We start from the raw sequence: 72,089 nt of genomic DNA, 5'->3' as shown, positions 1-72,089 counted from the left end.
TCCATGTCCATCACCAACTCCCGGAGTTTACACAAACTCATGTCCATCGAGTTGGTGATGCAATCCAACCATCTCATTCTCTGTTGGCCCCTTCTCTTCCTGTCAGATGACATCACCCTTACGGTAGAAAGTGAAGAAGAACTAAAGAGCCTCTTGGTTTATTCTTAGGTATAAAGTTTTCAAAGCAATTATGTTTTTACATTGCCATGGTATCCAGTTCCAGGTATCCATGGAACATAATAAAGTACCTAATCCATATGGGGCATCCCAGGTATCTGAGCGCTAAAGAATCCACCTGCCAATGCACTAGAAGCAGTTTTGATCCCTGGTTCGGGAAGATCCCCTGGAGGAGGGAATGGCAACTCACTACAGTATTCATGACTGGAAAATTCCATGCATAGAGGAGCCTGGTCAGCTACAGTTAATGAGATCACAGACAGTCAGGTAAGACTGAGCATGCACACAACCCATATGTATTAGTTTCTCCAGGCTGCTATACCTAAGTACCATAAATTGGATGGCTTAAATAACAAAAATTATTGTCTCACGGTTTGGGAGGCTAGAGATCTGAGATTAGGGACTTCATAGATTTGGTTCCTTTTGAGGACTTTGGGGGAAGGATTTCTTAAAATTCTCTCTAATCAGCTTGTAAATGCCCATCTTCATTTTCATATGTTGTTCTTCCTGTATCTTCCTATCATTGTCTTTTTTACATATCTCTGTGACTAGATATCTCCTTTTCATAAAGACACCATTCATGTTGGATTAAGGAACATGTTGGAACACTTTTGACCTTACTTACTCTTATATGATTATCTCCATAAAGACCCTCTGTCCAAATAAGTTCACATTTTGAAATACTGAGGATTTAGGATTTTACCATATGAAATTTGGTGAGATACAATTAAATGCATGACACCATAATAGACATTTGTCACATCTGTGATTGCATGAATTGATAGCACTTATATAACATAAAATTTATTTTAATAATCCAACTTGTGTGTTTCCCCAAGACTGTGAGCTCCTTTAGAGCAAAGCCATATCATATTTAAGCTTGAATCTACAGTGCTGAAAACAAAGATCAACACAGAGTTGATGCTCAAAATGCTTTGTTAAGTGAATGATAATTAGCAAGTCATGTAAATGTGTTTTCTGTAAAAATACCTCTGGAAGAATCTTTCATATGGGTCTTGCTTGGTTAAAGCTCTGTTTAATGATTTTTTTGCTGATCACTACAGATTGTACAGTCCCCCAGCGTTTCAATGCCTCAGGCAGTTTGAAAAAGTTTCTGTGTGTCATTCAGAGCCTGGAAGTCTAAATATTTCCATAACCTTAATGTCTTGCTGCCTTATTAGAAATCAACTCGCATTTATGCTTTTGTGTCATTTTCATACTGTGTTTTTTTTTTTCTGATTGATCAAAACAAATGCTAAAAATAAAATATAAACTGACTTTTAGTGAAACCTGTCAGAGATTTGAAAGTGTCTTCAGAAAATAAATAGAAAGATAACAAAAACTGGAGAGGCTGAGTGTGGGAACAGAGCCCAGAGGAAGAACTTTAGATGCCAATGTCATTGTCTAGTTCAGTATGACCACCTCAATTATCATCAAGAAAGTGAGTAGAATGTTGATTAGTTTCACAGTTTTTCTTTTTTTTTGATTTGGATTTTATTTTATTTTGATGTTGATGGATCATTATTTTTTTTTAAATGTAAGGACTATTTTCTTTTGTATTGGGGTATAGCCGATTAACAATGCTGTTCGTGATAGTTTCAGGAGAAGAGGGAAGGGACTCAGCCATACATATACGTGTATCCTTTCTCCCACAACTCCGCTCCCATGCAAGCTGCCATGTAACACTAAGCAGAGCTTCATGTGCTATACAGTAGGTCCTATACAGTTGACTCAGAGACACTACTTTGCCAACAAAGGTCCGTCCAGTCAAGGCCATGGCCTCTCCAGTGGCCATGCACAGATGCGAGAGCCAGACCGCGAAGAAAGCCGAGCGCCCAAGAATCGATGCCCCTGAACTATGGTGCTGGAGAAGACCCAGTTTTTCTAATTTAGGATATATGATCAACACCAGTAGTAACAAAACAAGTAGAGACAAGGCTACTCTCTGGAGAAATTCATGAACCTGAAGTTATCTAATAAGACAAACATGGACTAATAGTACTTATTGGAAAGAAGACAGTAAGGCTGGGTAACATAAGGAATGGATAAAGCAGAGTGACCTAAGGGATGAAGACAGCCATGCCCCGTTTGTTTTCAAGCTAACAAACTGTATTACGTTGTATCCCAAAAGCATTTTCCAGGCCTTCTTAGGAACATTAGTTAGAATAGTCTTACTATTGAGTTACTTTCTGAGTAACTCCTAGTTATAAAGAATAGAAAGAGATGTTAGGAAGCAGAATCCAAATGAACAGAGCAATTGTGAAGTTTTGTTTGAAGAAATTCAAATTAGAAAAGTATTTATATTTTACCCAGCAGAAGAAATCTAAATTAGAAAAGTATTTATATATACCCAGCAGTTACCATATCTGCCATCCTGATTCTTTTTTTCTTTTTTTTGCAGATCCAGATTCTTCCTACTTGGGCAAGGGGGGTGGGGGTGGGGGGCTGTCTTTAGTATTTATCAAACTGTTAGTCTCCTAGTGATCAATTTTTTTCAGCTTTTGTATATATGAAAAATTCTTAATTTTAAGGTATCTTTTAGGATCTTCTCTGGTTTTAAGTAATTTGCCTTTTCTGTAATTTCATATTTTACTTTCTTTGAATTGGTTGATCTTTTTGTGTCTATAATTATAATCAAATTTGACAAATATCTAACTATTATTTCTTTTCATATTTTTCTATCCAAGTCAATACCAACTCTCTCTCAGACTCTAATTATACATATAAGATGGTTGAAGTTGTCTGACAAATAAATGATGTTCTATTCATTTAGTTTATTCATTCATTTTAATTCTTTTTTTAAATTCTTGTGTTTCCTGTTAGATAATTTTTTTCATTGCCATATCTTTTCATTCACTCACACTTGTAACATCTAATCTGCTATTAATCCCATTTAATGCCTTTTTCATCTCAGATATTTTTGTTTGTATTTTCTTGAAGTTCTATTTGGATCTTTTCTTTTTAAGTATCTTCCATGTCTCAACCTTTCATCTAGCTTCTTAAGCAGATGGAATGCAGTTAGTGATTATCTTAATACTTTTTTCTACTAGTCATATCACCTGCCATTTGTTTGGGTTTTGATTGAATTTTTCTCCTATATAAGGGTTGTATTTTCATACCTCTTTGCATACCTGGTAATTTTTTGTTGCTAAATATTATAAATTTGAGGGTGCTTTATATTTTTGCATTCATCAGCTATTCTTGGCTTCTATTTCTGAAATTCAGTTTAGTTACTTAGAAACACTTTGATCTTCTTGAGTCTTGCTTTTTAGTCTTCTAGGGAGAACCAGGGTAACATTCAGTTCAGTTCAGTTCATTTGCTCAGTTGTGTCCAACTCTTTGCGACCCCATGAATTGCAGCATGCCAGGCCTCCCTGTCCATCAACAACTCCCGGAGTTCACTCAAACTCATGTTCATTGAGTCGGTGATGCCATCCAGCCATCTCATCCTCTGTCGTCCCCTTCTCCTCCTTCCCCCAATCCCTCCCAGCATCAGAGTCTTTTCCAATGAGTCAACTCTTCGCATTAGGTGGCCAAAGTATTGGAGTTTCAACTTTAGCATCATTCCTTCCAAAGAACACCCAGGACTGATCTCCTTTAGAATGGACTGGTTGGATCTCCTTGCAGTCCAAAGGGACTCTCAAGAGTCTTCTCCAACACCACAGATTAAAAGCATCAATTCTTCAGCACTCAGCTTTCTTCACAATCCAACTCTCACATCCATACATGACCACAGGAAAAACCATAGCCTTGACTAGATGGACCTTTGTTGGCAACATTAGTTGGGGCTAATTTTGCTCTAGTACTGTGGCAAAACCTTTCTGAGTACTAAACCCAATGTTTCATGAATTATATGATTTTCCACTACTGGTGTGATCAGGCACTATTACTAGTCATATGCAAGTGCTGGAAATGGTTTCCCTAATTTTTCCAAGAGATTCCTTTTTGGGTAGAATCCTCACACAAATGCAGTGATTAGTCCTGAGGTAAAGATTCTGCAGATTTCCAAAGTTCTCACTCTGCACTCCAGTCTCCTCCCTGATACTCTGCCCTCTCAGCTCTTGCCTATTTTCTCCTAAACTCAGGGAAACTGACTGCTGGTTCCTGACTCAGGCCTCCAACTGGGTTCTACATCTCCATACCATTACTTGGAAACTGTCTCTAGGTAACAAGTCAAAGCAATCTAGGGCTTATCTTCACATGTCCTATTTTTCAGAGATCACTGTCCTTTACTTCGGTATACTCAATGTCTTAAAATCTGTTGTTTTGCACAGTCTGTCTTATTTGTTCAGCTATTTCAGGTAGAAATATCCTTGTGAAAAGATTTTAAAATGTCACAATTCTGTGTAATAACAATATTAATATACAGGTTATGTAGAAAAACTCCTACTTGTTATGAGGTTTCTTGCTGTCAAGCAATGTATGTTAACACTGAGGTCAGCATATCCTAAAGTGTAAGTTGTTTCAGTTGCCCCAACCTCAAAATAAACTTGAATTTTCCACCACAATTTCTCTTCTTTCAGTTTTCTTTCTAGCACAGGAAAAATTTTGTCTCTGCCAGACTGGTTCCTAGGACCTCTGTAATATAAAATTAGAATTCATTCATTCATTTCTTCAGCAATATTTATGAAGTACTTGTTCTATGCTAGGCACTGTTCTGGGTATGTGAAACATACCAAATGAACAAAAGAGAAAACATTCCTGCCTTCACAGAATTTTTATTCAGCAAAGAGAAAATAGCACTACTCTATTAACATGGAAAATAAGTAAATTATTTATCATAGAGGAAGAACATGTGTAGATCAGAGAGAAAAAGAAGAAAAGTCAGAAGTGACAGATCAACATCTTTAATAAACAGTTGGAAAAGAAGGGAGTAAAAGGAATAATTGTCTGGAAAAGGTTGAGAATTTATTGTGAGGGAGGTTCTTTAGCTATTCAGGGATATAAACAAGTTGTGCAAAAGAAAACAGAGACTGCTAAGAAGAGTTATTGGATATTATAAACTAGAATTACCTGAAATTCTCTCTGAAAGATTAAATATTGAATATTACATTAAATATTAGAAGGAGATGGATACCCATGCCAGTATTTTTGCCTGGAAAGCTCTATGTTCAGAGAAACCTGGCAGGCTACAGTCCATGGGGTCACAAAGAATCAGACAGAACTGAGTGACTAACACTTTTTATGTTCATGATCTTTGAAATATTGGAATAATCTTACTTGAGAGTTATATTATTTTCAGGAAAATGGAGGGTCGTATTTCATGTACAATATACAAATGTGTTGTCATTATTCTTAACTTTTAAGTAGTATATTTTATTTTTGTTTTATAGATGAGGGAACTAAAGGTCAAAAATTTAAAAAAAAAAAAAAAAAAAAAAGCTTGTTCAGCTAGCAAATGATAGCAAGAACTGGAATCCAAGTTGACCTCTTTCAAAAATCAATACATATGTTTGTACAAAAACTACTCTATAACCTTATTTATGATGTAGCAAAGGTACATTAAAATGGAAGATGTACAAACAAGTGCTTAAATAATGTTTTCATGACCTTTGGTCTGTCTCAGAGAATTATCTAGACCACTTCCCTGGCTAAGCATCTCCAAAAAGTTTGTTAATTTTATAGTTTAGAACTTTTAGGTGGAAAGTCATAATTTTTAAGAGATTAAGAAATAGAGCAGAGGTCTGATAACTGTAGCTAATGGTCCAGAAATTAGCCCATCATATGCTTTTGTAAATAAATTTTATAGGAACGCAAGCTCACTTATTTGTTTTCTTATTGTCCATGACTGCTTTCAGTAGACAATGATAAACATGAGAGCTGTGAAAAAGACTCTGTAGGCTGTAAGCCTAAAATATATACTTTTTTTTTTTTAAACAGAAAAATTTGCTGAGCCCTGAATAGAAGATCTTACTTCTGTAAAGTCTTAGTGGTTCTTAAATGTGGGACATCAGATCTGTGCTGATCTTCAAGTCTGGAAGATTAATTACATAATTTCCTTACTGCTACATGTTTTTTATATTAATATTAGTGAAATATAGTTGATTTACAATGTTGTGTTAGTTTCAGGTGTACAGCAAAGTGATTCTGTTACACATATACATCTATGCATTATTTTTTGGATTCTTTTCTCTTATAAATTGTCAGAGAACATTGAATAGCGTTCCTTATGATATATAGTATGATCTTATGGTTATCTATCTTATATATAGTACTATGTGCATTTTCATCCCTAGTTCCTGATTTACCTTCCTCCCCATGTTTACCCTTTGGTAATCATAAGTATTGGGCTTCCCAGGTCGCTCAGTGGTAAAGAATCTGTCTGCCAAGCAGGAGACACGAGTTTGATACCTGGGACATGGAGATCTCCTGGAGAAAGAAATGACAACCTCCTCCAGTATTCTTGGGAAATACCATAGACAGAGGAGCCTGGCAGGCCACAGTCCATAGGGTTGCAAAAAGAGTAGGCATGACTTAGTGACTAAACAACAACAACAGCAACCTTAAGTTTGTTTTTGAGATTTTTAAGTTTATTTCTGTTTTATAAATGAGTTCTTTTGTGTCGTTTTTTAAACTAGACTCCTCATATGAGTTATAGTATATATTTGTATTTCTCTGTCTGACTTCACTTAGTATGATAATCTGTAGGTCCATTCCTGTTGCTGCAAATGGCATTATTTCTTTTTTTTTTTTATAGCTGAGTAATATTCCGAATATATATGTACCACATCTTCTTTATCCTCTCCTCTGTCAATGGACATCTAGGTTGCCTCCATGCAATAAACATCATGGTGCATATTTCTTTTTGGATTATGGTTTTCTCTGGATATGCCCAGGAGTGGGATTGCTGGATCATATGATAGTTCTATTTTCAGCTTTTTAAGGAACTTTCATACCATTCTGTATAGTGGTTATACCAATTTGCATTCCACCAATAGTGTAAGAGGGTTTCATTTTCTCCACACCTCTCCAGCATTTATTGTTTGTGTACATTTTGAAGCTGGCCATTCTGGCTGGTGTGAGGTACTATCACGTTGTACTTTTGATTTTTATTTCTGTGATAATTAGTGATGGTAAGAGTCTTTTCATGTGCTTTTGGCCATCTGTATGTCTTTTTTGGCGGTCTTACTGCTACATCTTGAGGAATAAGAATTCTTGCAGCCCATCCTCAGAGAGACTATCAGCAGAAAATCCCCTGCAGCTTTCTTTCTTGAGGAAGTATTGCTCAGCCAACTGGCCAGTTGGCACATAATCTCCCCTGTCTTAATGAGAGAAGTTTGAGAAGGCAGTCAGAGGCCTGCAAGTCTTTGTTACTATTTGTTCCCTAGTTTCTAGTATATCCTTTATTGAATAAAGTAACTTTAAGAATGACAATTTCATGGTTTTCAAAATATTTGGAACTGGACTTTCAATAACATCTGAAATTAAAACAAAGAATAGAGTCACTAATCATTTTATGTTGCTAATCATTTTTATTACCTCCTTTAAGTAGCACATTCTGGTAAATAAAGAATTTGCATAAATAGCAACATAGAATTTTGTGTTGTGATTTTGACATTTTAGAAAATAATATAGACTGCTGCTGCTAAGTCACTTCAGTCGTGTCCGACTCTGTGCGACCCCATAGACGGCAGCCCATCAGTCTCCCCCATCCCTGAGATTCTCCAGGCAAGAACACTGGAGTGGGTTGCCATTTCCTTCTGCAATGCATGAAAGTGAAAAGTGAAAGTGAAGTCGCTCAGTCGTGTCTGACTCTTAGCGACCCCATGGACTGCAGCCCACCAGGCTCCTCCATCCATGGGACTCTCCAGGCTGGCTCTATGCAAATGTTGATATGTCATTACAGGATTGGGAAATGCTCATTTAAAGAAAATGCCCTTAAAAAAAAAAAAGTCCATCTATTTAAAAAAAAATACTTTTAAGCTTCCATTTTCAGTGAATTTTAGATTTATACAAAAGTGACAGAATAATGCAAAGTTCTTATATTCCCCCACTCAGCTTTTTCTAATGCGAAGATTTTACATAGCCATCATATGATTATAAAAACTAGTAATTATCATATGTATAATGCTGTTATTAACTTTATAATTCATTCTAATTTCACTATTTTTTTTTTTTTAAGCAAAAATCTCTAATAAGAATCTCTTTTTTAGTTCCAGGATCTAATTTTGCATTTAATCCCCTTAAATCTGTATATGGTTTTTCATATCTTTCACGATCTTTACAATCTTCAATTATGTTGACATATTTGTTTTCTTTTGTAATGATGGAAATCTGAAGTTCCTCCCCACAGGCAAAGAAATAGCCTGCAGATCTTTGGGGAGTTCAGATAGCAAGTAATTAAGCTCTTTAGCCCACTGGCTATGTCCGGAGGCTCTTCTCCCAAGTGGATCAAAATGGAAAGAGACAGGAAAGCTGAAGTTCTTCCTAATATTTACTCTGACACATTCTCCAGTATATTAAGATGGTAAGTCAGAAACTGAGCTATTTTCTACATCTGAGTTTAACATCTCAGTATCTATCTGAATAAAAAGTGAATAACATACACCTAAGCTGAAATGTAATAATTAATCTACTCAGAGAGTCTTCTTTCATTTGAAATGAAGTTTAAAATGCATATGAAGATAATATGTTTACTTGTTCAGAGAATGACCCATCTTATTATATTCATAAGTCCCAAATAAATGATAAAGTTATATAAACCACTATCCTTTCAAGATTGAGATTTAAAAGATAACAATAATGATGAAGTACAGAGAGGTTTCCTCAAAGTATTGTAATCATATTACTATTGAGATAACATTTATTAAAAATAAATAATAGTCATAGAGCTTAAAACATATCAATTAGAGAAAGACTATTTTGTAGAAAAGAGACTATTATGAAAATACTTTTAAGGAACTTTCTCCCTTGAGTTAGTAGAGTAAATCATTATCCCATTGTTAACTATCTTTTGAGATAAAGCCTAAACAATTGAAGGAGGAAACAGACAGAGCAGGCTCCATCTTGAAAGCTGGACTCCATCTTGGGCCGGACTGTGGACTTTGAGTTATATGCGCAGTATCTATGGAAACGACATACCAACTGGAAAACCAGACCTCCAGGATGGAAGAGCCCCAGGGCTTCGAAAAGCCCCTGCTGCTGCTGCTGCTGCTAAGTCGCTTCAGTCCTGTCTGACTCTGTGCGACCCCATAGACGGCAGCCCACCAGGCTCCCCCGTCCCTGGGATTCTCCAGGCAAGAACACTGGAGTGGGTTGCCCCTAGACACTCCTAAAAGAATACCTTAATTATCTGTGTAACTGAATAGAATCATAAATTCTATTATGCTTATTGGGGTATGACCACAGGCCTATTGATAATTGCCCACTGTTAACTACCTAGGCTTAAGGTATATGAATCACGGTTAACTTTGAATGTATCATTCTTTTCCTTTGTTCAGACTAGTTTCAGGGAATTTGGGGAGGTGAGTTTGGGCACTTACACTTAGGGTATATAAGGTTTTCACAAAAACTGGTCAGGATCCTTGGCTAAGAGGAAACTCTGCCTTAGGCCCACTGGTGCAATAAACTGTGCTTCACTATCTGCATTGTCCTTCTGAATGAGTTTGTTTCCCTGGAATGCTTAGCTACAACACAATAATGTTTTCCCTAGCTTAATATAAAATAAATTGTTGCCTGAGGAAGTCTTTTTGCCTGGTAACAAACACTTTGCATTTTATGTAATTAATCTTAATCTGTCAGGTGGGCCAAATTTCTTAGCCATTTTCCTACAGGGGAGCTGTAGGTGAAGAGAGAAACAACAGGATAATGTCACATCTATCTCATTAATTTGCATTCCAGGTTGTCTGAAGACAGATGCAGTAGAAAGCATAAAAGAAGTGTCTTGAAGATAAATTTTGTTATTTTATCCCATCCTCCCCAGTGTTGGTCACAGACAATAAACACATTTCTAAAAAGCTATTGCCCCAGGCAATTGACAAATGTGGAACTTTCCCTGCTCTCGTGGCAGCTATAGTCAACCAGGGGACACAGAGTTTAAACTGATATGTTAAAATCTAAAAAAGAGGTGAGCAGTGTGATAAAGGAATACATGTTGGTTATGAGGAAAACTAGAGATTTCATCTCCAGATGGAATGGAATAGGGAAGGAATGCAAATGTGGTCAGGGGACAAGGTGAAAGAACTCTGTCCTGAGCTCATGCATATGTATTTCTAGAAGAATAAAAATTTACTTATCAACAATGTTTAATTAAGAAGTCAAAATTTGTCAATGTCATGTTGACGTGGTTTGAATGAAATGTGATAAAATATTATCTAACGTTCTTTAGTGATCATAGCAGAACAGCCCAAACTTTAAGTTAAATAAAGTTTTTGAAAAATCCCCAAACATCATCTAAGTGAGAACTCAAAAGATTAAGAAATTTGTGAAAAAGTGAAATATATCTATAAACTATGTTAAAATCTAATTTGTCATGAGAGATTTAAGGTGTTAGGGGATTTTTTAAATACTCATTCAGAAAATTTTTTTAAAATAACCAGATTTAAAGCTGAAGGAAACACTGCTAAATATATTTGTGTAAAACCATTCTACCTATCACTAATTACTATAGGAGAAAAATCTAAAATAGAGAGAGAACATGTGCTCCTAGGTGAGACTGTCATGCTAGCATCTGGAGGCAAAGAACCAAAAGCAGAAATCTTTAAATATTTTAATGAATTGATGGGCACTTAAATAGGCTCATGAAAACTCATAGTTTCTTCAAGTTGTATGTTCCATATAGAGGATATGTTAATAGATTCCCATTGAAATAAGTAATCTCTGATAGATAAGCTAGCTGGTCTCTATAAACATTTTATCTATCACTAACATATGTAAGTTCTTTCACAGTGATGGCAAAGGTTTTTAGTCGCTTTACCAAAGAGATTCAGTCATCTCTATGACAGCAAATCATAAACTTTCTGCCTTTAACTAGTTTCTCAGTTTCTTGAGAATTTAAGCTTGTACCATACCTGTTTACAAGGTGTTACTAGTAGAAAGAAGATTACAAAACCAACTAACACAGTTACAGTTTAGCAGTGCCATTTATAACCCATCCTATCTAAATGAGCCAATTGATATCCAAAAAATGGCTTCAAGGATAAACAAAAGCTTGTTTTCTTTTCCAAAACAAAGTTGTGTTCAATCAACAAAGGCATTGTGGCTCATTTCCTGAATAAATATTGGAATTCTGAGTCATATAGAACATAGCAGGACCATCTATGCAGTGTGTAGATTCTTTGTCTATTTCCCAGGATTGAAAAGATTACTTCAAGGGATATTAAATCAGTTCTTCAGTGACAACAAAAAAAAATAGATCACCTAATTATGCTGTCTTAGCTTCCTAACAAGTGCCAGGCGCATACCAGACCTGGGGATAGGAAGAAATTAATATATTAACCTTGCCTAGCAAATACTCTGTTTACTTCATATCTGCAACATGAGAGACTAAGTGAAATATTTTGTTAACCCAATTATATAGTGAAGGAAAAGCTATTACATCAATTTCTTTACCTAAAGGTATAGTATCAGATTTTAATGGCATGTTATTATTATTTTGTGAAGCATGTTGCATGATCTTGATATGCAAAAGTCATGGATAAAAATATGAATCTATATAATGATTATACATTACATATATTATACACTGGGCTGGAAGAAGCACAAGCTGGAATCAAGATTGCCGGGAGAAATATCAATAACCTCAGATATACAGATGACACCACCCTTATGGCAGAAAGTGAAGAGGAACTCAAAAGCCTCTTGATGAAAGTGAAAGAAGAGAGTGAAAAAGTTGGCTTAAAGCTCAACACTCACAAAACTAAGATCATGGCATCTAGTCCCATCACTTCATGGGAAATAGATGGGGAAACAGTGGAAACAGTGTCAGACTTTATTTTTGGGGGCTCCAAAATCACTGCATGGTTATTGCAGCCATGAAATTAAAAGATGCTTACTCCTTGGAAGGAAAGTTATGCCCATTCTGCTGCTAAGTCACTTCAGTCGTGTCTGACTCTGTGCGACCCCATAGACGGCAGCCCACCAGGCTCCCCCATCCCTGGGATTCTCCAGGCAAGAACACTGGAGTGGGTTGACATTTCCTTCTCCAATGACCAACCTAGATAGCATATTAAAAAGCAGAGATATTACTTTGCCAACAAAGGTCCATCTAGTCAAGTCTATGATTTTTCCAATGGTCATGTATGGATGTGAGAGTTGGACTGTGAAGAAAGCTGAGCACCAAAGAATTCATGCTTTTGAACTGTGTTGGAGAAGACTCTTGAGAGTCCCTTGGACTGCAAGGAGGTCCAACCTGTCCATCCTAAAGGAGATCAGTCCTGAGTATTCATTGGAAGGACTGATGCTAAAGCTGAAACTCCAGTACTTTGGCCACCTCATGCGAAGAGTTGACTCATTGGAAATGACCCTGATGCTGGGAGGGATCGAGGGCAGGAGGAGAAGGGGACAACAGAGGAAGAGATGGCTGGATAGCATCACCGACTCAATGAACATGAGTTTGAGTGAACTCCGGGAGTTGGTGATGGACAGGGAGGCCTGGCATGCTGAGATTCATGGGGTCGCGAAGAGTCGGATACAACTGAGCCACGAAACTGAACTGAACTGAATGATTATAATTAGTGACATAGTGGGACTGTCAATGTTCGAGAAATGAAAATGGATCAATCCCTTTATACTTCTGTAATTTCAGGGGGTACTAAGGCCAAGTGCATAAAAAATCAGAGCAAAGTTATTAGTATTTCTAATATGGTACATTATTAAAGTTCAAAATTTCATCACAAGTTTTGAAATTGGTCCATATCTTGTTTCCATTAGTATCTTTCACACTTGAAAAAAAAAAAAAAACCTGTCAATGCTACCTAATCTTGCCTGAATTCTGCCTCATGTCCTCACTTTCTAAACTTTGGTTTGTCAGAATAGATCATGTCATTCACTAGCTTTTACTGAAATCCATTGCACATTTTTTCCTTTACTCATTATTTTGTATATAGATGGTGTCTGGCTTTAAGTTTTCATGCTACTTTTTGGGAATGTTTGCTATCACTTATAAAAGTTTTAAACATAGGATATTTAAGTCATTTTAGAAAGGCTACTTTAGGGCTAGTCTTAGAAATAACCTCTGAAGTAGTATTATAGGAATTGTTGAATGTTTCCAAGACCTCTATAGAGTGGAAATACTACAATCATGTAGTCAAGAAATTGATGCTTTTGAATTGTGGCACTGGAGAAGACTCTTGAGAGTCTCTTGGACAGCAGGGAGATCAAACCAATCAATCCTAAAAAAAATAAATAAATAAAACCTGAATATTCATTAGAAGGACTGATGCTGAACTGAAGCTCCAATACTTTGGCCACCTGATGTGAAGAACTGAATCATTTGGAAAAGACCCTGATATAGGGAAAGATTGAAGGCAGGAGAAGAAGGGGGGAACAGAGGATAAAATTCTTGGGTGGCATCACCAACTCCATGGACATGAGTTTGAGCAAACTCTGGGAGATGGTGATGGACAGGAAAACCTGGCGTGCTGCAGTCTATGGGGTTGCCAAGAGTCAGACATGACTTAGCCACTAAACAACAAAGTCAAGAAATGTATAAAACATCTAATAAAATAGTCCTTTGTATACCCAACACTGTAGAGTATGTGTGTGTGTGTGTGTGTGTGTGTGTGTGTACAAATTTCTGAAACTTAGGGAATGGAATAAGAAGACTGCACCAAGGAAATATCACTCCTCATCTATTTTATCAAGAGATTTTAGGTAACAGAAATATATTCAAGAAAAATACAGGGAAAGAGAGCACAATCACTAGGTTTTTATTTTTTTAAAAAAAGATGACTTTGAATGCTGCATCTAGTATGAATAGTATGCTGCTCCTGCTGCTAAGTCGTGTCTGACTCTGTGCAACCCCATAGATGCCAGCCCACCAGGCTCCCCCATCCCTGGGATTTTCCAGGCAAGAATACGGAGTGGGTTGCCATTTCCTTCTCCAATGCATGAAAGTGAAAATGAAAGTGAAGTCACTCAGTCATGTCCGACTCTTCACGACCCCATGGAGTACAACCTCCCAGGCTCCTCTGTCCTTGGGATTCTCCAGGCAAGAGTACTGGAGTGAGGTGCCATTGCCTTCTCCATGAATAGTATAGTTAAGCACTAGTTAAGGATACAGAACTGTAGGAGGAAACAAAATAATGGTAGTTAGGATTTTTTTTCCCCTTATCTTTCTCTTCTGCCTTATTATTACTAAATTTTCAAGTTACAATGAAAAAATCACTACATTAATGACTGAGAAGTCATTGTACTGTGGTGATGTGATAACCTTGGAGTCAGACAAATCTGAGTTCAACTTGAGCTTTTTGTGTAATGAGCATATTATTCACATCATTGTGTAGTTCCTAATTACATTATCTCTAGGCATGTTCTGATCATGTAAGTTGCCTTTGCCAATGGAATATTAGCAAGTGTGATAAAAGAAGAGTTTTCATAAGCCCTTGAATACTGAGGATTTTTCCCTCTGAAATATATATCCCTGCAAGGGACATGTGTGAAAACCATGTGGATGTCCAGCCCCAGATGGCATCTGACTATAAATGTGAGACCCCAAAGAAGAACAGCAGAACTGTCCTTTCCCAAGGCACAGAAACATGAGCACTAATAAATAACTGTTATTTTAAGCCACAACGTTTGGAGCTAGTTTGACAGGCAGCAACATATAATTTAAGTAGTAGCCTAGATCAAATGACTTAAGTTCAACAAGTAGGCCTAGATTATGGCTTTACATTTAACAGATGAGGGAGAAAACAAAGCTAAGCCTGAATTACCTTGTCTTAAATTATATCACTGTTTTTTCCTTTTTTTTAATTGAAGGATAATTGCTTTACAGAATTTTGTTGTTTTCAGTCAAACCCAAACATGAATCACCAATAGGTATACACATATCCCCCCCCCCCACTTTTGAACCTCCCTCCCATTTCCCATCCCATCCCACCCCTCTAGGTTGATACAGAGCCCCTGTATGAATTTCCTGAACCATACAGCAAATTCCCATTGACTAACTATTTTAAATATGCTAATGTAAGCTTCCATGTTACTCTTTCCATACATCTCACCTCTCCTCCCCTCTTCCCATGCCTATAAGTCTATTCTCTATGTCTGATTCTTCATTGCTGCCCTGCACATAAATTCTTCAGTACCATTTTTCTAGATTCCATATATATGCGTTAGAATAGAATATTTATCTTGCTCTTTATGACTCACTTCACTCTTGTATAATAGGTTCTAGGTTCATCCACCTCATCAGAACTGACTCAAATGCATTCCCTTTTATGGCTGAGTAATATTCCACAACCTCTTTATCCATTCATCTGTTGATGAACATCTAGGTTGCTTCCATGTTCTAGCCACTGTAAATACTGCTGCAATGAACAATGAGATAAATGTGTCTTGTTCAATTTTGGTTTCCTCAGGGTATATGTCTAGGAGTGGTATTGCTGGGTCATATGGTAGTTTTATTCCTAGTTTTTTAAGGAATCTCTATACTGTCTTCCATAGTGGCTGTATCAATTTGCATTCCCACCAAGAGTGCAAGAGTGTTCCCTTTTCTCCACACACTCTCCAGCATTTATTTTTTGTAGACTTTTTAATGATGGCCATTCTGACAGGTATAAGTGATATCTCATTGTAGTTTTGACTTGCATTTCTCTAATAATGAGTAATGTTGAGCATTATTTCATAAATTTGTTAGGCATCTGTATGTCTTCTTTGGAGAAATGTCTATTTAGGTTTTTTTTTTCCCACTTTTTGATTGGGTTGTTTGTTTTTCTGGCATTGAGTTGTATGAGCTGCTTGTATATTTTAGAAATTAATCCTTTGTCAGTTGTTTCATTTGTTATTATTTTCTACCATTCTGAGTGTTGTCTTTTCATCTTGCTTAGAGTTTCCTTTGCTGTGTGAAAAGTTTTTAAGTTTAATCAGATACCAATTGTTTATTTTTGATTTTATTTCCGTTACTCTAGGAGGTGGGTCATAGAGGATCTTGCTTTGATTTATGTTATCATGTGTTCTGCCTATGTTTTCCTCTAAGAGTTTTATAGTTTCTGGTCTCACATTTAGGTCTTTAATCCATTTTGAGTTTTTCTTTGTGTATGGTGTTAGGAAGTGTTCCAATTCATTCTTTTACATGCAGGTGCCCAGTTTTCCCAGCATCATTGGGAAAGGTGATTGAAGAGGCTGTCTTGGCCACATTGTATATTCTTGCATCCTTTGTCAAAGATAAGGTACCCATAGGTGTATGGGTTTATTTCTGGGCTTTCTATCTTGTTCCATTGGTCTATATTTCTGTTTTTGTGCCAGCACCATACTGTCTTGATGACTGTAGCTTTGTAGTATAATCTGAAGTCAGGAAGGTTGATTCCTCTAGCTCCATTCTTCTTTCTCAAGACTGCTTTGGTTTTTCGGTGTCTTTTGTGTTTCCATATGAATTGTGAAATGTTTTGGTCTAGTTCTGTGAAAGATACTGTTGGTAATTTGATAGGGATCGCACTGAATCTGTAGACTGCATTTGGTAGTATAGTCATTTTCATAGTATTGGTTCTTCCTACCCAGGAACATGGAATATCTTTCCATTTGTTTGTGTCATCTTTAATTTCTTTTGTTAGTGTCTTATAATTTCCTGTGTACAGTTCTTTTGTCTCCTTAGGTAAGTTTCTTCCTAGATACTTAATTCTTTTTGTTGCAGTGGTGAATGGGATTGATTTCTTAATTTCTCTGATTTTTCATTGTTGGTATATAGAAATGCAAGTGATTTCTGTGTATTGATTTTGTATCCTGCAACTTTGCTAAATTCAGTAATTCACTCTAGTAATTTTCTGATATTATCTTTAGGGTTTTCTATGTACAGTAACATGTCATCTGCAAACTGTGAGAAGTTTAGTTCTTCTTTTCTCATTTGGATTCCTTTTATTTCTTTTTCTTCTCTGATTGCTGTAGCTAGGACTTCCAGAACTATGTTGAATAATAGTGGTAAAAGTGGAGACCCTTGTCTTGTTCCTGATCTTAGGGGGGGATGCTTTCAATTTGTCACCATTAAGAATAATGTTTGCTGTAGACTTATTATATATGCCCTTTACTATGTTGAGGTAGGTTCCTTCTGTGTCCATTTTTTGAACAGTTTTAATCATAAATGGGTGCTGGATTTTGTCAAAGGTTTTTCTGCATCTATTGAGACTATCATATGGTTTTATCTTTCAATTTGTTAATTTGGTGTATCACATTGATTGATTTGCATATATTGAAGAATCCTTGCATCCCTGGAATAAACCCAACTTGATCATGGTGTATGAGCTTTTTGATGTGTTGCTGAATTCTGTTTGCTAAAAGTTTGTTGAGGATTTTTGCATTTATGTTCATCAGTGATACTGACCTGTAGTTTTCTTTGTTTGTGTTGTCTTTGTCTGATTTTGGTATCAGGGTGATGGTGGCCTTGTAAAATGAGTTTGGAAGTGTTCCTTACTCTGCAAGTTTTTTAAAGAGTTTTAGAAGGAAAGGCATTAGCTCTTCTCTAAATGTTTGATAGAAATTTCCTGTGAAACCATCTGGTCCCAGGCTTTAATTTTTGGGGAGATTTTGGGTCACAGCTTCAATTTCAGTGCTTGTAATTGGGTTGTTCATTATTTATATTTCTTACCAGTTCAGTCTTGGAAGATCGAACTTTTCCAAGAATCTGTCCACTTATTCCAGGTTATACAATTTATTGCCATATAGTTGTTCACAATAAGTAAGTAAGTGTTAGTCACTCAGTCATGTCTGATTTGCTACCCCATGGACTGCAGCCCATCAGGCTCCTCTGTCCATGAGATTTTCCAGGCAAGGAGACTGGAGTGGGTTGCCATTTCCTTCTCCAGGGGATCCTCCCAACTCAGGGATCAAACCCAGGTCTCCTGCACTGCAGGCAGTTTCTTTACTGACTGAACTACAAAGGAATCCTTTGTATTTCTGCATTGTCTGTTATAATCTCTCCTTTTAAATTTCTAATTATATTGATCTGATTCTTCTCTCTTTTTCTTCTTGATGAGTCTGGCTAAAGGTTTGTAAATTTTGTTTATCTTCTCAAAGGACCAGTTTTTAATTTTATTAATATTTACTATTGTTTCTTTCATTTCTTTTGATTTATTTCTGCTCAGATCTTTATAATTTCTTTCCTTATACTAATTTTAAGTGTTTTTTTCCTTATTTTTCCAGTTGTTTTAGGTGTAAAATTATGTTGTCTAGTTGATGTTTTTCTTGTTTCTTGAGGTAGGACTGTTTTGCTATAAACTTCCCTCTTGGAACGGCTTTTGCTGCATCCCATAGGTTTTAGTAGTCATGTTTTCATTGTCATTTGTTTCTAGAAATTTTTTGATTTCCCCTTTGATTTCTTCAGTAACTTGTTGGTTATTTAGAATCATGTTGTTTAATATTCATGTGTTTGGGTTTCTTACAGTTTTTTTCTTGTAATTGATATCTAGTCTCATAGTATTGTGGTTAGAGAAGATGCATGATACGATTTCAATTTTCTTAAATTTACTGAGGGTTGATTTGTGACCAAAGATATGGTCTATCCTGGAGAATGTTTCATGTGCACTTGAGAAGAAGGTGTATTCTTTTGCATTTGGATGGAATGCTCTGAAGATATCAATGAGATTGATCTCATACAATGTATCAATTAAGATTTGTGTGTCCTTATTAACTTTCTGTGTTGATGATCTGTCCACTGGTCTGAGTGGGGTGTTAAAGGCTCCTACTATTATCGTGTTACTGTCATTTCTTGTTTTATGTCTGTTAGTGTTTGTCTTATGTATCGAGGTGTTCCTTTTTGGATGCATAAATATTTACAACTGTGCTGTCTTCCTCTTGGATTGATCCCTTGATCATTATGTAGTGTCCTTCCTTATCTCTTACATTCTTCTTTATTTTAAGGTCTATTTTGTCAAATATGAGGATTGCTACTCCAGCTTTCTTTTGCTTCCCATTTGTATGGAATATATTTTTCCTTCCTCTCACTCTCAGTCTGTATGTGTCTTGAGGTTTGAAGTGGGTTTCTTGTAGACAGCATATATATGGGTCTTGTTTTTTGATCCATTCAGCCAGTCTGTGTCTTTTTCTTGGAGAATTTAATTCATTTATGTTCAAAGTAATTATTGATATATATGTTCCTATTGCCATTTTCCTAATTGTTTGGGTTTGATTTTTTTTTAATTTTATTTTATTTTTAAACTTTACATAATTGTATTAGTTTTGCCAAATATCAAAATGATTTTGTAGATCTTTTTTCTCCTCTGGTATTGCTTGACTATATAAGTCCCATTAACATTTGTTGTAAAGCTAGTTTGGTGGTACTGAATTCTCTTAACTTTTGCTTGTCTGAAAATCTTTTTTTATTTCTCCATCAATTTTGAATGAAATCCTTGCCTGGTACAGTGGTCTTGGTTGTAGATTTCCCCCTTTCAGTCCTTTAAATATGTGCTGCCATTCCCTTCTGGCCTGCAGTTTCTGCTGAAAGATCAGCTGTTAAACATATGGGGTTTCCCTTGCATGCTACTTATTGCTTCTCCCTTGCTGCTTTTAAGATTCTTTATGTTTAATCTTTGTTATTTTGATTAGTATGTGTCTTGGTGTGTTGCTCCTTGGGTTTATCCTGTATGGGGCTCTTTGTATCTCTTAGGCTTGATTGACTGTTTCCTTATCCATTGGGGGAAATTTTCGAGTATAATCTCTTCAAAATTTTTCCCATACCCTTTCTTTTTCTCTTCTTCTTCTGGGACCCCCATAATCCAAATGTTGGTGCATTTGGTATTGAACCAGAGGTCTCTGAGCCTATCCTCAGTTCTTTTCATTCTTTTTACTTTATTCTGTTCTTCAGAAGTTATTTTCACCATTTTACCTTCCAGCTCACTGATTCGTCCTTATGCTTCAGATATTCTGCTATTGATTCCTTCTAGAGTATTTTTAAATTTCGGTAATTGTGTTGTTTGTCACTGTATGTTTAATTCTTCTAGGTCTTTGTTAATTGATTCTTGCATTTTCTCCATTCTGTTTTCAAGGTTTTTTGATAATCTTTACTATCATTATTCTGAATTCTTTTTCAGTTAGTTTGCCTATATCCTCTTCATTTTTTGGGACTTCTGTGTTTCTAGTTTGTTCTTTCATTTGTGTAGCATTTCTCTGCCTTTTAATTTTTTTAAAACTTATTGTGTTTGAGGCTTCCTTTCCCCAGGCTTCAAGGTTGAATTCTTTCTTCCTTTCGGTTTCTGCCCCTCTAAGGTTGGTCCAGTGGTTTGTGTAAGGTTTGTATATGGTGAGATTTGTGCTGAGTTTTTGTTTGTTTAAACCAAAATTAAAAGATGCTTACTCCTTGGAAGAAAAGTTATGACCAACCTAGAAAGCATATTGAAAAGCAGAGACATTACTTTGCCAACAAAGGTCCGTCTAGTCAAGGCTATGGTTTTTCTAGTGGTCATATATGGATGTGACAGTTGGACTGTGAAGAAAGCTGAGCGCTGAAGAATTGATGCTTTTGAACTGTGGTGTTGGAGAAGACTCTTGAGAGTCCCTTGGACTGCAAGGAGATCCAACCAGTCCATTCTGAAGGAGATCAGCCCTGGGATTTCTTTGGAAGGAATGATGCGAAAGCTGAAACTCCAGTACTTTGGCCACCTCATGTGAAGAGTTGACTCATTGGAGAAGACTCTGATGCTGGAAGGGATTGGGGGCAGGAGGAGAAGGGGACGACAGAGGATGAGATGGCTGGATGGCATCACTGACTCGATGGATGTGAGTCTGAGTGAACTCCGGGAGTTGGTGATGGACAGGGAGGCCTGGTGTGCTGTGATTCATGGGGTCGCAAAGAGTCGGACACGACTGAGCAACTGAACTGAACTTTGTTTGTTTGCTTGTTTTTCTTCTGATGGGCAAAGCTGAGTGAGGTGGTAATCCTGTCTGCTGATGATTGGGTTTGTATTTTTGTTTGTTTGTTGTCTAGTTGAGGATTCCTGCACAGGGTGCTACTGATGGTTAGGTGATGCTGGGTCTTGTATTCAAGTGGGTTCCTTTGTGTGCGTTCTCACTATTTGATATTCTGTAGGGTTAATTCTCTGGTATTCTAGGGTCATGGAGTCAGGTCTCCCCCTGCAAAGGCTCAGGGCTTGATCTCCTACCTGTGTTCTTCTGTTTTCCAGTAGGTGGCTCAGCAATAAAGAATCCACCTGGGAGGGTTGTTGCACAGGTCTTACACTTTCATCCAGGAAAGCACTTGGAACAGCGGCCTCAGCGCCTGTGGCTCCTCCTTCAGCTCCTGCCTCAGCTCCTGCACAGCACTAACCACCAGGCATCCCAGTGGTGCAGGATGTCTATATCACTGTTTTGTCATGCCCTCTCTTCTTTCACTGTTTGGAGAAATAGAAATGTGAATAAGAACTCACCTTGGGACCAGCTTTTTTTTTTCTTCTTCTTCTTCTTTTTTTCTGATGATTTTCTTGAGATATTTACTTGCATTCTGTAATCTGAGTTAAAAGCATTAAAAAAAAAATGTGTGTGTATATATATATATATATATATATATATATATATATATTTACCAAGTCAACATTTGTTGATGAAGGTGTCAGACATGGCTCCTGCCCTTATAGGAATTTGTAATCTATCAAGAGAGATGAATATTAAAGAAAAATACATACTATTGTGTATATTGTATATACACAATACTTTACTGAATGGGCAGATCTTGGTTGGACACATTAGAGTATAGCTTTATTTTTCTTTCACTAGTGACATTAAACATATTCTGATGAACCAAACTTCCTCAGTCATTGATAAGAATATCTCAAGAAGATCCATAAATTTCACATCTCTTTGAGCTAGAATAGTCTTATTTTATACATTAGAACATCTGATCCAGTCAAAATCTCAAATTCAGTTCAAATTCTCATATCTAATATTACATGCAATAAAATATCTCTCCTTTTTTATTCACTCGTGCTTAATTTTTTAAATTTCCTCTTCTGCTTCTGGATCCTCTCAGGCCTAAACTATGGAAGAGAGAATTTGAAGGGGAGGATTAACGTCTTCAGTGACTATAGCTATCGTAATTGAGCCTTTGGGATCCTTTCCCTTGTGGATCAGTGGTAAAGAACCCTCCTGCCAATGCAGGAGACTCAACTTCCACTGCTGGGTCAGAAAGATTCCCCGAGGAGGGAATGGCAACCCACTCCAGAATATTTGCCTGGGAAATCTCCTGGACAGAGGAGGCTGGCAGGCTGCAGTCCATGCAGTCACAAAAGAGTCCTGCATGACTTAGCATGCACATCATGGAGATTGTGTCTGGCTGTTTGTGACCCTATGGACCATTGTACACCAGGCTCCTCTCTCCATAGGATTCTTTAGGCAAGAATATTGGAATCGGTTGCCATGCCCTCCTCTTATATCTCTTGCATTGGCAGGTGAGTTCTTTATCCTTAGCTCCATCTGGTAAGCCCAGTTTATGGAGATACTTTTCCCCAAAGAAGATTTTGCTTGCTTCTTCCAGGAGAGTATAACCAATACAGGACTTCTTGAGCTCTTTTCAATGTTAGAAGTGTCAGGTTTAGCTCATTTGGCTTTCAGAGGCTTTTTAAACACCACCTATAATTCTGATTTCAGCTCACATTATTTTCTGTTTGTTTCATTTGTTTGCTATTAGATATAGGTCTTATACCCCAATGTTCATTGCAGCACTGTTTACAATAGCCAGGACATGGAAGTAACCTAGATGTCCATCAGCAGACGAATGGATAAGAAAACTGTGGTATATATACACAATGGAATATTACTCAGCCATTAAAAGGAATGAATTTGAATCAGTTCTAATGGGGTGGATGAAACTGGAGCCTATTATACAGAGTGAAGTAAGTCAGAAAGAAAAACACCAATACAATATACTAACACATATATGTGGAATTTAGAAAGATGGTAACAATGACCCTATATATGAGACAGCAGAAGAGACACAGATGTAAAGAACAGTCTTTTGGACTCTGTGGGAGAAGGTGAGGGTGGGATGATTTGAGAGAATACCATTGAAACATGTATATTATCATATATGAAATAGATTGCCAATTCAGGTTCAATGCATGAGACAGGGTGCTCAGGGCTTTTGCACTGGGATGACCCTGAGGGATGGGATGGGAAGGGAGGTGAGAGGGGGGTTCAGGATGGGGAACACATGTACACCCATGGCTGATTCATGTCAATGTATGGCAAGAACCACAACAATATTGTAAAGTAATTAGCCTCAAATTAAAAAAAATTAATTAATTAAGAAAAAGAATGTTACATAAATGGGAAAAAAAAAGAAAAGCATTTTTAAAGTGTATTTCATTAATGATTCATTTGTATTGCAGTACATGTTGCCTTCTAAGAATATAATCTCTTTAACCTTGGAAATCATCAAATGATCTTTTAACTCCACATTTTGACTTGGAATTATGGAACAAACACTACTCCTTTACAGAGAAGGAAGAAAATCTATGTTCATTGGGTCTTAAAATATTTTTTCCCCCTTTATTTCTTTTCTTCCTCTACTTTTTGCCCCTAGAGTTTGGTGAAAAATGTTGATGGCTGAAGAACTAATATTAATATTTTTAATATGTCCTGAAATTTCCTTTAGAATGTAAGGGTACAGTACCCTATGTTCATATCCAGGCTTCAACTGAAACTTCATGGTAAGTACCATTGAACATCATTTTATATTTTAATGTCACAAAGGTTCTGTGAAATATTGTAATGAGAAAGATTTAATTTACGTTGTGAGGCTAGAAAAAGACTTTCTCAAGAACTAACATTTGATTTGAGAGATGAAAGGTGATTTAGAGTTATCTGGGGAGTCTAGTCAAGGCTATGGTTTTTCCAGTGGTCATGTATGGATGTGAGAGTTGGACTGTGAAGAAGGCTGAGCACCGAAGAATTGATGCTTTTGAACTGTGGTGTTGGAGAAGACTCTTGAGAGTCCCTTGGACTGCAAGGAGATCCAACCAGTCCATTCTGAAGGAGATGAGCCCTGGGATTTCTTTGGAAGGAATGATGCTAAAGCTGAAACTCCAGTACTTTGGCCACCCCACGTGAAGTGTTGACTCATTGGAAAAGTCTCTGATGCTGGGAGGGATTGGGGGCAGGAGGAGAAGGAGACGACAGAGGATGAGATGGCTGGATGGCATCACTGACTCGATGGACGTGAGTCTGAGTGAACTCCGGGAGTTGGTGAAGGACAGGGAGGCCTGGCGTGCTGCCATTCATAGGGTCGCAAAGAGTCGGACACGACTGAGCGACTGAAATGACTGAACTGACTGAGCGAGTGAATGGGAAGAAGAGATTGACTTCACAGGGGAGTTGTAATGTGGGAGGAAAGAGTGATATGAAAGATAATTTTTAAAAACAACTCAGGATGCTAAGTGCAGAAGGAATGTAAGCAGTATATCCAAATAGGAAGCTTTTCTAATCATCTAGATTAGAAGTGTAAAAGGTGTAGGTACAATGGAGGTTAAGACAACTGGTTAGATTCAAAAATATTTTTCATGTAGAAATAAAGAGAGATGCAGTGGAATGGATGTGGGACATGAAAAAGGATGTATGCTAGGGATAACACCCAGATTTCACAATTTGACAATGGGTAGATGAATTTGTCACTTACTGAGATGATCAAAATAGGAAGAAAATAGAAATAGCAAGTGGTGGTAGGTCGATAATTTGGTTTGCAAGCACTGTAAATCATTCAAATGATGGAGAAGAGGCAGAGCTGCAAATTGTTACCTATTTGCAATGGGTCCATGACCCCTTAATGGGTCCTTTACCTGGAGAAACAAATGCAAGTCAAATAAATCAGGTTCAGCATACCAAAGCACAAATTTTATTCACTGATCAAGGAATAGAGAAGGAAGAGCTTGTATTCTAAAAATGCCTTCTCCCCAAAGGAAGGGGAGAAAGGGAGTTTTAAAGAGTAAGAAGTACATCTGTCACCAGGGCTCTAGAAAAGAGGCAAAAATTTTCAGGGGCAGCCTGGTGCAGCTGGGGCACATGCAGTCTTCCAGGCTTCTTTGTACATGGCAGAAATTGTGCCCAGCAGAGTATGAATCTGAGAACTTAACATGGTAATGCAGCCAAGGTAACTTACAGATACCATCAAGTCTCCTCTGTACAAGTACCTCCTTCTGGTCAAGTCAAAGTCAGTTTAGGGCAGTTGACCACTGCAAATCTCTTAAAGCATGACTGCAAAACATCTGTGTCACATAACAGTACTTTTGAAGCAGAGATAAATCAGGGAAAATATCCTTTGGCTCTAAAGGGCTAATATGGGTGACAAAATGAAAATTTGAGACCATGAATACACCTGAGTAATTCTAGTAATTATTATTTAAATGGAAAGGAGTTGATAAAGGCAACTGAGGATGAACCATTAGAAGAAACAGCAGAAAACCAAGATTATGGCATGATATTAAGAGTACAAGATAGGAAGAGAACAGTGTTAATTGGACTTGGCAATATTGAGGTTGAGAATGGTTTTATGGGGATTTCATTAGGAAAAGTAATCAGTTAATGTAAGAAAGAAGTGGAAAATTTCATTCATGCCAAGTTGAGTATTATAACCTAGGAACAGCATCTCAGAAAGCTCTGAGAACTCTTTTGCCCATTAGAAGTCAAGGCACAGTTATATGTTTTTTGAGAAAGAGGGCTGTACATTAAATGACATATTACTGACAGTTTATATAATCAGATCTGCAAGTACAAAGTGGTAGGTCATCGTGACCCCTTACAAGATCAAGAAGGAATGTTACCTTTTAAGGAGTTGTCTTGTTGACACTAGGAGAATGTTATTCTTTATGGCGGAACAGACATTTCTGCCAAGGGGGAGATTTGTTTACACAAAATGATGCACAAGGGATAAAAGAGGGGAAAGAGGAGGACCAAAGGCAGAGAACATTTTTTATTTAAAAATTTTCCTTCACATAAAGTATGACTTTTATTTCACAGGGAGCTGATTGGATGCATGGTGGAGAAGGAAATCTGTTAGTCCTGAAGGTTGGAGTTTTGGAAGCTGCAGTGCTGACACCATGGTAAGTTCTTTATGTTTCTTTCATTGAGGAAAATTATGAAGCAAAAGGGAAACTCAGACACTTCATAAATGTACAGGCTAGATTCCATGAAAGGGATAATAACTCCTGAAAGATCAACGGCAATCTGCATTTTATATTTTCTCTGAGTGTACTTTAAATACAGGTGTGTTTATAACACGTTAATTTTTGTTTCTCTTTGTATATAACATGTTAGCAATGGACTGAAAGGCTGATATGTTGTTAAATGTCTACTAAATCCCAGTAAAAGTAAACTGGAATTTTCTAAGACTTACATCCATGATGTTGCATTTATCCAGATACTTCTCAACCATAGGAAAAATAATATGCTTCATTTACTCCCTTAATTTGCTCAGGAAGAGAGGCGGCACTGAAGTGCCTACCCTTCTCCAAGTTAGTAAAGCACATTATACAACTTTAAGAAAAAAGAATCCACTGTCTTGCTCTCTAAACTAAGTCTTTGGATTACGGTCACCAATTACAATCAGCTGGGTGTCCAAGAATTCAACTAAATAAGTCCTGACAGTATCAATCCACAGATAGCGTCAGACTCCACAGATAAAGGGCCCAACACAAGACAGCCCTTCACTTCAGACCCAGTCGCAATCTCAGTCTGTTAACCTCTAGTTATACATTAGAGGTCCCCAGGCTCCCCTCCTTGGATTTGATTGATTTCCTAGAGTGTTTCATAAAACTTGGGAAACCTGTTTACACACTAGATTACTGGTTTATTACAAAGCACATTGAAGGACAGAAATCAACATCCAGATGAAGAGTAAATAGGGTGAGGTTACAACTAAAGGAGCTTCGTCCTTCTGGAAGCTGAGACCAACACGGTGACATATGGAAGTGTTCAGGTTTCCCAGCCTGGAAACTCTTTGAAGCCTTCGGGGTTTTATGGAAGCTACATTACACAGGCAAGGTTAATTAAATTATCAGCTGCTAGCGATTGACTCCATGTCTAGATTTCCTCCAGTCCCTGGAATCCAAGGGGTTGAACTGAAAGCCCCAACCCTCTATTCCTGGTTGGTTTCTTAGCAACCAGTACCTCTCCTAGATGCTTTGCAAAAGTTTCCTCATTAACATATACACAATTGTAGTGAAAAAAAAGGAGGTTTCTTATGAATAACAAGAGATATACTCTGTCTTTATGGTTCTAAAGCATTTCAGCAGCTGAAGACAAGAGAGAAAATATTATTTTAAAAAGATGATTTCTTTGCTCTTATCACTGAAGAAATTCCAAGGATTTGAGGAGCTGTGAATCAAGAACAATGAATGAAGATCAAATATATTAAAAATATAGTTTAGTTATCTGAATGACCAAATATGTATTCTTTACAGTTCCTGAGTGCTTGTAGTTGAATGGATTGTCACTGCTTTCAAGGTATGACAAGGTCACACACACACACACACACACACACAAAATGCTAGCTACGCAAAACCAAAACAAACAAACAAAAAATCAAAATAACCCTATAAAGACTAGTTAATGCACAAAGCTGTCAGTGATAACACCATGTTATCCCAATAGTTCTGTCCTAAAACTTACTAATGAATGATGGTGTTGGTCCAGAAATGTGCTTGAAGTTGTGAAGAGAAAACTAGGGTATATTTTATAGTTACAATCCTTTTTTATTTTTACAGGTCTAAACAAGTCTGAAGAGACAGTTTCATGCTTTATTTTATTCTTTTCTTACCTGGCCATGTGGCTCCTGGGCAGTAGGCCTTTCTGTGAACCTGTTTCTTTGGTTATAGGAAACAACATTCAGTCTCCATGACCTTCCTGAGTTCTAGTGTGCATATTCAAGCAGCTGTTAATTAATGAAGAGAAGGAATACACGACCAGGGAGAAACAGTAAAGAGCAGCTTTGGGACAAGGTTCTAGTTCCCCATCAAAGCATACACACAGCAATATCTTTGAGCTGTTTTACAGAGACTGAAAGTCCCTCCAGGTGGGATACGTTAATGGTTAATGATGGTATGGTGCCCACAAACATATAGACCCCAGATCAGTTGGAGCTGAAGGCTGATGATGCTGACTCCTACTTACCTCACCACCAACTCATCAAAAGAATGTCCACAAGCTGATCATGCCCTTTTTGAACAATTACTATAAAAATTCTCACAGTCTTCCTCAAATTGGGACACATGGTTTTGAAGGTATTAACCCACTGTGGCCCCCTTTGCCTGGCAAAGTGATAAAGATATTATTTCCTATTCAGAAAGCTTATGCCTCTGAGATTTGATTGGCAATGGTGTACAGAGAAGCCAAGCTTTTGGCATCAATAGGTCTGTCCTAAAGTGCTGATACAGAGGCTTTGGAGGCAGCTGGATCTTGGTTTTCCGTGCTTTACTAGCTGAGGGATCTCAGTCAAGTGAATAAACCTCAAAACTTCTTTTTCTTCACCTGTAATATGGGGATGGCAATAGTTCTGTTGCAGGAAGAGGGACCCCTTCCAGGGCCTGAAACTGGGCTCTTGTCTAACACTTGGAAATGAATTGTCCGAGGAGACACATGTGCTGACAAACCAAGAGAATTTATTAGGAAAGGGCACCTGGGTGGAGAGCAGTAAGGTAAGAGAACCCAGGAGAACTGCTCTGCCATGTGGCTCGTAGTCTCGGGTTTTATGGTGATGGGATTAGTTTCCGGGTGGTCTCTGGCCAATCATTCTAATTCAGAGTCTTTCCTGGTGGCGCACTTATCTCTCAGCCAAGATGGATGCTAGCGAAAGGGATTCTGGGAAGTGGACGGACACGCAGTGTCTCCTTTAGACTTTTCCCAAACTCTTCCGGTTGGTGGTGGCTTATTAGTTCCATATTCCTTATCAGGATCTCCTGTCATAAAACAACTCATGCAAATGGTTACTATGCAGCCTGGCCAGGGTGGACAGTTTCAATCAGTGTGCTTCCCCTAACAGTTCTAGATATTTCAACAGATTGGTGTGAAAATTTAATGACTTGTAAGAAAACAGTTTATAAAACGTGAAGGAATAAGAATTTTAGTTATTTTTAAAAGGAGTACTTTTCATGGTAAAGTGTATAGCATATGATGAAGGAAATGAGATGGTGATCAGCTTGACCAGTGTTTGAACACCGTCTGAATCAACTGCAGGTTGCATGAATTGTGAAAGGTTACATAATACCTTTGAGACTTTTTCCTGAAGTGAATTGTTATACCAATATCTGTAGCATAAGACTATTAAAATGTTTAAGTGAAATTATGCATCAAAAGTGTCTAATGCCATTTAGTATGTGCACATATTATATTCGGCATCAAAATAATACACTTTGGCCCCCTTATGGAAGAAGGGAAAGTGACCCATCATGCCTTCCTACAATTTAAACAATCCTTCCTTATTTCTAGGGAATAGTTCTTAAAGACAATTTATCTCTATTTGCCTAAAAGGAAAAAAAAAAAAAAAAAGCATGAAACTTTTGATCTACTAGTACTGGTACCATTATTGTTTTCATAGAATGCCTTTACTCTAAAGAATATCTTGATCTTCCAAATCAGGGATTGCAAGAACCTGTGTGTCTTGCATTCCAGGCAGATTTCTTACCATTTGAACCACTGGGGAAGTCCATTTAAAGAGATATTGTCCCTTAAATACTGTAAAAGAATCACAAAGATTTACAGGAAATCAATCAGTGAGATAAACTTAGAAAAGACAATTTTGACATGTCCTTCAAATAGCATGTCTGTTATTTCATTTACATATAAGAATGATCATCTTAAATGAACGTGTATGTATGCCTTCAACTGTCTTTTCACAAAACACTTCTGCTATACCTGGAAAAGTGACAAGGAGTCAGTTTACCTAAAATTATTGCTAAGGCAGGGAAATCATCTCCTTGATCCTTCCAGCACCAACATTATCCCTAAAAAGCAAAACAAAAGAAAAATAGAATCATTTTCCCCTGGGAATGATTTTGTCAGAGGCAATCCAATCCCTTTACTGAAGCAAAGGAGAGTACTTGTGATTAAGTTAAAGAGGAAGAGATTAATTAACTTGGAAAGCAATCTTTAAAGACTCCCTTGGAGGAGGGTGTGGAACTCTCTATTGCTTGGATGCAAATGAATCACTCCTATTAATCTTCTGGGTCTAAAAAGGAAAGCCCCTATCCTGGATGAGATTTTAGAGCCTGGAAAGGTGGAGAACCCTGTAAAGTCTTTAACAGCAGATAATCTTATCTGATCCAGTACCTATGAGAATGGCTGTACGCTTAACAAGTAGATATAAAAGTTAGTTCTTGCAAAATGCAGCAGGGACAGCTGAGTGAGCAGACTCTCAGGAAGCCAAATCTCCATAGAATAACCTCCTATAATGGGCATGCGGTGTCCTGGGAGCCAGGCCTGAAAGACTTGGCTGCAATTTGTATCAACCAGTATGTCAGATGGTGGAGGGTCAGCATTCAACAGTGACACTGGCTCTGAACCTTCTCTCAACTTGACAAGTGCGCTCTCTAGACCACTAGAATTTAATTTGATAAAAAAGTAATACATTACAAAAAATTTGCACTTTAAAGCTATAAAGTAATTCTTACCAATTTCCAAGACATTCAACTCTTTAGAACAAGATATTGATCGCTTGGGGTTTCTTATCCATCATAAAGTTTTCTCATCCCATGAAACTTCACTATCACCTTAAGCAGTTAAAACTACCTTTCATATTTATGTAATTTTTTTTTCAAATTCACAGTTTGGAATGACTAAACTGTGCTGTTCAGGTGGACAACTGCATGATTAATTATAAAGATAGTAAGTGAGTTTTATTTAACCTCAATACAAGGAGCATCTTCTAAAACTGCAGAATATACGCATAAATTGGTCAATCCTTCAAATATGGACAAATGAACTCTGGGAAGAAGACTGCTGCTGCTGCTGCTGCTGCGTCACTTCAGTCGTGTCCGACTCTGTGCGACCCCAGAGACGGCAGCCCACCAGGCTCCCCCGTCCCTGAGATTCTCCAGGCAAGAACACTGGATTGGGTTGCCATTTCCTTCTCCAATGCATGAAAGTGAAAAGTGAAAGTGAAGTCGCTCAGTCGTGTCCGACCCTCAGCCACCCCATGGACTGCATCCTACCAGGCTCCCCTGTCCATGGGATTTTCCAGGCAAGAGTACTGGAGTGGGGTGCCATTCCCTTCTCCTAAAACTAGGCATAGCTAAATGTCTGAAGAGAAGCAAAAAGATAGGGAAAGTAAATATCTCCTTCAGCTATTAAAATAAACAGAGGGATAAAGTTCACAGAAACAAAATTCTGTGCTTTCCTATCAACAACCTCAAGTTATTGAGTAACTGAACTGATATTAAAAACCTGTATCAGTTGATGCTATAATTTACTCCTTAAAGAAAGTGCTATAGGCCATTCAGGAAGGGACCTGTAGAGAATCCAGTCTCATAGCAGGTTGGTAGATCTGTCCTTACTCAAAGATAAGCAAACAGGTAAAAATGATATCAAATTAAAAAGTTGCATGTATAAATATATATTCAGAGCATCTGGAGTATGAGAGCATATTTTATAATGTTTTATTGATGAAACAAAAATGTTTGCCAAGATAATGCTCTTAAATGGAGCCAGGAGGTCATTAAGAAAGTGTGACTTGTGCATGTCTCAGCCTGGATGGAATCAGGTCTTTTGACCATTTATTTATCTAAAGAAGTCATCCAGAACTTCTGTCAGAAACACAAGATATTTATTGAACCTTCCATCGGAAACAATGGAAACAGTGACAGATTTTATATTTGGGGGCTCCAAAATCACTGCAGATGGTGACTCCAGCCTTGAAATCAAAAGATACTTGCTCCTTAGAAGAAAAGGTATGAACAAGCTAGACAGCATATTAAAAGCAGAGACATGACTTTGCCAACAAAGGTCCCTCTAGTCAAACCTACGGTTTTTCTAGTAGTCATGTATGGATGTGAGAGTTGGACCATAAAGAAAGCTGAGTGCCTAAGAATTGATGCTTTTGAACTGTGGTGTTGGAGAAGACTCTTGAGAGTCCCTTGGACTGCAAGGAAATCCAACCAGTCCATCCTAAAGGAAATCAGTTCTGAATATTCATTGGAAGGACTGATCCTGAAGCTGAAATGCCAATACTTTGGCCACCTGATGGGAGGAACTGACTCATTGAAAAAGACCCTGATGCTGGGCAAGATTGAAGGCAGGAGGAGATGGGGACAACAGAGGATGAGATGGTTAGATGGCATCACCTGACTCAATGGACATGAGTTTGAGTAAACTCTGGAGCTGGTGATGGACAGGGAGGCCTGGCATGCTGCAGTCCATGGGGTCGCAAAGAGTCGGACACCACTGAGTGACTGAACTGAACTGAACCCTAAAATAACTAGTAATAGCCTATCTGTGTATCAGACCCCTGTCTAAAAATACTCATGACTACTTAAGGACAAGTATTTCCTCACTAAAGTCAAGAGTCAATCAGTTTTCTCCAGGCAACTTTTAACAGCCAAATGGCTTCTTGTCTGTATAACCCCCAACACTTTCTCTTCCCTGGAGCACTCTTTCAGTTCTACCTGAACCTGTGTCTTCTGAACAGTATTTCTTAAGACCTTAAATAAACTCTTGTCTTATCTGCAGCCTTCTGCAATGTATTTAGTTATCACATCAAACAAATACTTGGGAAAGCAATTTTTATTCTCAAGAGAGTTAAAGAAAATAACACACTTATGTTTATAGTAGTACTATTCAAAATAGCCAAAGGTGGAAGCAGACCAAATATCTATTAATGAAGAGGTAACAAATGTGGTGTATACTCTAATGGAATATTATTTATCTTTCAACAAGAAGAAAGTTCCGAGGTACAGGACAATACGGATGAACCTTGAAGAGATTATACTAAGTACAATCAGTCAGTCACAAAAAGCCAAATGCTGTGTGATTCCATTTATTTAAGGCATCTAGAGTAGTCAAATTCATGGAAAGAAAGTCCCTGTCCATCACCAACTCCTGGAGTCTACCCAAACCCATGTCCATTGAGTCGGTGATGTCATCCAACCATCTTATCTCTTGGGACTGGAGAGAGTGGGAATTTGAAAGTTGTTGCTTAAATTAGATAAATAAGCTGTGGAGATTAGTTGCACAAAAATGTGAATATACTAAACACTACTTATATATTTCTTCTTAGAAAGTGTCATGATTCTGGCATCTTTTGGTGAGCTCTCACTGGCCCTTGACAATCTGGGGTGGAAGGTGTAAATTTCATGCTGGGCCATTCCCACCTCCACAATAACAATTAAGAATACATTTTAAAAAAGAAAATTAATGAAAATAAGAGCATGATATAGCATATAAAAGAAATAACTATCAATTTTAATCAGAAAAAGTGAAGAATTGCTACACAGAATTTAAAATACAATGAGTGTACCCACTCCAGTATTCCGGCCTGGAGAATTCCATGGACTGTATAGTCCATGGGTCATAAATAGTCTGGCACAACTGAACGATTTTCATTTCACTTCAAGAGCAGAATCTAGACTACTCAAAGTCAAATCATTAACAGCAAAAAACAAGCAAATTTCCAGATTTTAAAACAACATTTAAAAATTCTTACAGCATTCAGAGGACAAAGAAAAGATGATATAAGTGATTAAAAACAAACAAGCACAGAAGAACCAAGTTATTTAAATAGTTGACATGCAGCATGCAACAAAGGAGTAAACAGAACAAAAATAGAGAAAAAAAAAAAAAAAAAAGCTAAACTGAAGAAAAGCCTGAGTCTGCAGATCAAAAAGGCTCATAAAATAGTTACTGAAACAATGTGTAGGGCCTTCCTTGGCAGTCCAGCCATCAGCACTCTGCCTCTCAGTGTGTTTCCATCCCTGGTCAGGGAAGAAAGATCCCACGTGCCACGGGGCAACTAAATCCTGTATATTACAAGGAAATATCCTGCATGATGCAAGGAGGATCCTGTGTATTGCAGCTAGACCTGATGCAGCCAAATAATAAATAAATATTAAAAAAAAAAAAAAAAACACAAAACACAGAAGCGTTTACCCAAAAGTTGCACTCAAAATGCACTAAAAATAAAACCCAAAAATGCAAACTAAAAAACAATGAATAGCTAGATATGCAAAGATGAAGTTGTTGAATTTTTAGGGTTTAGAATAGGGAGATACTGCAAGTATTCAGGGAAAATAAAACAGAAGTTTAGAAACAATTTAACAGTAACAACAGAAAAAAAAGAAAAAAAAAAACAACAAAAGCCTTTTTACTTAAAAGTATGGGAAATCTTTGCCTCTGCAATGTTAAGTTACAGAAAAAAAGGTGTTTGAAGGTAGGGGATATGACCTAAAATCTGTGTACCTAACCTAGCTGAATGTGAACCAAATCTCTAGGTATAACGTATAAATGTATATGGACTTAAAGTTGAATTCAAATTTTGTTCTGGTGTTCTAATTATCCTAGGCTAGCATTGATGAAATACATGAATTTGTGTTGTGTAGTGATGAATTATCAGAGAAAATAGTTTCTAGCTTAAGTCCCTAAATCTTAGAATAAATTAATACTGTACTTCTGCACTCAAAAAGAAATAAATTGAACTGGTACCTATTTGAAAATTATCCCATATTTATCATTACAAGGGAAAATTATTTTTTAAATAATTGGTAAACATTAGCTCCACAGTAATAAATTGGTACTTGTGATGCTGAGTTGGTGGATTCCAAAATTCTTTGAATTTGAATATATGACCAGAGGTAATTTTTATAAATGCTTAAACTATTTTTTGATTTAAGAGGATGATCTCCTAAATGATAGATAACGCATTTATCTACTGTTGGTTGACATGATTTCACTATTTCTGACAGTTCTTCAAGAGTAGAGTCCTGAAGCCAATTAGGAAAACTGGACAAAGTCCAGGAAAGAGTAACAAGGATGTTTAGAAAAGCTAGCTTCACAGATGTTGAGAAATCAACCAAGTGGAAATTATTTACTATAGAAAGGAAAGAGGATATCAGCATCTCAAAGATAAAACCAAGAGATGCAAAATGGAGAAAACAACAATAATTCATCTTTGTCCAGAGACAATCCCAGAGAGGAGGCTAGAGGACTGGCCAGATGGATACAGGTAGTTCTTAAATGATACAAAAGCTAGAAGAGCAATCGAACCTAGAAACTGCTTAGGAGAACAGATGGGCATTTAGCTACATTCCAACACTGTTTTATTTGAAGTTGGTCCCAGTTAATATTTTATAAAAGAATCATAATTTCCTAACATTTGAAGTCATTCAGAAAAGGGAATGAGTCTTCATCAGGGTTGGTTGTGTTTGGGTGGCAGGTGGTGAGTGACTTCCTGCAAAGCAAGATGATATCCACCTATTGCAGAGAGAGCATGTTTTCCTCACAGTTCCTTCTGACAGAAAGCCTTGGTCACTGCCAAAGGCAGGTTCAAAATCTATCAAGAGTTTAATCCCATATGTCATCTCCTATGCCCATAAATTTTAGGACTTGAGATGAGGCTGGCTTTGGATAAGAAACTGAAAAATCCTGGGTCATAAAACTACTGTCAACAGAGCCGTCCAAGACACAGCACGCAATTATAAGTTTGAGAAGAGGAGGTTGAGGGTGGAAGAGATGACGAGGCAAAGTTATTTCAATCTGTTTCCCTCAGACTTGAAAGAAGTGTAATTCTAAAATCAGACTTCTTTCTCTAGGAAGGACATATATTGAGGAAGTGGGTGGGAAAAAAAAAGCAGCAAAGACACACGGGGGAATGATCAGCAGCAATGGGCTGTCATTGTTCACAGAAACTGAGTACCATATTTTTGAAATGGAACTTTAACTAATGGGTAGAATGGGTCATGCTGCCCTGCTGTAATTCTTAATTAGCACAGGGAAATGTGATGATCGCTACCCAGGACCCGTCTGCTTTAATTCCATTGACCTACTGATAGATATAGTCCTTCATAGGAGATAGCTTCATTATTTAGCTGGGAAGACCAACCACTTAGAGAATTATATCTTAGTACAATTATGCAGTGTTCTTGCCTGGAGAATCCCAGGGATGGGGGAACCTTTTGGGCTGCCGTCTATGAGGTCGCACAGAGTCGGACACGACTGAAGCGACTTACCAGCATGCTGTAAATAGTATACAAACTAGTGTTTGTACAACCTAGTATAACAACTTAGAGGATAAAATCTTCATATATCATAAATAGCATTAAAAACTAGAATATATGACACGTACCTTAACAGAAGGGCTATGGGAACCTGCAAAAAAAATGCTTTCTCTTAAAAACAGTCACTAAGAGATAATGCACTTATTCTAAAATCGAAATACAAATTCTAATGTAGAAACATATTCAGAGCTTAAGCTAAACTTTTAAAAAAATTGAGTATGTGTATGTGTGTATGCATTTCATTCATATGTGTGGTCAGTCATGTCTGACTCTGCAGCACCATGGACTGTAGCCCATCAGGCTCCTCTGCCCATGGAATTTTCCAGGCAACAATACTGGTGTGACGTGCCATTTCCTACTCCAGGGGATCTTCCAGACCCAGGGATGAAATCCACGTCTCCTGTTTCTCCTGCATTAGCAGGGGTATTCTTTACTACTATCATCTCCTGGGAAGCACCATTACAAAGACTTTAAAAACCACGACCTATCTTGAGGGGATAAACCCAAGCTCTCCTGCAGAATTCTCTCATTAAGTGCTTCACATGCTTTTAAATGCCTCACTTTTCACTCTACTTGCTGTTGTATCCCCAGTAGAAGTCTTGATTTGTCTTTGCATCCTCAGTGTTGTGTGTGTGTGTCTGTGTGTTACTCACTCAGTCATTTCTGACTTTTTGCAACATCATGGCCTATAGCCCACCAGGCTCCTCTGTCCATGGAATTCTCCAGGCAAGATTACTGGAGTGGATCGTCATTCCATTTTCCAGGGATCTTCCTGACCATCATTATAATATCATGCAAAGTATTTTCATTTTCCTAGAAATCCTCCATGCCTTCCCCCATTCATCTTTCCACACTCTGTTAGCCCCTGGCAACAGTGATCACTTTATTGTCTCTATACATCTGCCTTTTCCAAAAGGTCATATGGGCTTACCAGGTGGCACAGTGATAAAGAACCTGCCTGCCAATGCAAGAGACTTAAGAGACATGGGTTCAACCCTTGGGTGGGAAAGATCCCCTGGAGGAGAGCATGGCAACTCACTCCAATATACTTACCTGAAGAATCCCATGGGCAGGCTACAGTCCTTGTGGCCCCACAGAGTTGGACACAACTGAAGTGACTTTGCGTGCACACAGGCCATATAGCTGGGATCATACAGTATATAACGTTTTAAGACAGGTTTATTTCACTTCATGTTATGCATTTAAGTTCCATCCATGTTTTTTCATGGCTTGATAGCTTAATTCTTTTTAGTATTAAGTGCCATAATATTGCCTGTGTATACTACAGTTTATTTATCCATCCACCTACTGAAGGACATGTTGGTTGCTTCCAAGCTTGGCAATTATGAATAAAGCTGTTATACTTATGTGCATGCAAGTTTTTGTATGGGAGTGTTTCTAGCTCCTTTGGGTAAATACCAAAGAGAATTATTGCTGAACCTTGTGTTACAGATTTGACCTGCCAATGCAGGAGACCCGAGTTCCATCCCTGGATTGGGAAGATTCCCTGGAGAAGGGAATGGCAACCCACTCCAGTATTCTTGCCTGGGAAATCCCACGGACTGAAAAGCCTGGTGGTCTACACTCCATGGGGTTGCAAAAAGAAACTGCCAAACTGTCTTCCGAAGTGGCTGTCCCGTACCATTTTACTTTCCCACAAGTAATAAGTGAAAGTTCTTGCTGCTTTACCTCCTCACCAGCATTTGGAGGTGTCAGTGTTCTGGAATTTGGCTGATGCAAAGAGCCAACTCATTGGAAAAGACCCTGGCGGTGGAAAAGATTGACTGCAGGAGAAGTGGGAGAAAGAGGATTAGATGGTTGGATGGCATCACTGACTCAATGGACATGAGTTTGAGTAAACTCCAGGAGATAGTGAAGGACAGGGAAGCCTGGCATGCTGTAATTCATGTGGTTGCAAAGAGTTGTAAACCTAGCTACTGAACAATAATCGGTGAGTATAGGTATCTCATTGCTGTTTTGGTTTTCATTTTCCTAATGATTTATAATGCATGATATCTTTTCATATGCTCCTTTTTCATCTTAAGATTGCCTTTGGTGAGGTGTATGTTCAAGTTTTGGGCCATTGTTTAATTGGATTGTCTGCTTTTGCCAACCTCTTTTTTATCTTTTATAATTTTCACAACAAACCAGAGATTACAATGATTTCTACCAAACGTTAAGTATTTTTCCTAGAGCCACTGGGATGTCAGTCTTTTTGGCCTTTAATATGTTAAATCTAAATCCAAAGTCCTTTGCCCTATGCCCTGATAACTCAAGAAATTGGCCATCAAAAGTGTCTTGAATAGTGAAATTAAGATTGGCCTAACGTTTGCAAATTCTTCTTCTGATATTTCATCCTCCATATGCCATGGAGAAATCTGGTCTATTGGAAACCATGTGGTATCGGCTCCTGGTTGTGTTTAATGATCCTTCTGCTCAGGCTAGGGAGCTCAGACATGCATATTGTGCTCTAAAAAGATGCCACTGGGAGTCAGGCTGGAGTTCAGCGGTTCCAGCAGAGGAAGCAAAACAGCTGTTGTGATGCCTGCAGCTTGGGGCAGAAACAGAGTTATAAGAGCTGTCAAAGAGTGCCCCATGAGCTCTGCTTTTCATGGCCTGCCTTCTCACACAGTGCCTCCTGATCTCAGAGGCTTTATTATGATGATGATTCTATTTCTAGTGAGCCCAAAGAGCGCAAGGGAGATTATTATAAGAAAGCACTATAGGTATATAGGACTTATCCCTTGGAAGACCATTTCAAAGGTTTTGAGTTTCAACCATTCTGATGCTTTAAAAATAATCCAAGGATTTAGAAAGTCTGAAAACAGAGTTGTGCTCTAGATAACAGAATGGTACACAAAGTCTTTGATTTATCACAAAAGACAGCAAGAGGTCAGGGCATATTTTCATCCCTGAAATATAGATTTGGATCTACAAAAGATAGTTTATGGCTGGGGTTTTTGAAGTGTCTGATGTCACAGAATACTTACAAAAAAAAATTTAAAAGATAACTTTAAAAAAGAAACTTGATCTTCTACAGAGCAGTGAATGACAGTTTAATATTTTGTGTAAAATAATATGCAATAAAGAAAATTTATAGTATTTTGCAATAAAAATATTTGTAGTAGACAATTTCTCATTTCTTAAAAATATTTATTTAAAAAAATTGATGATAATTGTTTTACAATGTTGTTTTGTTTCCTGCCCTACAGCAAGGTGAACCAGTCATAACTGCATGCATATATTCTCTTTATCTTGAGTCTCCCTCTTACCCACCCTCAATCCCACCCTTTAGGTTGTCACCGAGTGCCAAGCCAGGTTCTCTGTGATATATAGCAAGTTCCTGCTAGCTGTTTTACACATGGTAGTTTATGTGTCAATGCTATTTTCTCAATTTGTCCCACCATCTCCTTTCCCCAAAGAAGATGTACAGAGTAAGATGGTGGAGATGGCAGAAAGTGAAGAGGAATTAAAGAGCCTCTTGATAAAGGTAAAAGAGGAGAGTGAAAAAGCTGGCTTAAAACTCAACATTCAAAAAATGACAATCATGGCATCCGATGCCATCACTTCATGGCAAATAGATGTGGAAAAAGTGGAAAACAGTGACAGACTTTTATTATTGGGCTCCAAAATCACTATGAATTGTGACTGCAGCCATGAAATTAAAAGATGCTTGCAGAGGAGGAGCCAAGATGGCGGAGGAGTAGGACGGGGAGAACACTTTCTCCCCCACAAATTCATCAAAAGAGCATTTAAACGTCGAGTAAATTCCACAAAACAACTTCTGAATGCCGGCAGAGGACATCAGGCACCCAGAAAAGCAACCCAACTCTTCGAAAGGAGGTAGGAAAAAATATAAAAGACAAAAAAAGAGACAAAAGAGGGAGGGACGGAGTTCTGTCCCGGGAAGGGAGTCTTAAAAAGAGAGAGGTTTCCAAACACCAGGAAACCTTCTCACTGCCGAATCTGTGCCGAGCTTTGGAAGCACAGAGGGCAACATAAAAGGGAGAAAAAAGAATAAATAAACAATTAAAAATCACAGATTGTGAGCACTACGGTAACTCCCCCAGCGGAGAAGCAGCGCAGACGCCTGCACACGGCATTAGCAAGCGGGGGCTGGGCAGGGAAGGGCGGCGCGGGCTGTGTCCCTTAGAATAAGAATCAGGCCCGAATGTCCTGAGCGCTATCTGAGTGAAATAATTTGGGCTAGCAAACCAGACTGTGGGATATCTACCACGCGAAAAGCCAGCCCTAACCTAAGACACCGCCAGGCCCGCGCACAGAACAAAGGACTGAACAGAGATAGCCGGTTGCAGACCTTCCCCCTCCAGTGACAGGCAGCCAGAGCCGTAAGGGGGCAATCGCAGCCCAAGAGAGACACTATCTATAAAACTGTAAGCAGGCTTCTTTGCTAACTAAAACTTCTTGGGGGTCTGGATGGTCAACATCTGCCTGAGAAGGTGCGCCGGTTTTACACCCAGATAACCGAGTGGCGGGGAGGCGATAAGTCGCAGCATTGGCGCCCCCCAAACACCTCATCACCTGAGCTGCTCGGATCTGGGAAGAGCACAAAACGCAGACCCAACCGAGTCTGCGCCTCTGAGGACTACCCGAGTGCCTGAACCTGAGCGGCTTGGACCTGGGAGCTCAGCCAAGGGCCAGCCTCGGATTGTTCCCGGCGGAACAACCTAGAGCCTGAGTAGTGTGGGCAGGGAGGCTACACGCGCCGTGAGCGGGGGCAGACCCAGTGTGGCTGAGGCACTGCAAGCGCACGCCAGTGTTATCTGTTTGCAGCATCCCTCCCTCCCTCCCCACAGCGCGGCTGAACAAGTGAACCTAAAAAAAAAAAAAAAAATAGTGTCCTCCACCGTCCCCTTTGTGTCAGGGCGGGAACCAGACACTGAAGAGACCAGCAAACAGAAGAAGCTATAACAGAGGGAAACGCCTTGGAAGCTACAGGCCATAGATTAAAACCCTGTGGTTACTACGGACTACATAGGAAGGGGCCTATAGATCTTGAGAAATATAAGTCGGACCAAGGAACTAGCCAAAAATGAACTGAACCCACAATATGCACAACAAAACCAGAGAAAGACCTAGATATATTTTTACTATTTTTACGATCAATCTTTCTTTCTTTTTTTTTTCTTTTTCTTTTTTTTTAATTAAAAAAAATTTTTAAGTCCTCTATTGTCCTTTAATTTTCACTTTTATAACTATTACTTTGCCAAAAAAAAGACCCTATTTTTTATTCTTCTTCAGCAAACTTCATACATATATTTTATAATTTTTTGACTGTTTTTTTTTTTTTTTCTTTTTCTTCTTTTCTTTAACATTGTATTTTTGAAATTCCAAACTCTACTCTAGATTTTTAATTTTAGCCTTTTGGTATATGTTATCAATTTTGTACCTATAGTTTTTTTTCATAATTTCTGTGACTTTTTTTTCCCTCTGTTTCTTTCTCTTCTTCTTTTGTATAACATCATATATCTGCAACTCCAAACTCTACTCAAGATTTTTAATTTATGCTTTTTGGTATTTGACATCAATTTTGTACCTGTATTTTCTTTATAATTTTTGCGACATTGTTTTTGTTGATTTGTTTGTTTTCTCTCTTTATTTTTCTTCTTCTTTTTTTTAACATTGTATTTGTGAAATTCCAAACTCTACTCTAGATTTTTAACTTTTGCTTTTTGGTATTAGTTATCAATTTTGTACCTGTAGTTTCTTTATAATTTTTGCGACCTTGTTTGTTTTTCTTTGTTCATTTTTTCTCTCTTTTCCTTCTTCTTTTCATTAACATCGCATTTTTGAAATCCCAAACTCTACTCTAGATTTTTAATTTTTGCTTTTATGTATTTGTTACCAATTTTGTACCTTTAAGAACCCAATCTTCAGGACCCATTTTTCACTAGGGAACGAGATTACTGGCTTGACTGCTCTCTCTCCCTTTGGACTCTCCGTTTTCTCCACCAGGTCGCCTGTATCTCCTCCCTAACCCCTCTCTACTCTACCCAACTCTGTGAATTTCTGTGTGTTCCAGATGGTGGAGAACACTTAGGGAACTGATTACTGGCTGGATCTGTCTCCCTCCTTTTCATTTCCCCCTTTTATCCTTCGGGCCACCTCTGTCTCCTGCCTCCTTCTTCTCCTCTCTGTATAACTCCGTGAACATCTCTGAGCGGTCCAGTTGTGGAGTGCACATAAGGAAGTGACTACTGGCTAGCCCACTCTCTCCACTATTGATTCCACCTCATCTCATTTGGGTCACCTCTATCTCCCTCCTTCCACTTCTCCTCTCCATGTAACGCTGTGAACCTCTCTGAGTGACCCTCACAGTAGAGAAACTTTTCATCTTTAACGTAGATGTTTTATCAATGGTGCTGTATAGAAGGAGAAGTTTTGAAAATACTGTAAAAATAAGACCAATAACTGGAAGTAGGAGGCTTAAGTCCAAACCCTGACTCCAGGGAACTCCTGACTCCAAGGAACATTAATTGACAGGAGCTCATCAAACGCCTCCATACCGACACTGAAACCAAGCACCACACAAGGGCCAACAAGTTCCAGGGCAAGACATACCAAGCCAATTCTCCAGCAACAAAGGAACACAGCCCTGAGCTTCAAGATACAGGCTACCCAAAGTCACCCCAAAACCATAGACATCTCATAACTCATTACTGGACATTTCATTACACTCCAGAGAGAAGAAATACAGCTCCATCCACCAGAACATTGACACAAGCTTCCCTAACCAGGAAACCTTGACAAGCCACCTGTACAAACCCACACACAGTGAGGAAACGCCACAATAAAGAGAACTCCACAAACTGCCAGAATACAGAAAGGACACCCCAAACTCAGCAATTTAAACAAGATGAAGAGACAGAGGAATACCCAGCAGATAAAGGAACAGGATAAATGCTCACCAAACCAAACAAAAGAGGAAGAGATAGGGAATCTACCTGATAAAGAATTCTGAATAATGATAGTGAAATTGATCCAAAATCTTGAAATTAAAATGGAATCACACATAAATAGCCTGGAGGCAAGGATTGAGAAGATGCAAGAAAGGTTTAACAAGGACTTAGAAGAAATAAAAAAGAGTCAATATATAATGAATAATGCAATAAGTGAAATTAAAAACACTCTGGAGGCAACAAATAGTAGAATAACAGAGGCAGAAGATAGGATTAGTGAATTAGAAGATAGAATGGTAGAAATAAATGAATCAGAGAGGATAAAAGAAAAACGAATTAAAAGAAATGAGGACAATCTCAGAGACCGCCAGGACAATATTAAACGCTACAACATTCGAATCATAGGGGTCCCAGAAGAAGAAGACAAAAAGAAAGACCATGAGAAAATACTTGAGGAGATAATAGTTGAAAACTTCCCTAAAATGGGGAAGGAAATAATCACCCAAGTCCAAGAAACCCAGAGAGTCCCAAACAGGATAAACCCAAGGCGAAACACCCCAAGACACATATTAATCAAATTAACAAAGATCAAACACAAAGAACAAATATTAAAAGCAGCAAGGGAAAAACAACAAATAACACACAAGGGAATACCCATAAGGATAACAGCTGATCTTTCAATAGAAACTCTTCTATTCTATTCTATCTATTCTTCTATTCTGTTCTATCTATTCTTCTCTTCTATCTTCAATAGAAACTCTTCCCAGGAGGGAATGGCAAGACATATTTAAAATGATGAAAGAAAATAACCTACAGCCCAGATTATTGTACCCAGCAAGGATCTCATTCAACTATGAAGGAGAAATCAAAAGCTTTTCAGACAAGCAAAAGCTGAGAGAATTCTGCACCACCAAACCAGCTCTCCAACAAATACTAAAGGATATTCTCTAGACAGGAAACACAAAAACGGTGTATAAATTTGAACCCAAAACAATAAAGTAAATGGCAATGGGATCATACTTATCAGTAATTACCTTAAACATAAATGGGTTGAATGCCCCAACCAAAAGACAAAGACTGGCTGAATGGATACAAAAACAAGATCCCTACATATGTTGTCTACAAGAGACCCACCTCAAAACAGGGGACACATACAGACTGAAAGTGAAGGGCTGGAAAAAGATTTTCCATGCAAATAGGGACCAAAAGAAAGCAGGAGTAGCAATACTCATATCAGATAAAATAGACTTTAAAACAAAGACTGTGAAAAGAGACAAAGATGGTCACTACATAATGATCACAGGATCAATCCAAGAAGAAGATATAACAATTATAAATATATATGCACCCAACACGGGAGCACCGCAGTATGTAAGACAAATGCTAACAAGTATGAAAGGAGAAATTAACAACAACACAATAATAGTGGGAGACTTTAATACCCCACTCACACCTATGGATAGATCAACTAAACAGAAAATTAACAAGGAAACACAAACTTTAAATGATACAATAGACCAGTTAGACCTAATTGATATCTATAGGACATTTCATCCCAAAACAATGAATTTCACCTTTTTCTGAAGCGCACATGGAACCTTCTCCAGGATAGATCACATCCTGGGCCATAAAGCTAGCCTTGGTAAATTCAAAAAAATAGAAATCATTCGAAGCATCTTTTCTGACCACAATGCAGTAAGATTAGATCTCAATTACAAGAGAAAAACTATTAAAAATTCCAACATATGGAGGCTGAACAACACGCTGCTGAATAAACAACGAATCACAGAAGAAATCAAAAAAGAAATCAAAATTTGCATAGAAACGAATGAAAATGAAAACACAACAACCCAAAACCTGTGGGACACGGTAAAAGCAGTCCTAAGGGGAAAGTTCATAGCAATACAGGCACACCTCAAGAAACAAGAAAAAAGTCAAATAAATAACCTACCTCTACACCTAAAGCAACTAGAGAAGGAAGAAATGAAGAACCCCAGGGTTAGTAGAAGGAAAGAAATCTTAAAACTTAGAGCAGAAATAAATGCAAAAGAAACAAAAGAGATCATAGCAAAAATCAACAAAACCAAAAGCTGGTTTTTTGAAAGGATAAATAAAATTGACAAACCATTAGCCAGACTCATCAAGAAACAAAGGGAGAAAAATCAAATCAATAAAATTAGAAATGAAAATGGAGAGATCACAACAGACAACATAGAAATACAAAGGATCATAAGAGACTACTATCAACAATTATATGCCAATAAAATGGACAACGTGGAAGAAATGGACAAATTCTTAGAAAAGTACAACTTTCCAAAACTCAATCAGGAAGAAATAGAAAATCTTAACAGACCCATCACAAGCACGGAAATTGAAACTATAATCAAAAATCTTCCAGCAAACAAAAGCCCAGGTCCAGACGGCTTCACAGCTGAATTCTACCAAAAATTTAGAGAAGAGCTAACACCTATCCTGCTCAAACTCTTCCAGAAAATTGCAGAAGATGGTAAACTTCCAAACTCATTCTATGAGGCCACCATCACCCTAATACCAAAACCTGACAAAGATGCCACAAAAAAAGAAAACTACAGGCCAATATCACTGATGAACATAGATGCAAAAATCCTTAACAAAATTCTAGCAATCAGAATCCAACAACACATTAAAAAGATCATACACCATGACCAAGTGGGCTTTATCCCAGGGATGCAAGGATTCTTCAATATCCGCAAATCAATCAATGTAATACACCACATTAACAAATTGAAAAATAAAAACCATATGATTATCTCAATAGATGCAGAGAAAGCCTTTGACAAAATTCAACATCCATTTATGATCAAAACTCTCCAGAAAGCAGGAATAGAAGGAACATACCTCAACATAATCAAAGCTATATATGACAAACCCACAGCAAACATTATCCTCAATGGTGAAAAATTGAAAGCATTTCCTCTAAAGTCAGGAACAAGACAAGGGTGCCCACTTTCACCATTACTATTCAACATAGTTTTGGCGACAGCAATCAGAGCAGAAAAAGAAATAAAAGGAATCCAAATTGGAAAAGAAGAAGTAAAGCTCTCACTGTTTGCAGATGACATGATCCTCTACATAGAAAACCCTAAAGACTCCACCAGAAAATTACTAGAACTAATCAATGACTATAGTAAAGTTGCAGGATATAAAATCAACACACAGAAATCCCTTGCATTCCTATACACTAATAATGAGAAAACAGAAAGAGAAATTAAGGAAACAATTCCATTCACCATTGCAACGGAAAGAATAAAATACTTAAGAATATATCTACCTAAAGAAACTAAAGACCTATATATAGAAAACTATAAAACACTGGTGAAAGAAATCAAAGAGGACACTAACAGATGGAGAAATATACCATGTTCATGGATTGGAAGAATCTATATAGTGAAAATGAGTATACTACCCAAAGCAATCTATAGATTCAATGCAATCCCTATCAAGCTACCAACAGCATTCTTCACAGAGCTAGAACAAATAATTTCACAATTTGTATGGAAATACAAAAAACCTCGAATAGCCAAAGCGATCTTGAGAAAGAAGAATGGAACTGGAGGAATCAACCTACCTGACTTCAGGCTCTACTACAAAGCCACAGTTACCAAGACAGTATGGTACTGGCACAAAGACAGAAATATAGATCAATGGAACAAAATAGAAAGCCCAGAGATAAATCCACACACATATGGACACCTTATCTTTGACAAAGGAGGCAAGAATATACAATGGATTAAAGACAATCTCTTTAACAAGTGGTGCTGGGAAATCTGGTCAACCACTTGTAAAAGAATGAAACTAGAACACTTTCTAACACCATACACAAAAATAAACTCAAAATGGATTAAAGATCTCAATGTAAGACCAGAAACTATAAAACTCCTAGAGGAGAACATAGGCAAAACACTCTCTGACATACATCACAGCAGGATCCTCTATGACCCACCTCCCAGAATATTGGAAATAAAAGCAAAAATAAACAAATGGGACCTAATTAACCTTAAAAGCTTCTGCACATCAAAGGAAACTATTAGCAAGGTGAAAAGACAGCCTTCAGAATGGGAGAAGATAATAGCAAATGAAGCAAATGACAAACAACTAATCTTGAGAATATACAAGAAACTCCTACAGCTCAACTCCAGAAAAATAAATGACCCAATCAAAAAATGGGCAAAAGAACTAAAAAGACATTTCTCCAAAGAAGACATACAGATAGCTAACAAACACATGAAAAGATGCTCAACATCACTCATTATCAGAGAAATGCAAATCAAAACCACTATGAGGTACCATTTCACACCAGTCAGAATGGCTGCAATCCAAAAGTCTACAAGTAATAAATGCTGGAGAGGGTATGGAGAAAAGGGAACCCTCTTCCACTGTTGGTGGGAATGCAAACTAGTAGAGCCACTATGGAGAACAGTGTGGAGATTCCTTAAAAAACTGGAAATAGAACTGCCTTATGATCCAGCAATCCCACTGCTGGGCATACACACTGAGGAAACCAGAAGGGAAAGAGACACATGTACCCCAATGTTCATCGCAGCACTGTTTATAATAGCCAGGACATGGAAGCAACCTAGATGTCCATCAGCAGATGAATGGATAAGAAAGCAGTGGTACATATACACAATGGAGTATTACTCAGCCATTAAAAAGAATACATTTGAATCAGTTCTAATGAGGTGGATGAAACTGGAGCCTATTATACAGAGTGAAGTAAGCCAGAAAGAAAAACACGAATACAGTATATTAACGCATACATATGGAATTTAGAAAGATGGTAACGATAACCCTGTGTACGAGACAGCAAAAGAGACACTGATGTATAGAAAAGTCTTATGGACTCTGTGAGAGAGGGAGAGGGTGGGAAGATTTGGGAGAATGGCATTGAAGCATGTAAAATATCATGTATGAAACGAGTTGCCAGTCCAGGTTCGATGCACGATACTGGATGCTTGAGGCTGGTGCACTGGGACGACCCAGAGGGATGGAATGGGGAGGGAGGAGGGAGGAGGGTTCAGGATGGGGAACGCATGTATACCTGTGGTGGATTCATTTTGATATTTGGCAAAACTAATACAATTATGTAAAGTTTAAAAATAAAATTAAATTAAAAAAAAAGAAAAAAAAAGAAAAGATGCTTGCTCTTTGGAAGAAAAACTATGACAAACCTAGATAGCATATTAAAAAAAAAGAGACATTACTTTGCAAACAAGGCTCTGTATAGTCAAAGCCATAGTTTTGGCAGTACTCATGTATAGATGTGAGAGCTGAACCATAAAGAAAGCTGAGTGCCTAAGAATTGATGCTTTTGAACTGTGATGTTGGAGAAGACTCTTGAGTCCTCTGGACTGCAAACAGCCCAAACCAGTCCATCCTAAAGGAAATCAGTCCTGAATATTCATTGGAAGGACTGATGATCAAATTGAAGCTCCAGTACTTTGACTAACTGATGTGAAAAACCAACTCATTGGAAAAGACCTTGATGGTGGGAAAGACTGAAGGCAGGAGAAGTGGACAGCAGATGAGTGGTTGGATTGGCATCACCAACTCAATGGACATGTCTGAGCATGTTCTGGGAGATGGTGAAGGACTGGGAAGCCTGGCGTGCAGCAGTTGATGGAGTCGCAAAGAGTGGGTGGGACTGAGGGATTAAACAACCCCATAAAAAGTGTGAGAAATACTCTAATAAGAAACATAGGCATTTATTAAAAATCATTTTAATTAAAATAAATGAACTCTCTTTTCAATAGTAAAATACCACCATGTTTCCAAAACACAGTTAGGGAGAGGGTAGGAAGATTTGGGAGAATGGCATTGAAACATGTGTAATACCATGTATGAAACAAGTTGCCAGTCCAGGTTCAATGCACGACACTGGATGCTTGGGGCTGGTGCACTGGGACGACCCAGAGGGATGGTGTGGGGAGGGAGGAGGGAGGAGGGTTCAGGATGGGGAGCACATGTATACCTAAGGCCGATTCGTTTTGATATTTGGCAAAACTAATACAGTGTTTCAGGTTTAAAAATAAAATAAATAAATAAAAACAACAACAACAAAAAAAGAAAACTGGTTATAAGTGAACACAAGAAGTACAAAACAGGTAATAAAAATTAGAGAATGTATTACATATCAAATGTATTAACATTATATCTATAAAAGGAACAATTCTCTAAGTAGACTTCTAGAAAAATTCACACTAAGAAACATTCATATTGTAGAAGTTACACAAAATTTCTTCAAGAGATCTGGAATCCCCATAAGGAAATAGACTTTGTTCTATCTAACAGATATTAAGAACCTATGTTTTGTGTGTGTTTTAAAACAATTTTTCAGGTTTGCTATAATTATAGATGCTAAGGTTTTACTTTTTGCAACAAAACAAACATTTCAGAAAAAAGTGATAAAGGAAAAGAAAATATTATCAAATTAGGTGAAATCTCCATACCCAAAGGCTATTATAGTAAGTTAAAAAATCTATATCATCACTTCAGTTATTGTATCCATCATATAGAAACATAGTTTATTCAATGACATTGTTAATACTGAACCTGAGTTTGCTTGCAACATTTTGTTCCATCAACACTGCAGCAAACATACTTGTGTGTATGTATGCATATTTGACTTTGCCTCCATGTATATATTATTTCTCAACTTTATTTTGGAAAATCTTTATTTGAAAGTGTCAAAATTACAAACCATTTAAAAGAATAGTCCTATGCATAATAACATGTTTGTCCTTTCCTTTGCTTCACTAACTCTTTACAAATTACTGTATTTGCTTTCTCTCTGTTAATTATTTTATTATTCTCATTAACACATATTCATACAATTTTTTCTGAACTACTAAAGAACACCTTGCACATTTCATGAATTCCCATCCCTATTTCAGTGTGTATCTCCTAAAAATAGTATACTCTTATGTGCTGCTGCTGCTGCTAAGTCACTTCAGTTGTGTCCGACTCTGTGCGACTCCATAGACGGCGGCCCACCAGGCTCCCCCGTCCCTGGAATTCTCCAGGCAAGAACACTGGAGTGGGTTGCCATGTCCTTCTCCAATGCATGAAAGGGAAAAGTGGAAGTGAAGTCGTTCAGTCGTGTCCAACTCTTCGCAACCCCATGGTCTGCAGCCTACCAACCTCCTCTGTCCATGGGATTTTCCAGGCAAGAGTACTGGAGTGGGGTGCCATTGATCATGGTACAAATACTAGATTCAAAAAACTAATTCAAAAAGTCAAACCAATTGTTCAAATAAGTTTCTTAATGGTGTTAAAAAAATCCAGATGCAACGGACTTCTCTGGTGGGACCGTGGATAGGAATCTGTTAGCCAATGCAGGGGACACAGGTTCAATCCCTGGTCTGGGAAGATTCCACATGCCTTGGAATGACTAAAGCCCCTGGACCACAGCTACTGAGCCCTTGCCCTATAGCCCTTACCTGCAGCTGCTGAGCCTACATCCTGAGCTACTGAAGCTCTCACACCTAGAGCCTGTGCTCCACTAGAGAAGCCACTCTGCCACTCTGATGAGAAGCCTGTGCACTGCAGTGAAGACTGGTCCTGCTCGCTGCAGCTAGAGAAACTAAGAAAAGAAGACTCAGCACAACCAGAAATAAATAATTTTTAAAAATTCAGATGCAAAACACCGACTAATTTAATTTATCATAATCTGCCTTTAGCAGGAATTTTATATCGATTGATGTGTCCTTGTCAGTGCATCGTATCAGAAGACACATGATTTCAGTTTCTCCTATTGCTGGCAATAATAATTTCATCACTTAATTAAGGTGGTGTCTGTTTAATATATATTGCATTTATTAAAATTAAGTTAATAAAAGTATTATTAATAATATATGCATTAAAATTTTTAAATATAACTTTTTCCACTAACAGTTTAAAAAAATGATCTGTGATACTTTGAGTTCTGTGAATATCCTGTTCACCAACAAAACTTCATCCCAGGTAAAGGTGTTTGATTAGTGACAGATAAATATCTATGTATTCTTCATGGATGTTGATGAATCTCATCCATAGGTTAATACCATTTTGTACTTCCAGCAGCAATCAGGAGCACAGACTCACCAACAGAGAATATTGTTAAGCTTTTGCATTTCTGTGAATCTGGAGAAAAATTATTTTAGTGTAGTTTGTTTCCAAGTATCAGCTTTATTGCTTGTAAAATTTGATTGAATTACATAACTGGAATCTACAGCTAGTGCTGTGCTAAAGCTGCTATATGGTTTGCAGGAGTCAAGCAAGCATCTCTACCCAGCTTCACATCCAGTGATGTCATTTGGTAACTTAAAACTGGCCACAGTGGGACTATTTAACCTGGAGAAATCAGAAAATGTCAGAGCTCAGCCAGGTCCTCAAAAATTCAGTGATAAAGCATTTTTTTCACTAGTGTTTGTAACCAAAGTGGTTTTCTTCACACTTCCTAGCCTCCCAAACTGGAAGTTGGGACCCACCTGTGGCATAGGTCAGCGGTCAGCTGAGAGGAGGATCGTGACTTGAAGCACATCGAGGTGAGAGCAGACAGCCCCTAGAGGAAGAGTCTCCTTTGCAAATGTCCTTTAGCATGTTACCCTCCCTGCTGCTGCTGCTGCTAAGTCACTTCAGTCGTGTCCAACTCTGTGTGACCCCATAGACAGCAGCCCACTAGGCTCCTCTGTTCCTGGGATTCTCCAGGCATAGATGGCCATCAGCTTCTTGCCATTTTAACAACTTGATAGATTATTCTTAGTGCCTGTGGGGAGAAGCCAGTAAAAAGTCGAGAGAGGGTAGTTAGTGGTTTCTACTGATTATTTTCAAGAGAATAGAAGTTTCTATTTTACTGTGTGGTAAGAGAGGCTGGATGGCATCACTGACTCGATGGACATGAGTCCGGATGAACTCCGGGAGTTGGTGATGGACAGGGAGGCCTGGCGTGCTGTGATTCATGGGGTCGCAAAGAGTTGGACACGACTGAGCAACTGAACTGACTGACTGACTGAAGAGAGGCTTCCCAGATGGCTCATTGATAAAGAATCCACCTGCAATGCAGGAGACAATGCAATGTAATGCAGATTTGATCCCTGGGTCAGGGAGATCCCCTAGCAAAGGAAATGGCAAGCCACTTCAGTGTTCTTGCCTTGGAAATCCCAGGGACAGAAGAGCTTGGTGGGCTACAGTCTATGGGGTCACAAAGAATCTGGCTTGACTTAGTGACTAAACCACAACAAAAGATCACAGGGAGAAATAGTATATAGATTTCTTTCTATTCTGCTTTTTCCAACTTAACAGGTGAAGAATTTGAGACTCAGAAGAATGAAAGTGATGATTTGGAGGCCACACACCAAATTAAGGACCAATCCAGAGCTGGAATTTTGATCTCCCATATCCTAGCATGGCAGAGGAGAAGAGAGAGTGGAGCCCATGAGGTCAAACCTCTTACGTAATAAACAGAGCAAGTACACCACAAGCTGCCATGTTACTTGCCCGAGAACAGACTGCAAGTAGGTGATAGAGCCAGAATCACAAATACAGGTCTCCTGACTTGCAGTTCGGTGGTATTTTTAGTACCCCACAGGAATCACTTTCCTAGACTTGTGATACATTTGCTCTTTGATTTTTAGAATGGGATTTGAAGATTCCAATTCATCCATCCATGAAGGAGAATTAAGTGATAACGTCCCCTTGCATTTTGTGCAAATCGAAAGAGATGAAAATTAAACAAACAAAAGCTACCAATGCCCAGAATACACACCAAGGCCAATTAAAATGAAATCTCTGAGAGATTCCATTGCTGATCTTTTTTATTGTAATATATTTAATCAATTATTTTATTTGAAAATAATAAAATTTACTTTTTTGTGTGTGTAGAGTTCTTTGGTTTTGACAGTTTCTTGCAATCGTTTAACTGCAATCGTTTAACTATTGCAACAAACACTTGTGTTGTGCCTTTGTGTCAACCCATTCCCCAAATCACAGATATATTTTCTGTTACTATGGGCATACGTGTATGCTAAGTCACTTCAGTCCTGTTCCACTCTTCGAAATCCTATGGACTGTAGCCCACCAGGCTCCTCTGTCTATGGGATTCTTCAGGCAGGAATACTAGCGGGAGTTGCAGTGCCCTCCTCCATGGGATCTCCCCCACCCAGAGATGGAATCCAATTTCTTGTCGCCTGCATTAGTAGACGTGTTCTTTCACTGCTAGTGCCGCCTGGGAAGCCCCTCTGTTACTTCAGTTTGCCTTTTACTGAAGTTCTATGAAAGGATTAATTCGGTATCTAGTCCTTTGAGTCTGGCTTCCTTTACTTGCAACAATGCATACAGAATTTTTGCATGTTTCAGTAAATTCCTTTTTGTTATTGGACATGTATGACTATCACATTTTGTTTATCCATTCATAGTTGAAGGATATTTGGGTTGTTTCCAGTTTGAGGGATTATGAATAAGCCCCTGATAAACAATCATGTACAAGTCATTTCTCTTAGGTAAATAAGAAGCGTGGAATTGCTGGATCATATAATAAGCAAAGTTTTAGTGTTATAAGAATGCCAAACACTAAATTGTTTTCCAATATGTCTGTAACATTTTTTATTTACACCAATATGATGAGAGATTCTTCCCTAGCGTTTGTACTGTCAAGTATTTTATTCTTTAATTTTATCCATTTCAATAAGTTGTAGAAGTATATCTTTATAGATGTTATTTGCTTTTCCTTGATTATTAATGATGCTGAACCTCTTTTCATGTGCTTATCGACCATCAGTATATTTTATTTGATGAAGTATTTGTTCAAATCTTTTTCAGTTGTTTTTAATTTTTAAAACTTTCTTTTTACTGAATTTTATATATTCTAGGTAGAAGTCCTTTGTCAGATATTTGTTTTGCAAATACTTATATTTTGTAAACTTCCCTTTTCGTTCTTGCCATCATGATTTCACAGAGAATTTTTTAATTTTTGATGAAGTTCAATTTATACGCTTTTTTCCTTTTATGAATTTTTACTTTTGAAGGCATATTCAGGAAATAGGTGCCTAATCCAAAGTCTCTCTCTCTCTCTCACACACACACACACACACACACATCTTACTGGTTCTTTTTCTGGAGAATCTTCACTAATACAGGAGGTTAACATCTTTAAAATATTGTGCCTTCCAGACCGTGAACACTATCATTCTCTTGATTTACTTAAGCCTTTGAATCATTTTTTATCTTTGCTTTGTAATTTCTAGCATTTATATCTTGCACATAGCTTGTTAGGTTTATATCTAAGTATTTCATAACTTTAATGCTACTTTAAATGATATAATTTCTTTAATTTCAATTTTCAATTATTTTTGCTAGTACATAGAAAAAAGAAAGCACTTCATCTGTATAGACCTTGAAATTTGCAACCTAAATATATTAATTTCATGAGCTTTGTTGTTGTGGGTTCCAAGGGATTTTCTATATAGCTAAACTAATATATATACATAAATCATTTCACATGGTCAATTATGTTGACTGATTTTTAAATTTTGAAACAGTCTTCCTTTCTCAGAAAATTCCCATTCATTCATGACATTTAACTTATATTTCCTGGATTGGTTTGCTAATAATAAATTGAGAAAATTTGTTTCTATATTCATGAGAAAATTGAGTCTGTACTTAATATCCTTATCTTGTAATGTCATTGTCTGATTTTGGTATCAGGAAAAATCTTGCCTCATAAAAATAAATTAAGGAATATTTGATTCTTTTCTATTTTCTGGAAGAGTTTTGACACAATTGGTATTATTTAACCCTTAAATATTTGATAGAACTTATGGGTAAAATCATCTGTGCCTGGAGGTTTCTTTATTGAAATATTTATAGGTATGAATTCAATTTATTTAGTGAATATGGTATTATCTAAATTATTGATCTTTCCGAGTTTTTATAGCTTGTGTTCTTCAAGAAATTACCTAAGTTTATTTACATGAATTTATGGTCATAGAATTGTTCTTAATAATCCCTTATTACCTTTGTAATGTCTTTAGGATCTGTATTGACATTGCCTCTTTCATTCCTTACATTTAAAATTTGTGTAATTTTTCTTTTTTATTCCTTTATCAGTCTGACTAGAGGTTTATCAATGTTATCCAACTTTTCAAAAGCTGCTTGGTTTCTTTGACTTTTTATTGTTTTTCAGTTTTTAATTATATTACTTTTATTACTTTCTGCTCTTTATTTCCTTCCTTCTGTTTGCTTTGCATTTAATTTGCCCTCTGTTGATTTCTTTTTTTAATTGATGTATAACTGATTTACAATATTATATTAGTTTCAGATGTATAGTCTAGTGAGTCGACATTTATATAGACTATACTCCGTTTTAAAATATTTGAAAAAAAGGACATGTTTTCCTGTGTTGTACAACATAGCTTCATTGCTTGTTTATCTTATACATAGTAATTTGTATCTATCTCCTACTCCATTTTGTCCAGCCCCTTTTCTCTCCCTACCGGTAATAACTAATTTGTTCTCTGCATCTGTGAGTCTATTTCTGTTTTGTAATACTCATTCATTATTTTATTTCTTATATTCCACATATGTGATAACATAGATTATTTATTTCTCTCTGTCTAACTTATTTCACTAAGCATAATGCCCTCTGCATCTAGTTAGGTTATTGCAAATGGCAAAATTTTATTCTTTTCCTGACTAATATTACATTGTATGTATGCATACACACACACACACACACGTAATATATACACACATATATATTAATTCATTAATTATCAATATTACATTAGTAATTAGTGACAATTCATTAATGTTATTTAAATATATTAATTATGTAATGTATTGATATTATAGTAGTGATTATTATTAATTTATTAATAATATTATTAATAAAATATGTTTTATCATTAAATAGCCTCTTAAGAATTTCAATTTTGAATGTACATAGGTTTGGTCATTATGTTGAAAAGGGACAGCTAAGGAATTTATCTTTATATTAAGTTCACCTAATAGGAACAATACTTTGACTTATATTGTATAAATTTAATTAACATGGTTTAGTGGACTTGTTGGATATTTAACAAAACAAAACTCTTCCTGTATTCAATTCTACTCTTGCTTCCATTACTGACTTCTGGTAGATTGAGACCAAAGGAGGTTTTGTGATTTGAAATATAACCACTCCACAATGATTTTGAAATATCAGCTGTTGTGATGAATTGTTTAGCATTCTTTATACACATTTAGATACAAGTTGAATTCTATATTCATATGTAGTTTAGCAATTAACCTCTTTTTTTGGTTAAATAACACAACTTTGCTTCTAAAATATGTTTTATTCTTTCATTTGTAGCAGCAGCACAATGTTTCTGATATGTAACATGATACTATTTGATATATAATGGAAAATATTTTAGAATTCTATCGACTGTGAAAAGTCATTTCTGCTATCAGCATAGCTGGTAAGTAATATATTTGAAAACTGATAGTTATTTTATATGCTGTTAAAATATGTAGAAAATCAGTTCATTTATGTTAATAGAGTAAGCCTTTGGTTATTGCAAATAAAAACACTGGCATTATCATAATTTTCTGTGAATCTAGATTTTTCTGCTGTGAATGAAAAATTTAGCTCTCTGTGTAGTATCTGTCACTTAATATGTACATATCAAAATCTCAGTGTTAGCCACAGTTATGAGAAAAAATCCAGTAAGCTATAAAAAATTCCTTTGCTTGTAGCTAATATAAATTAATAATGAATATGACAAGAACAAGTATTTTAACAGTTATCCAAATTCCCCATCATGCCAAATTACACTGCATTAACAAAACATCAAATTGCAAATGCCAATTTAAAATGGCTTAAAGGCCAAATTTCCTAGTCCGCAGAACTTGCGATACTGAAGACCAAGCAGAGGATAGTATATTTGTACACTTAACAGAGTAGCCTAGGAATGACTGGTGGTGGTGGTGGTGTGTGTGTGTGTGTATGTGTGTGTCTGTGTAGAGCAAATAGGCAATCTAATTCCATAGAAGTCAATGAGCCTTTGGAATGCAAATTTCAACTGTCAAAGCTTAATTAAAAAGTACCAGTCAGCATTATTTAAAAATTGGAAGAGAACTAAGTGGTGGGTTGTTAGAAAATGTGCAACTTGCCTTCTAAATAGAGTAGGTAGGCTGACAGGTATATAATTAACATCACATCAGGTGAAGGACAGGGAGCTGACTGCAGTTCCTTGAAGGGAGGAGCTTCAACGATTTTCAAGGAAAGGAAAAGGTTCTTCAATCAGAGTTAATTTATAATTCCTTTTATTTCTAAAGAGAATCTACTTTTTTGTATTGAACTTCCCTGAACCTTAGAAAGCAGTGACATTTGCAGAGTTGAGGTTTTATTTTAAGAGGTTATTATAAACATAAATGTTTAGGCTCCTCATGTCAGTTACAACAATTTTCTAGTCTTATTGGACTTCTGGTATCTTTGGGTCACTGTGGTCTTTAATTCAACTTTTTATTTATTTTTTTTTTGCTATATTGTTTCCCTCTTGCATAAGAAGGTGAATTAGGCAAGTATCATTTGGAAGAGAGATTTCAGACCTTAGTGTTCTTTCCTATAGAGATAAGTTTGAGTACTGAAAATTCGCAAAAGCTAGGATATATTTTGGAGAAGGCAATGGCAACCCACTTCAGTAAATTGCCTGGAAAATACCATGGACAGAAGAGCCTGGTAGGCTGCAGTCCGTGGGGTCGCTGAGGGTCGGACAGGACTGAGCAACTTCACTTTCACTTTCATGCACTGGAGAAGGAAATGGCAACCCACTCTAGTGTTCTTGCTGGAGAATCCCAGGAACAGGGGAGCCTGGTGGGCTGCCATCTATGGGGTCGCACAGAGTCGGACAAGACTGAAGTGACTTAGCAGCAGCAGGATACATTTTGAACAATAATATAATTAAGAGGTTAGTGTGGTCCTCTTAAGAGGATCCTCAACTCACATGGGCTTGCAGAGGACAATAGAATATTGCCTAGTTCATGGTTGCCGTTAAAATTGTGCTCTAGTGTAAAGGTTTCTGAAAAGAATAATCATGAAAAATGTCTCTTTGGATAGTGATCAATGGTTAATCCATCACAAGAGGACATTTAAAATTACTTTCAAAAGAAGTCTTGTAACAGTTATCTCATGGTTAGAGACACCTTGGCAAAGGGCTGGGAGAACTGGATCATTTAAGAGAGTGAGTGGTTATTAAGATTCTAGGTATGGAATCTTGATGAGAAGTGAGACTTGCAATGAGTAGAAATTGCACAGCTACAGAGGAAGGAGATAAGCATATACTCTGATAACATCCATCACTTTGGACACACTGGAATTTCAGGCATTCTGTGGGGTTAAAAAGAAAAAATGTAATTCATAAACATCTGGTTTAGGAGAGTGCTTTTGCTTTCTGACTGATTTTGCCTGTATTTCCAGCATTTATAGAGAATTTTGACAACTGATAACTTTGATACACAAAGTTTAAGTTTCTGATTGCAAATTCATGACAAAAGATGGCAAACCATGCCTCTATGGCAAAAACAAACAAAAACATGGCAAACAAAAAACATGGCAAACCATGTTTCCTATGGCACACAGTCTGTTAATATAGCACACTCTGGTGCTGGCACCTGTTATCTACCAGTGTGGAGCTCCTCATTTGTAAGAACATATCATTATTGAACTAGAGGTCTGAAAAAAAAAAAATAAAGCATAAGCAAGAAACTCACCACAAAACCACCATATTTTCCTATTTCTCTTGCATTTTTAAACTAATGCTGATAAGTAGAGCAAGTAGTGAATGATTTTCTTATTTTAAACACTTCCTGTGGACAATGATCAAGGAAAATATCAGTGTGTTACCTCCAGCTGCTAATTCCTACACACTTCATTAATTACTCAGAATTCAGAGAAATGAGGTATTTAATTACCTCAATTATCTCAAATTTCTCAAATGCAAAAAGATAACAGTCAGCCACCATGTGAATCCACATTATAGTTGTAGCATGAGCATTTTTGACAGAAATCCTGAAGGCAGTAAAATGTCAAAACAAAACCTTTTCCAAACAAAACCATTGTGTGTAACTGCCCACTGTAACCTAAAATTTTAAAATTCATCTACCACAAAGACCTTAAAAAAGGAAATGGCAACCCACTCCAGTATTCTTACCTGGAAAATCCCATGGACAGAGGAGTCTGGTGGGCTACAGTCCATGGGGTCACAAAGAGTCGGACCTGACTGAGCACACATGCTACCACAAAGAGCCATGTCTAGTGAATTATGATCTGATTTGAGAGATCCGTTTGGATTTGCTCATGCCAAGAATCAGAGAGTAGCTACCTGGCTCATTTGAACCTGGATGTCCATCAGTGCTATCTTTGCAATCACTATACATCCCTTATTTCCCTTCTACAGCACAGAAGCTCAGTGGAAGGTGGATTAGATTGCTTTTTTGTGCAGCCTTTTCAAAACTGTCATGCCTTCTAATGTGTTAACGTGTGTGCTCAGCCATATCTGACTCTTTGCAACTCTTTAGACTGTAGCCCACCAGGCTCCTCTGTCCATGGGATTTTTCAGGCAAGAATACTGGAGTGGATTGCCATTTCCTCCTCCAGGGGATCTTCCCAACTCAGGGGTCAATCCTGCATCAACTGCATTGCGGACAGATTCTTTACTCACTGAGCTATCAGGGAAAACTCCCAGAAAATTAATTATACTCTAGAGGGCAGAGACTGTGGTGGTGAAGGGCTGTACTCAAGCTTTTGCACTGAGAAAATGTTCTTGGGAAAATTTCATACATGTTACCCCGCCAATTGTGAACAGTTTTCTCTAGAGCATCTTGGGGTGGGTGTTGAAATGCAGTGTGGTTAATTCAATCATTCATTTATTAAGTTAATTACTAATTGATTCATTCAGCAAATATTTACTAAATGCTTATATTCATTTGTGCTAGGTTCTGATGAAAATAATGAAATAGAAAAGATTATCTTTGTCCTTGGAGATCTTAAAATTCTTGAAAAGAGGGAGAAATTGAGGTTGGAAAGATTTCCAGGCAATTACAATGTAGTGTGTGAGAAGACAGTGAGTATAGGGTATTCAGAATAGAAGGGGAGATACCTAACTTAAATTAGGGTTGTGTATTATGAGGGTAGCTAGTGTTAGGGAGGATTTTTAAAGGTTAAGTTAAGGCACATTTTGAGGGAGGAAGGAAGAAAGTGATTAGGCAGTGCAAACAGCATTTTTAATGGCTTGAATGTGAAAGAAAAGACAGGTTTTATACCAGTTTATAGTCAGTATACTTAAATTTGCCCAATAATTAGATACATTCTGAATGAAACTGAGACAACTTTACATGTAAAATGATAACAAAAGTAGCCCCATATCATTCTAAAACATCTTGAAACTGTTGACATCTTTAAATACCCTATGGAGACTGAGTTGGGCATATATAAACTATGATATGCATCTAAACTTCCTAAAAGTCCTCTTGATCTGTTTCTTTGGCCTAATCTATATATCCTTTTCTGCTCTAAAAATTTTCACCTGCTTCTCTTGTCCACTTATATAAATAACTTGTTTATTTAAACTTTTGTGAATTTCTCATATCTAGTTCAGTAAGCCAGTAGCCAAAGTATGAACTGCTGGAAAATTGTGAAAGAAAAATAGAAATACTTACAAATAAAATACTCTGAACTGACATATTCTGTTATCAAAATTTGACCATCTAGGGAATACGGTAATATATGGCCGTGGCATATTGAACCTTGATCTATAGGCCTACCAAGAATTGATTGTACTTATTCCCTAAACTGTTTATGTTAATTGTATTGTAATTGCATGATTTGATTGATAGTATCTTTTTCCCTGGCATATAAATAAGGACTGACAAGTGATCATTGAATCTACTAACAAAATGTTTCATTTGAGTGAGGGAAGTAAAAACCAGGCTGTAATAAATTTCATGAATAAATATTAGATCAGGAAGCAGTGACTGTGAGAATAAACAACTCTTTCAACAAACCAGACTGTGAAGAGAGAGAAGTGGAATAGTGGGTAGAGGTCACATGGGGTCAGGGGAGCTTTTTGTCATTAGATGAGAGATTTAAGTAAGCAAGTTAAATACAGATGAACAGAGCCTCAGGAGACATGCTGAAAACATGGGAAGGAAGTGATAGTCATGAATATCCACATGAAAAGGTTTGGAGGAAAATCATGGTCTTGGTGATCGTAAACATGTAAGTTTACTTTAAAGCTCTGTAACCCATACTCATCATTAAATTTCTTAGTCTTCAGTGTCTCAGTTTCTCATTTGGCAGTGGGGACAAATAGTGACATTTAGTGAGTATTACTAAAGTTAAATTAAATATGCAATTAATTATGTGTGTATGTTTATTCTTTGTTAATAATTTAACTTCAAGAAGGATGAAAAATTTTTGGTAACTGCTATGTCCCTAAAGATAAGAGCAGGAGCAGTAGCTTGTGTTAATAAATATTTGCTGAGCAAATATTGAACAAACGAATTAATGAATATACACTAGTCTCTTAACTGCTTATCACAGATTAACCAAAAATATTGAAAAATAAAAGTTAGACAACTTTACCGCTCTATCACAGAAAAGGGGAAAAAATCTGCTTGTGGGTTTCCTTTCAAAGTGCTATATCTTTGAAATCCAGTGTTCTGAGTTTTATTATTTAACTTACATGTTGGCAACCTGTTAAGAGATAGAACTTGAAGGTATGGGTCTTTACACTTTAGTTTAATAATTAGATCAAGTTTTTGATCAAAATTAATCGAGATGATTATTGCTTAATGATGAAAGTAGAATCTCTGAATGGAGAGAAAATGGCACAAATATAATAAACTAGATCTTCAAGAAAATTTTTTCCTATAATCATACAGTAAAGATATGTATATCTTTATCCTAAATCCTGAAGACACTAAAATAGCAAGCCAACCCCAGAAGCAAAAACTTTGAGGAAAAGTACAAAATAGCTTATTGCTTTGTATAAAATTATAAAAATAAATTCTAATTTCTCTCATATTTAATTCCTACTGTTTACAAAAACAAATGCTAAGAAATCTGCTTATACATCAATGTCGGGCATGTATGAACTCAAATCTCTTCAAAGTAAGAATGTTTATTCTTATTTTAAATAGAAATAGAACTATGAAAGATAGGACGCCATGCCTGAAGTCACCCAGGGAGGTAGTAAATGTTCTGTATTCAAACTCAGGCATCCCAAAGGCACAGTCGTCTTTCTGTCTTCTCTCACAAGTTTGTTTTATGTGTCTAAGTGTCACTCCAGTGTTCATAGCAGCATTATTTATAATAGCCCAAATATGGAAGCAACCTAAACATCTATCAACAAATGAATGGATAAAAAAGATGTGATATATAAATATATATATAATAAAATATTCAGATCAGATCAGATCAGTCGCTCAGTTGTGTCCGACTCTTTGCGACCCCATGAATCGCAGCACGCCATGCCTCCCTGTCCATCACCAACTCCCGGAGTTCACTCAGACTCACGTCCATCGAGTCAGTGATGCCATCCAGCCATCTCATCCTCTGTCGTCCCCTTCTCCTCCTGCTCCCAATCCCTCCCAGCATCAGAGTCTTTTCCAATGAATCAACTCTTTGCATGAGGTGGCAAAAGTACTGGAGTTTCAGCTTTAGCATCATTCCTCCAAAGAAATCCCAGGGCTGATCTCCTTCAGAATGGACTGGTTGGATCTCCTTGCAGTCCAAGGGACTCTCAAGAGTCTTCTCCAACACCACAGTTCAAAAGCATCAATTCTTCAGTGCTCAGCCTTCTTCACAGTCCAACTCTCACATCCATACATGACCACAGGAAAAACCATAGCCTTGACTAGATGAACCTTTGTTGGCAAAGTAATGTCTCTGCTTTTGAACATGCTATCTAGGTTGGTCATAACTTTCCTTCCAAGGAGTAAGCGTCTTTTAATTTCATGGCTGCAGTCACCATCTGCAGTGATTTTGGAGCCCAGAAAAATAAAGTCTGACACTGTTTCCACTGTTTCCCCATCTATTTCCAATGAAGTGGTGGGACCAGATGCTATGATCTTCGTTTTCTGAATGTTGAGCTTTAAGCCAACTTTTTCACTCTCCTCTTTCACTTTCATCAAGAGGCTTTTGAGTTCCTCTTCACTTTCTGCCATAAGGGTGGTGTCATCTGCATATCTGAGGTGATTGATATTTCTCCCAGCAATCTTGATTCCAGCTTGTGTTTCCTCCAGTCCAGTGTTTCTCATGATGTACTCTGCATAGAAGTTAAATAAACAGGGTGACAATATACAGCCTTGATCTACTCCTTTTCCTATTTGGAACCAGTCTGTTGTTCCATGTCCAGTTCTAACTGTTGCTTCCTGACCTGCATACAAATTTCTCAAGAGGCAGATCAGATGGTCTGGTATTCCCATCTCTTTCATAATTTTCCACAGTTTATTGTGATCCACACACTCAAAGGCTTTGGCATAGTCAATACATCAGAAATAGATGTTTTTCTGGAACTCTCTTGCTTTTTCCATGATCCAGTGGATGTTTGAGCAATTTGATCTCTGGTTCCTCTGCCTTTTCTAAAACCAGCTTGAACATCAGGAAGTTCATGGTTCACACATTGCTGAAGCCTGGCTTGGAGAATTTTGAGCATTACTTTACTAGCGTGTGAGATGAGTGCAATTGTGCAGTAGTTTGAGCATTCTTTGGCATTGCCTTTCTTTGGGATTGGAATGAAAACTGACCTTTTCCAGTCCTGTGGCCACTGCTGAGTTTTTCAAATTTGCTGGCATATTGAGTGCAGTACTTTAACAGCATCATCTTTCAGGATTTGGAATAGCTCAACTGGAATTCCATCACCTCCACTAGCTTTGTTCGTAGTGATGCTTTCTAAGGCCCACTTGATTTCACATTCCAGGATGTCTGGCTCTAGGTCAGTGATCACACCATCGTGATTATCTTGGTCATGAAGATCTTTTTTGTACAGTTCTTCTGTGTATTCCTTCCACCTCTTCTTAATATCTTCTGCTTCTGTTAGGTTCATACCTTTTCTGTCCTTTATCGAGCCCATCTTTGCATAAAATGTCCCCTTGGTATCTCTAATTTTCTTGAAGAGATCTCTAGTCTTTCCCATTCTGTTGTTTTCCTCTATTTCTCTGCATTGATCGCTGAAGAAGGCTTTCTTATCTCTTCTAGCTATTCTTTGGAACTCTGCATTCAGATGTTTATATCTTTCCTCTTCTCCTTTGCTTCTCGCTTCTATTCTTTTCACAGCTATTTGGAAGGCCTCTCCAGACAGCCATTTTGCTTTTTTGCATTTCTTTTCCATGGGGATGGTCTTGATCCCTGTCTCCTGTACAATGTCATGAACATCATTCCATAGTTCATCAGGCACTCTATCTATCAGATCTAGGCCCTTAAATCTATTTCTCACTTTCACTGTATAATCATAAGGGATTTTATTTAGGTCATACCTGAATGGTCTAGTGGTTTTCCCTACTTTCTTCAATTTAAGTCTGAATTTGGCAATATTACTCAGCCATAAAGAAGAATGAAATAATGCCAATTACAGCAACATCGATGAAACTAGATATTGTCATATTAAGTAAAGTCAGTCAGAAAGAGAAAGATACATGGTACCACTTATATATGGAATCTAAAGTATGATAAAAAATGAACTTATTTACAGGGAAGGGATGGACTCATAGATGTAGAAAACAAATTTGAGGTTACCAAAGGAGAGAGTGGATGAAGAGGAATCAATTAGGAGTTTGGGAATAGCATGTACTGACTACTATGTATAAAATAGATAAATAGGGACTTCCATGGCAGTCCAAGGGTTAAGACTCTGAACTTCTGTTGTAATGGGGCACAGGTTTGATCCCTGCTCTGGGAACTAAGATCCTGAATGCCACTTGGTGGGGCCAAAAAAAAAAAAAGAAAGATTAAAAAAAAACACATAAAACAAGGTTCTACTAATTGGCATTGGGAACTATATTTAATAGCCTATAATAAACCATTACAGAAAATAGTATAAAAAATAATCTTTTATATATATATATATATATATATATGAATCACTTTGCTATATCCCAGAAACTAGTACAACATTGTAAATCAACTATACTTCATTACAAAATTTTTTAAATAATAGAAAATAGAATTTTTTGAGAGAATATAAAAATAAAAAGATAGTTGCTATTGGTGATATAAAAAACATGATCTGACATTATTCCTAGATTCAGGAAACTGAAGGCCCATTGATTCTCAAAATACTATTTTCAAGAAGAATCTTTGTAAACTTTGACAAAGATTATGTAAGACTAACTGGTTGATTTAGTTCAGAATTTGGGGATTAAGGTTGAAAATAGAGAAGACAAGGTTACTAAAAATTAATTTTCTTATTTAGTATGTTTTTGGCTCTTTTTTCTTTTCCCTAGGGAAAGAAGTTCAGGTAAGCAAACCATAATTCTCATGGATTTAGAGTATGTGTGTGCACGTGCTTGTGTGTGTGAGAAAAAAAAATTAAATCCATATTATATCCAGATGAAAACCACCTTTGCATTTATTTTTTATTACTCAGTTATATTTTGATTAATTCATTAATGGAAAAATACCTATTAAATTTCCCTACCTTGCACAAAATGGACAAAAGTGAGAATAAAGTTATCAAATCACTAAAATATAAGGAAAGCAATGAAATTAAAAATAGTGTAATTTTAGCATACTTGACTTTTCCTACACCAAACAGTTTAGAAAGTTAGAGGGTTTTGAAAATTATTAAACTTACTTTCAGTGAAATGTGTGTAATTGTGTAAATAAGAAAATAATTGAATATTTTTTAACAACTCTCTTGAGGTCTCCAGTTCAGTTCAGTTCAGTCACTCCATCGTGTCCAACTCTTTGCGACCCCATGAACTGCAGCACACCAGGCCTCCCTATCCATCACCAACTCCCGGAGTTCACCCAAACCCATGCCCATCAAGTTGGTGATGCCATCCAACCATCTCATCCTCTGTAGTCCCCTTCTCCTCCTGCCCTCAATCTTTTCCAGCATCAGGATCTTTTCAAATGAGTCAGCTCTTTGCATCAGGTGGCCAAAGTATTGGAATTTCAGCATCAGTCTTTCCAATGAATATTCAGGACTGATTTTCTTTAGGATGGACTGGTTGGATCTCCTTGCAGTCCGAGGGACTCTCAAGAATCTTCTCCAATACCACAGTTCAAAAGCATCAATTCTTCAGCCCTCAGCTTTCTTTATAGAAAGAAATATATATGAGACCTCCTTGAGGTCTCAGGGAACAGAAAACCTGCTGGCCTGAAAAAAAACAAAAAGAGGCAAACTCTATAAGTAAATTCAAATGAATTATTCAAAGACACGTAAGATCAGTTAAGTAGAAAAGTCTCTGAGGGAATTACAGTCCTTGGTCTCAGATACGCTAAGTCGCCTCTCACAGGTAAGAAATTTAATGTATTTTCAGAGTCAGTACATTTTCATACTCAGCCATTAAAGCAGTGATTTACTTATAATAAGCTTATACTTATGAGATGTAAGAAAATCAGGTAATCATGTGGATATGTTTCTTAGATGAGTACTCTCTTTATTTTTGCCTTCTGGATCATTTGTGAGCCTTTGTAATCTGATTTTCACCAGTCTCTTGAAATAGACCCTAATCATTATATGCCATGGTGACAGGATCCCAGCATCTAGCATGATGCTTGTCAAATAGACAATTATAGATATTTGGTCATTCCAGGCACCTTTTTACTTCCTGAAATCAAATCCAATCCTGGCCTCCAGTGATGGTACTTTATCTTGGTTCTTCTTCCACCTTCTCCTCTTTTTAATAGTGTTTTGTTTTTTTTTTTTTTTGATTATTACCAAAAGTGACAGCCAAATCTAGTGCAGTCCTTTGGAGATTTCAGTCATTCCATGGTATCACAAGAGATGGATTCATAGTGATATTTAAACTCCTGTGCCTCTCATTTCCATGAGTCACGTTCGAAATCCCAAACAGAATTTTGTATTTATAATATTCCTTTAGTTTTCTTAAAGATGCCCTCCCCATAAATTGATAAATTTCAGGCCACACCTGTGTCTGTCCATACATTTTTATGTACGTGTAGTTTTTTGTACCAATATCTTCTCTGAGTTCTATGCCTTGTTAGAGTTCACTAGCTTCTCCCATTTAGTGTGATTAAAACCAGCTGTTCTTCCTTCACATTAGCCCCTGCTTCTGACTTACATGTTTCTATTAAGGTCAATGCAGCGCTCTCAGTCATCCTAAGTAGAAAACTGAGAGCGGTGATTAAACATTCCTTCATCCATATCCCATATTTACAGTTAATAAGCCCTATCCATCTTCATTTAGTTCAAACCCTTTCCTTTCTATTAAAGCCAAACCAGTCAGGTCCTTGTTACTACATCTCACCTCATCCACTGCTGAATCACTTCTGTATTTTAACCTTTTATTATTTCAGTGGGTCTCTTGTCTTCTATTTGTACCCCACTCCTGTCTGACAGTCTATTTTCAACATATCAGTCATAGTTACTTCTTTTTTTCTGTCTTATAATTTTATTTTTTTCAATTTAATTGCAGTGTAGTTGCTTTACAATATAGCAAAGTGAATCAACCAGACATACATATATATATACCCTTCTTTTTGGATTTCCTTCCCATTTAGGAGTATTGAATAGAATTCCCTGTGCTATATAGTAGGTTCTTATTAGTTATCTATTTTATCAGTCAGTCAGTCATTTCAGTCACTTGGTCGTATACAACTCTTTGTGACCCCATGGACCACAGCACACCAGGCTTCCCTATCCATCACCAAATCTCAGAGCTTATTCAAACTCATGTCCCTTGAGTCGTTGATGCCATCCAACCACTCTTCCTCTGTCATCCCCTTCTCCTCCTCCCTTCAATCTTTCCCAGCATCAAGGTCTTTTCCAATGAGTTAGGTTTTTGCATCAGGTAGCCAAAATGTTGGAGCTTCAGCTTCAGCATCAGACCTTTCAATGAACATTTAGGACTGATTTGCTTTAGGATGGACTGGTTTGATCTCCTTGCAGTCCAAGGGACTTTCAAGAGTCTTCTCCAACACCACAGTTCAAAAGCATCAGTTCTTTAATGCTCAGCTTTCTTTATGGTCCAACTCTCACATTCATACACAACTACTGGAAAAACCATAGTTTTGACTAGACAGACCTTTGTCAGCAAAGTAATGTCTCTCCTTTTTAAAATGCTGTCTAGCTGCAGTCAAGGTCCACAGTGATTTTGGAGCCCAGGAAAATAAAGTCTGTCATTGTTTCCTTTGTTTCCCTGTCTGTTTACCATGAAGTGATAGGTCTGGATGCCATGATTTTAGGTTTTTGGATGTTGAGTTTTGAGCCAGTATTTTTACTCTCCTCTTTCACCTTAATTAAGAAGCTCTTTAGTTCATCTTTGCTTTCTGCCATGGAGTGGTGTCATCTGCATATCTGAGGTTATTGATATTTCTCTTGGCAAACTTGATTCCAGCTTGTGCTTCATCCAGTCCAGGATTTCTCATGATGTGCTCTGCATAGAAGTTAAATAAGCAGGGTGATAATATACAGCCTAAACCTGACCTACTCCTTTCCCAATTTGGACCCAGTTGTTTGTTCCATGTCTGAGTTGAACTGTTGCTACTTGACCTGCATACAGATTTCTCAGGATGCAGGTAAGATGGTCTGGTATTCCCATCTCTTAAAGAATTTTCCACAGGTTTCTGTGATCCACACAGTCAAAGAATTTAGCATAGTCAATGAAGCAGAAGTAGATGTTTTTCTAGAATTCTGTTGCTTTTTGTATGATCCAACAGATGTTGGAAATTTGATCTCTTGTTCCTCTGCCTTTTCTAAATCCATTCTGGACATCTGGAAGTTCTCAGTTCACATACTGTGAAGCCTAGATTGGAGAATTTTCAGTATTACTTTGCTAGTGTGTGAGATGAGTTCAATTGTGTGGTAGTTTGAACATTCTTTGGCAGTGCCTTTCTTTGGGATTGGAATGAAAACTGACCTTTTCCAGTCTTTTGGCTACTGATGAGTTTTCCAAATTTGCTGAAATATTGAGTGCAGGACTTTAATAGCATCATCTTATAGGATTTGAAATAGCTTAACTGAAATTCCTTCACCTCCACTAGCTTTGCTCATAGTGATGCTCCTAAGGCCCACTGACTTTGCACTCTAGGATGTCTGGCTGTAGGTGAGTGACACCATCAAGATTATCTGGATCATCAAGATCTTTTTTGTATCTTTCTGTGTATTCTTGCTGTCTCTTCTTATTATCTTCTGCTTCTGTTAGCTCATCTCAAACCCAATCTCCCAGTTCATCCCACTAACCCCTGCTCTTTACCTTTGATATCATATGTTTATTCTCTAAATCTGTGTCTCTATTTCTATTTTGTAAATAAGATCACCTAAACCAATTTTTTGGTCTTCCCAGGTAGGTAAATGGTAAAGAATCTGCCTGTCAATGGAGGAGCTGCAGGATACTTAGGTTCGATCCCTTGGTTGGGAAGATACCCTGGAAGAGGAACTGGCAACCCATTCTAGTATTCTTGCTGCTGTAATCCCATGGATAGTTCTTTTAGGCTACAGTCCGTGAGGTTGCAAAGAGTCAGACATGACTGAGCCTGCACACATAGCAATATATTTAGATTTCACAGAGATGTGTTGGGCTTCCCTGGTAGCTCAGCTGGTAAAGAATTCGCCTGCAATGCAGTAGACCCCAGTTTGATTCCTGGGTTGGGACGATCTCCTACAGAAGGGATAGGCTACTGATGGCTCAGATGGTAAGTAATCCACCTGCAATGCGGGAGACTTGGGTTTGATACCTGGATTGGAAAGATCCCCTGGAGGAGGGCATGGCAACCCACTCCAGTTTTCTCACCTGTAGAATCCCCATGGACAGAGGAGCCTGGTGGGCTACAGTCCATAGAATCACAAAGAGTCAGACAAGAGGGATCAACTTTCCTTTTGCATCCAACATCCATTCTGTGGCAGATTAATTGTTCCATAGCTCAACTTTATTTGTATAATTTTGCTTAAATCCTTTAATAGCTTCAAATTTCCTGTCACAAGAAATTCACTTCTTGACATGCTACTCAACACCCTTCACAGTCGGTCTGCAAGCTTTCTTTCTAGTCTCAGTCACTGTGATTCATCTACAATAACCTCTGCCTGACCCCTCATCTCTAAATATTCCTATTTCCTGTCATTTTACTTTGGCTTTTTCGTTCTTCATTGCAGGTCTTTAACCTAAAACTGGTCACGGAACTGTTGCATATATTTTGATGAGACCTAACAAAGATACCATTGCCTAAAAAACAAACAAAAAATTTCAGCTCAACTATCAGTGTTCTTTCAAGTGTGAAAGCATATTGATTGGAAGCAAATTTTATAAGGCTTCCCAGGTGGCACAGTGGTAAAAAATCCACCTGTCAATGTAGGAGATGCAGGGGACTCAGGTTCAATCTCTGGGTTGGGAAGATCCCCTGGAGAAGGAATGGCAAACCACTCCAGGGTTCTTGCCTGGAGAATCCCATGGACAGAGGCTACATCCATAGGATTGCAAAAAGCTGGACATGATTGAGCAGCTGATCACACACGCACATGCCCACACATACACAGTTTTATAAGTGATCAATTATTTAGTAAATTTTTTCATGTCATGATAGCTTTTGTTTGTAATCTTGTAGCTCTTGGGAAATGAATAATGAAAATCAGATAAATACTTCTGTTTCCAGCAACTAGCAGTTCAGTCTATGATAAAATTAAAGTGGAAATATTAAAATACATATACAAAATAAGTTAATGAATATTTCACCTACTAGTCTATAAACTGTAATGTTACTTCAAAATATCTCAAGGATCTACAGAAGCCAGTTACATCAAAAAAGCTGTGGCTGTTCAGTATATATACAGTAATAGTGTAATAAGATGTTCCTTAGTGCTACTGCGAAATATAAAGTATTCACTCTGATATTATTTGATTTAATTAAAAGTTCACATTTTACCTTCAGACATGATGGAATGCTCAATTTTTTTCTATCTTTATCAAGATTATTAAATATATGTTAACAAAATGTGCAAGCTAAGTTGCTTCAGTAGTGCTTCAGTCATGTCTGACTCTTTGCGACCCCATGGACTGTAGCCCTCCAAGGTCCTCTGTCCATGGGATTCTCCAGGCAAGAACACTAGAATGGGTTGCCATGCTCTCCTGCAGGGCATCTTCCCGACTCAGATCAAATCCACATTTCTTTACATCTCCTGCATTGGCAGGTAGAATCTTTACCACTGGGAAGCACCACCTGGGAAGCTCTATGTTAACAATAAGATTTTTAGAGCTATTTACTAATTATATGTTTTCCTTGAAGCAGACATTTTGGAGTTTTACAAAATAATTTTGAAGGAATTTTTATTTTAATAATAAAAAAGGGAATTGGAGGAATTTATTTTAGTGTTTACATAAAAGTAATAAAGTTTTCAAATATTTTTAAGACTAGTTTGAGTCTCAGGCAGATTTTTTCCAAACATACGGAATTGTGAAATTTTACTCCTATGTTGAAATAAGCAAAACA

At 37.4% G+C, this 72,089-nt stretch overlaps 2 long non-coding RNA genes across 2 annotated transcripts; one reads left to right on the top strand and one right to left on the bottom strand.

Annotated features, from left to right (window-relative positions):
* Positions 1-28,795: 28,795 nt before the first annotated feature.
* On the bottom strand, positions 28,796-30,448 carry LOC129653856 (uncharacterized). Its single transcript, XR_008715243.1, has 3 exons — positions 30,342-30,448; positions 30,185-30,245; positions 28,796-29,201 (listed from the first exon to the last, which is right to left on the bottom strand). It is a non-coding gene; the product is annotated as an uncharacterized LOC129653856 (long non-coding RNA).
* A 21,465-nt stretch (positions 30,449-51,913) lies between these two features.
* On the top strand, positions 51,914-53,269 carry LOC129653855 (uncharacterized). The gene is made up of 3 exons (XR_008715242.1): positions 51,914-51,987; positions 52,745-52,956; positions 53,077-53,269. It is a non-coding gene; the product is annotated as an uncharacterized LOC129653855 (long non-coding RNA).
* Positions 53,270-72,089: the final 18,820 nt, after the last annotated feature.

Source organism: Bubalus kerabau, chromosome 5 (genome assembly GCF_029407905.1).
Source record: "Bubalus kerabau isolate K-KA32 ecotype Philippines breed swamp buffalo chromosome 5, PCC_UOA_SB_1v2, whole genome shotgun sequence".
Lineage (NCBI taxonomy): Eukaryota > Metazoa > Chordata > Mammalia > Artiodactyla > Bovidae > Bubalus > Bubalus kerabau.
The sequence above is the reverse complement of the archived record's forward strand: the minus strand, read 5'-3'. Positions and strand labels throughout refer to the sequence as shown.